The following is a 68,862-nucleotide window of genomic DNA, read 5'->3' on the forward strand; positions in this document are numbered from 1 at the left end:
TTTGGCAATTCGTGACAAAACACAAACTTAAACAAAATGCTTAAAGTTTACAGAAAACAGCCCATTACAAAAATATTGCCTAACAAAACAAGCTCAACCTAACATTCTGCACAAGTTTCGATAGATTGAGTCTAATTTTCAATCAATCAAGCCAAACAAATTTACACAGTAAATCCTGCAGTACACTCGATTCCAACTTTACACTTAAACATACTTTGAGCAAGTCTAACACAATACTAAACGTTTTAATCATGGTTTGCCAACATTATAAATTGAAGTTCTAATACAATTAAACCTAAAGTCTTAGAACCCAACAAATCCCCCTTTGGCAATTCGTGACAAAACACAAACTTAAACAAAATGCTCAAAGTTTACAGAAGACAGCCCATTACAAAAATATTGCCTAACAAAACAAATTCAACCTAACATTCTGCACAAGTTTCGATCGATCGAGTCTAATTTTCAATCAATCAAGCTAGACAGATTTACACAGTAAATCCTGCAGTACACTCGATTCCAACTTTACACTTAAACATACTTTGAGCAAGTCTAAAACAATACTAAACGTTTTGATTATGGTTTGCCAACATTATAAATTGAAGTTCTAATACAATTAAACCTAAAGTCTTAGAACCCAACAAATCCCCCTTTGGCAATTCGTGACAAAACACAAACTTAAACAAAATGCTCAAAGTTTATAGAAGACAACCCATTACAAAAATATTGCCTAACAAAACAAATTCAACCTAACTACTATCTATCAGTTGCATGTGTAGACAGCAGCACGACTGAATCAACCTGTATATTCCTGAAACACTCAACAAATGCATAAACTCATGTGTGGAAAATACAAGTAACACAAAATAAGTTTTTGATTTCACATCCACAAAATAAATACATATATCATGAATAACCTCATAAATATAAATCAATAAGCAATGTGAAACAAGAAACATATATAAATACATCATTGTATCTCCCCCTATCATGGACAACCCAAACAAAAACAAAAAATACATCATGAGCCAAAAAAGTAGATACACAATGAAGCACCTAGATACAATCTAAAACTCTACAGCTCCAAAACAATAAAATCTCCCCTTAACAACAAAATCTCCTCTACAAATGTACTCCTCCTTTTTGTGACGAATTGCCAAAGGGCACTCACTCATCATCAAAAGGAGGTGGTGGAGGTGATCGTCTAATACTCTCTAAATCCGCTCACAAGGCATGAAGCTCATCAAGCATGTCCACTAAAAGCTGACCATGAGCTGCCTGAACAGTCATGACAGTCTCCAACATATGATGAATGTCTGAATCATCTAAAGTAAAAGGTGGAGGAATAGCAGCAGTAGTAGCAGGATCAACAGACGCCGCATTGTGAGGGAGGGATTGTGAGGGATTTTTACAATTCGCTCCAATACCAATAGGCTTGGTCTGCGATCGAGTGCTATAAAAGATTTGTGCCCCCTCATCCTTCACCAACTGGTCGTTGAATGGATCGATAAGACACACGGTCCGACATTTATGTTTTTAAAAAATGTCTTATTTACTATTCAATCTATAAACTTGTTATTTATGTATAATTTTAGATTACAAAAACTCAAAATTTAAACATTTGTCAAATAGCATAGCTATTTATATTTGATTTTATTGAAATTTTACAAGTATGGAGGATATAAGAAGAAAATGTAATTCAACGGTAGATTTATCAAAATTCATATCAAATAAAAAATATATATATTAAGTGGATTTGTAGGTTTAGTCTACAACCAAGTTTGTTGCCAGACTTTGTCCAAGATTTAATTATATTGGGTCTAAAAAAATTTATGGTGTTCACAATATTTTTTAAATGTAAAAATAAATAAATAAATAAATAAAACATAAAACTTTAAAATTTTATATAATAATAATTTTTTTTTCCAGATCCTGATGGTCCTATGACCACCCTAGCTTCAATGTAGAGCCGCCCTGAATATGTGCCATTAAACCCTCATAGCTGCACTCTACACCATATATATTTTCTAACATTAGTCATGGATATTCCTTATTGAAACAGAGGTGCATGGGTTGGATTGTTGTAATCCTCTCACACTCTATTGAGTGTTTTGTATTGTATTTATATTTAAACGGAATCGCACACTCCCTTAATGCATAAAACCTACACACAAATCACTTTTACATTGAAATCATTATTTTTGTGTATGTTGTGTGCATTGAGTGGTGTGTAATAAACACCACTGTTGTGTAAATGGATATACATGATAAGGATGGTAACAAATAGAGATTACAGTAATTCAAACAACATGGATTGATAAATACAAAATATGGAAATATGGTACGCACCCTCAAGTTGAAGTATCTCCGGAGGAGAGATTCAACTTGTCACAAAGGAAAGCAAACTTTGGAAAAGATAAACATTTAGTCATGATGTTAGCTAACTAGTCATTGGAGGGAATAAATCGCGCGAACATCTAAAGCCAGACTTGTGACCTTTTCTCCAACTAAGTGGAAATTGATTTCCACATGCTTAGTGCGTGCATGGAACACAATATTTGCAACAAGATAAGTAGCCCCAACATTGTTGCACTGAACAACATGAGGAGGAGGAACGGAGATACCAAGTTCATTGAGCAATGACCTAAGCCAAGTAATCTCAGCAGCAGTGTCAACTAGGGCTTTATTTTCAGATTCAGTTCAAGGATTGAGCAATGGTACATTGTTTCTTGGAGGACCATGAGATGAAATTATGACTTCGGAAAATAGCATAAACATCAGTCGTGGGATGGTCATCAACACAACCAAACTCAGATTGTAATGTAGAGATAATGGATGATACACATTGAAAATTGTTATTGGTCACAGTAATATAATCAACATACACTAGTATAAAAATGCAAACATCATCTCGATGGTAGAGAAACAAAGAGGTATTAGATTTGAAGGCATAAAAGCCACGATAAAGAAGGAAGCTAGATAGGCAATTAAACCAAGCTCTTAGGGCTTGTTTGAGACCATAAAGTGAGCATTGAAATTTGATAACATGATTCGGTCTAGTAAAACTAAAATCTACAAACCCAGGAGGGTGAGTAATATAAATTGATTTTTTGTCAAATTTCCATTAAAATGTGCATCATTGATGTCAAGATGTCAAATTGTACAACCATTTAAGATGATTTTTGTCAAATTTCTATTAAGAAATGCATTATTGATGTCAAGTTGTCAAATGTCAAACCATTTAACCGCAATGGGCACTTCAATGCTAACAAATGTGGGCTCGATCATAAGACTGAACATCTTAGAATAGTCAATGCCATATCGTTGATAAAATCCTTTTGCTACACGTCTTGTTTTGACAGTTTTGTACTGATCAATAGAGCCATCAGGCGGTACACCCATTTACATCCAATTACATTCATGTTTTGGTAATGAGGGAACCAACACCCATGTGTTATTTCAGCTGACATTAATTGCATCACGCCAATGAGAAAACCTGGCAGTAGACAGCAGCAGTGTAAGGTGGGCTCAAAGGAAAGAGGTGTGTGGTCAGACTCAAGGGTGGGGAGATGGGCTTGGCGGGTTGGAGAGCTCATGGACCGAAGAATCGCATGACTTAAAAGAGGATGGCTTAAGTCAATGATTAAATGGATGCCTGGGTTATTAGAAGAAGAGAGATGAGCAAGATTAGGATGACAAGTGATACGATTTGTCCGAAATTTATTGTTACTCAACCTAAATAAAGTGAGCTTTAGAAGTTAGTGCGGTTGAATATTACTCCTTCCGCTCTTTTTTTTTTGTACTTTATTTCATTTTGAAATGTCTTAAAATATTGTCCTGTTTCTAAAATTAAAAGTGATTAATTTACTAATATTCTTATTATATCCCTATTAATTTACTAATATTTCTATTATATTTCTATTAATTTACTAATTTAATTTTTTAATAAATTTTTTTAAGAGTAATTTTAAAAATTTTTATATTTTTAAAAGGTAAACAAAACAATAAATAATATTTTTTTTATATTTCTATTAATTTACTAATTTAATTTTTTAATAAATTTTTTTAAGAGTAATTTTAAAAATTTTTATATTTTTAAAAGGTAAACAAAACAATAAATAATATTTTTTTTAAAAGTTTGACTTTTCAAACAAACAAAAAAATTAGTATGGAAGGAATAGTTGGGCCAGACGATAAAGACATTGCAGATGGTGAGAGTAAAACATTACGTACGTGGTAGGGTATGTAATCGTCCAATACCTGTCATTTCCTTCTCAGAAACGTCCAATACCCACCATAAATAAAAATTGACGAAAAATGTTATCATTTATGGCCCATGCGCGAAATAATTAATACTGGCCATTAATGCTTCCTAAACGTTACAAGTCCTTGATTATGCCGTCAATAAGACTCCAAAACATCACTAACGTAATCAGCCTGTATTGGCTACAAATTTGTATAAATAAGATATTCTTTAGCAATTTGAGTGTGGGGGCAAATATTACCTATAGAAAGTTATTTATATATTTTACCTCCAAGTCATCAAATTTCTATTTGATCTCTGATTTTCTTTGTACTTCCATTGTTCTTTATTAGACCATTCATTGATTTTTTTTTTTTTTAGAAAGACCATTCATTGATTTTAGTTCAATAATAGTTGCTGATATCAGTTACTACAACTTAAAAATAAAAAAATTAAGGACTTCACAATGTTTACAATCTAAAAACAAGTATTCTCCCAACCTATTAGGACTCCAAATAACAACCGAAAAACAACTTCAACGTTACAATAAATAAAAGATAACAATAACAGATACTAAATTCTAACATTAATATTATAATAATAGTAGATAAACTCAAATACTAAAGACACCAATAATTTCTCATGATAACATATACCAAATTCTAACATTAATATAATAATAGTAGATAAACTCAAATGGTAAAGACATTTATAATTTCTTATGAGACATTATTTTTTTGAAAAGTGATATATCTACAATATTTTTACAATACTTTTACAACAAATCTCCCTTTTTTTTTTTAAGAAACATTTTACAACAAATCTTAAGTGGTAAGTTATTAATTATTAGTTTTATTTTAAACTAATTACTAAAATTACTTTTTTGCCTATTAGTAATAACTAATAACAACCTGCCACTTAATATTTATTGTGAAAATATTGTGGAAAAGAAGTATTATGTCTACAACATTTTTACAACACTTTCACAACAAATCATAGTTGGTAAATTATTATTGGTTCTAATTTAAAATTCACATATGAAATTACTTTTTAACCTACCAATAACAACTCGTAACAACTTGCCACTTATAATTTGTTATGAAAATGTGGTAAAAATTTTATGAACATAGCATTTCTCTTATTTCTCAAAAACTCTATGTCCACAATATTTTCACAACAAAATTCTAATTAGCAAGTTTCTATTGATGAGCAAATAGTAATTTCGAAATGGATGCCTTCATATTTTCCTTTTTACAAGGTTAACGTAGATAGAGCTATTTTTAAGGATAAAAAAGAAGCTGGAGTGGGGGTTGTAATTCGAGAACATGTTGGAAATTTTATTGTAGGTCTTAACAAGAAATTTCGATGTCCTCTTGGAGCTATTGAAGTTGAAGCAAAGGCCTTTGAATCTGGTTTGGAGTTTGCTAAAAATATGGATATTCAGGACTTTGTTCTAGAAGGAGATTCACTTAATATTGTTCATGCTCTTTGTGGAAATTCTCATGCTGCTTCAACGATTACTACTTTGATTTATGGGGTGCAAGTTGCTTCCTATGAGTTCCAGAATGTTTTATTTTCTCATGTTCATAGGAATGGCAATATGCCTGCTCTCCAGTTTGCTAAACATGCTTTAGGCATCTTTGATTTTTCTATTTGGATTGAAGAGAGAGTCCCTTTTTTATTGAATAGGCTATTCTCCATGATGTATCTTCTGCTTTTAATTATCAATGAAGTTTGTGTGTTTTCTATCCAAAAAAAAATTATAACTAGTAACAAAATATTGTTTCTAAATGGCTTGTAAAATGATATATTTCCATACTAATCGATACCAGTATACTGTTTTGCTAGTGTAAATTAATAAAAAAAAATATTAAATAAATAAAAAAGACAAAAAAAGAAAAGAAAAGAAAGGGGAGGGTGATAGCCACACTACTCAAATTGAAAAGTCAAAGTGGCATTGGTTTACCCCGTACCTAAACTAAAATCGGTTGCTCAAAATAAAAAATCAAAATAAATGTATGGAGTCTATGAACAATGTTTCCGGTTTCCCTCTCTCTCTCTCTCTCTCTCTTAGCTTTTTCTCATTCACATGTCCCACATGTTCTCCCCTTCTTCCTCCTTCCTCACCCCCTCTCTCTCTCTCTGGCAAATAGATCAGTCATCAACAAACACAGCATATCTCTTTCTCTTTCTCTTTTTCTCTCTTTCTCATATGCTTGTGCCAGCCCAAATCTGTTACCAAAAAAAATATCTTTACAATGTCAATCATTTTCTTAGTACCCAAACTAAAAAAAAATAATAATAATAATAATAGTAATAATAATAAAATCATAAAACCACTTACATTAAACAAACAATTCAATGCAGACAACAATGAAATAGACGAGCAAATCTAGGCAAACTGCTTCACCAGGTAAATAGAAAGAAAAATCAATTAAAATTTGTAGATATAATGTTAAAATATTAATCACTTTTTCTTTTCTCATAAAAATTTTCTTAAAATAGTTCATTAACAAATGTTTTAAAAGTCTCTCCCTTAAATGAGAGCATTTTCCTTAACAATCTAAGTGTCATACATTACCAATTTACCATCATCAATAGGGTGTGTTTTACTTAACCATGGGTGGAGTAGTGAACATGAAAGTTTTTCTTGCACAACTTTCAAAGTCACCAATACTTATTGGAATCTTCCTCATTGTATTTGGAGGAATCCAATAATGAACACTGGAGATTCCAATTGAAGAGTTTAATATAATATATAGGGACATCACTTAATCCAAAAATTTAAACCAATGAGTTTGGACCAAATTATGTAATATTAAGTATTAACCTCTTATTATTGTTATTAGTACCAAATGTGGGACTTCACAACATAACTAACCATAAAACTGAAACATGAATATTACAGGAAAAAAAAATTACCTCTTACTAACCCTCTTGAACCTAATGATATTTTCTTCTTAGCTCTGCCAAATACTTTTTCCAAAATTTTAAACTAGGGGTAGACTTTGTCCAAAAAGGGTTTCTCTGAGTCTGACACTAGAGGAAAATTTTTTAGTAAAGATATTTTTTGACTTTGAAGAGGGGTTTCAATATTTATAGGTTGTGCTCTTTAGAAAAGGTGAAACTATATTATTAATCTCTAAAGTTTATCTTTCGAGTACAATTGGTCCCTTATATTTTAAATGAGTGCTATTGATCTCTTAAGTTTTAAAAATGAACTGTCTTTGTCATTTTGTTAATTGTTGTTATTGATATTGGTATTGATTAAGCGGTTAACATAACTAGAACTAAACATTTTTTTTTTTTTTAATGATGTTGCATTTTTTTTTTTAATGAAAATTTTCAAAAATTATTTTACACATCACAAGCCATTAATAACAAAATACTTGATCTGGTCATTCCTTGTTTTGATTCTGAATTACAAGAGAGAGCAAAGTTGCATGTGAGACCATAGTTTTGAAACACGAACTATTTAATGAACCAAGAAAGGGAGAGGTACAATGTTTTTGAGGTCGGACCAAGGTTTAATCGAGGTCAAACCGTGATGTGTCATTTATTTTTATTTTTAATATATTTGATACATAAATTGGTTTATATTTATTAATTTTTCATTCTTGACCAACAAGATGTGTGTGGCCAATGGATTGCATGCTGGAGATGTTATTTCACTTGCTATGAGCAAGTTCAAGTCCTATCAATGTGTGAGACTACCATTGCTTTCCATGGCTTTCTCAACTTTCTCTCTCAAGCTTTGCATCGATCCACCATATGGCACCATTAGTGATGGCATTGCAATCAATCCATGGGTATAGAATTATATTCTTACTAAATTAGTCCCAAAAACTTAAGCTATTGAAATATAGTAAATTTAATCATTTAACCACATATTTCTAACACTCTCTCTCACGTGTGGGCTAAAACTACCTATTGATAGGTGAGACTCAACACTTGAGAATTTAAATGGGAAGTAGTCCCAAAAACTTAAACCATTGGAATATAGTAAATTTAAAACTACCTATTGATAGGTGAGACTCTACACTTGAGAAATAAATGGAAAGTAAACTGGAGACAGAAATCAAACTCAAGACATGAATATAGAATTATATTCTTATTAATTAGTCCCAAAAACTTAAACTATTGGAATATAGTAAATTTAATCATTTAACCATATATTTCTAACACTCCCCCCTCACATGTGGGTTAAAACTACCTATTAATAGGTGAGACCCAATACCTGAGAATTTAAATGAGAAGTAGACTGGAGGAGACAGAGATCAAACTCTGATACTATGACAAACTTTATTAAGAGTAATTTCTCATTAACTTGATGAATAATGAACATACAGAACTATTTGTATACAACTCATTAGGGCAGGAAAAGAAACTAACTGAACAGCTAATTAAACTAATTTTTAACTAACTAAAACACAGCTGTATTCTTATTACACACGTGCTAGGCACATGTTCATTAACAGACTAAACAATATACAGTTTGATGAACAGTACTAACATCAGCTTAGTAGGCCAAAATGGCCCATTACCATCAATTTTAGAAATATTTGGCCAAAAAACACTGTTTCGAAAATAATTGGTGATGTACCACCTTTTTAAGTATTCGAGTTCACCAAACTCGAGTACTACATTTTATAGCTCCACCGTGGCATGGCTGACATGGCAACTGGATTTAAAAATTCCAAACAGTACTCAAGCTCAGGAAGCTCGAGTACTGTTCAATGGGATACCCGAGTCCACTAAACTTGGGTATCAATCTGTATTGGCACCAATTGCTTCTAGCAATTGGATTTAAAAAATTCCAAACAGTACTTGAGTTCAAAAGCTTGAGTACTGTTTAAAAAATTACCCAGGTCCGCTTAACTCGGGTATCAATATACTAATATCTAAAAACTCATTTTTATTTCTCACTCACTTCTCATTCTCAGTGACCAGAACACTAGAAGACCCTCACCCTCTCCCTCTCCTTCACACATTCACACAAAGCCCAAACCCTCACACCGACAGCGGCAGAAAACCCGTGGCAGCAGAAGACTCTCGTCGGCGACCGAACTCAGCTATCTTACTGTGAACACTCACACTCTCACTCTCCGTCACACCCAAACATAAAAACCCCAAACCCTCACTCCATCAACGGCGGAAGACTCTTGTCGGCGACCTCTTACTCAGCTTTCTCACTGTCTCGCACTAAGGTCAGTTTTTTAGTTTTAGGGTTACGTATTTCATTTGAAATTTTAATGGATTGAAAATTAGAAATATTGAGGAAAAAAAACACAGATTAGGACCTCAATAAATTTGAGCTAATGCATAGAATAGAATGAGCTAATGCATATGACCAACTCTGAGTACTTTGTTGAGACCCCAATAAATTTGAGACTAGGACTTAGTTATTGGTATTGTAGTATTTCACCCTCCATTTTGTGCTTATGGTGAAGAAATGCTATTTAGTCTAAATTTTCTTAATGATGAATTATTATTACTCATGTAAAAAAAAATCCATAATTTTCGAAATGGGGTCTCATATGTAGGGTTTGAGAGAAGTTAAAAAAAAAGAAAAAAAAAAAAAAAAAGTGGTACATACCTCATAGTTATGATTACCCCCCCAAAAAAAAAAAAAGAAAGATGGCGTAGTAAAGTTTGTTCGAAACTAAAAATTTAAGCTATTAAGTGAAAATGAACGATCAGAATACAAATCCGTACCATAATCTCCCATGCGTCAATACTTGGATATATCTTTTAAAAAAAAAAAAAAAAAACTAAGTATTTTTAACACGCACACACGGAGAGAGTGGAGAATATTTTTTAAAGAAACTTACAATGGTATATATCCAAAAAGGTCTAACTATTGAATACACAGTTGTGTATCCAAGAGTTAGGCCCTTTTGAATATATACTATTATAAGTTTTTTTTAAAAACCTTCTTCCCTCTCTCTGTGTATGCGTATTAAAAGTACTTAGTATTCTTAAAAAAAAAAAAAAAAAAAAAAAAAAAAAAGGTATCCAAGTATTGGCAAATGGGAGATTATGGTACGGATTTGTATTCTGATCGTTCATTTTCACTTAATAGCTTAAATATTTAGTTTCGAACAAACTTTACTATGCCATCTTTTTTTTTTTTTTGTGGGGGGGGGGGGGGGGGTTGATACTATGGTATCCATTTAGAAAATGAGTGAATTGTATAACTTGTCCTTATTTGGAAAGAAATATTTTATTTTAGAAAATGTTTAAGTCATGATAATGTTTTGAACTTCAAATCAATTTTAGAATGACAAAATTATTAAAATTATGAATAGCTTAACTAATTGACGTCATCTTCTTGTAATTCTAAGACACTCAGGGTTCAGACCCTTATTTTCCTATTGTAGTTATCAAATTATCAATAAATAAATAAATAAATAAACAAAAATCAAAATCAAAATCAAAATGTGAAAACCAAAAAATAAATAAATAAAAGACAGGAAACATTATAATAACTTATGCTTACCGTATACGTCTTTTCTAACACAATTGATAAATATATCATCCCGGTCATCTGGGTTATCTATTGTAGTCACAGGATAAAGACGTTGCACCATTTGACTGTGTCCTAAGAAAGCAGCCATAGAGAGTGATTTCACCCCTCTACCTAGGTTTGGCAGCTCAGGATTTTCCTCTAGCATCATCTCGGCAATTTTCACATTTCCAGTTGCAGCAGCGTAGGTCAAGGCAGTGTTCCCAACATTCCTTTTCCGTAAAATATTTATTTTCGTGCCCAAACAGAAGTCTTTCATTTCCAGTTTGGTTGTTAAAATCTACTTTTTGAAGATTTACTTTCTAAGAAAACCGCCACTGTTATCAATTTTGACATCTTTCTTAGGCTGTTAATCAGAAATCATCACTTACGTGTTCAATATCTTCATATTCTCTCTATGTTTTGAGTTTTATTTATTTTTTAAAGAAAATAATTAAACTGCATACTTTAAAGAGATTTCTTTGAAAAATAAAATGGTATACAAATTAAAAAGAAGAATTAGGCTGAACTTACCTTTGAATTTGATTGATTAACTATTCTGGCAGGAAACCCAAAGGCGATTGATCCTGGAACTCTTCAGCTTTTTTATTTTTATTTTTTCATGAAAGGAAGGGGGAAAATGGAGTTTTTAATAGAGAAAATGACAGTTGAAAACCAAATAATACGAGGGTTTGACTTACCTCCAATATTTTTTAACTGAAGGCATCATTTTGTTTTAAATACACAACAGCAAGTGATAATGAGTTTTAATCTCTACATTTTATTTAGTTAGCAGATAATGTAGCAGTTTCTCATTAAAATAAAAGGATATTCTAGTTAAAAAAGTAATGGAAGTAAGTCAAACCCATAATATAAATGGGTTAAGCAATGTTGCATGTATTTGTTTTAAATGTTGCAATTGCATACGAATACTTACGTTTTTGTTTTAAACGTTGCAATTACGTACAAATACTTAAGATTTTTTTTTTTTGGAGATAGAATTAACTCTAGCTTAATATAAGTGTGTGTGTGTGTGTGTGTGTGTGTGTGAAACTCTCTTGTAGAAATATAAATCTCGGCCCTTTCCTCTACACTCCACAAGCACGTATATTTGCAGGGAGTGACAATCATGCCAAGGGTGCATGGTAGTAACATACAATACATATTTTAGTTGGGCCTGAATGGGTACATTTGATATCCCCAGTGGCATAACAGGAATGAACTTGGATTAGATTTCTGCAATATATATTTAGGTAAAGCTTAAAGTAAATCAAATTAGATTTTTATTGGATTCTCAATATTGCACCATGTGTCCCATTTAATTTTTAATTTTATATCAAGTGAATTAGTGAATTATTAAGTGTAAAAATTGAAGAATTTAAATCTAGTTAGATTCTAAATTAAATTTCAATTAGAGTCCAATTTTTTGCCACATGTCTATCTATTTTTTTTATGACTAGTGAATTATTGGGTGCAAAAATTGAAGAGTCTAAATCAAATTTAATTCTAAATCATATATATAATGAGAAACTATTACATATTTTAGAAATTTATATTTTTAAAAAATGTAAGCTAATACTATGTATAATTTGAATCTTTTTTTCAAAAAAATATATAATTTGAACTGTATAATTGGGATTGATTTTAATTTTACCATACATATGTACGAGACTATACACTAATTATATATAGTATATAATTAATTAATCAATTTTGGTAATTAGTTAATTTAACTAGAGTCATATGTTTAAGAATTTCAGTCAAAAAACTCACATGATAAAAATTTTAAAAATAAAATAAAATAAACTAAACTAAAAAAAAAAAAAAAAAAAAAAACTCACATGGTCGAATTTCACTAACAAATGCGGAAGGATCGCGAGCTAACACATGCAATGCAGTCTCTCCATCTGAGTTTCCAGCGGCAGCTAAATTAGAGTTGTCCTCCAGCATTTGCAATGCTACTCCTGCGTTATTTTACACCAAAACCAAAAATTCCAAGTAAAAATATTCATTGACGAAATTCTTTTTCTTCTCCGTGTGTTGTAGTATTTAGTTATGTTTTATTGATAAAATAAATAATAATAAAAAATATTGAGAAGGAAAATGTTGAATATTTCTTTCATGAAAGATATACTAGGAAGAATGACATAAGCATATGACAAAAGACAGACAACAGTTTCTTTTGACATTTTTTTTCTCCTCATGCGCTAGATTTCACATAACTGGCGTTGGCCGGACATTGGAACTTTTGTTTAGAGATTAGACAGCAGGGCAACTAAGACAATGGCCTAAGGATACAAATAAAAGAACGCCCTCACTTTTAGCTAATATTATATAATATATTTATCTATATATTTTAAATAAATAAAAAATTCTAACTCATTTTATTGATCAATAGAATATATTAAAAATGTCCTACTATATCCCAAAACATAAAAGATAAAAGGAAAAAACAAGAATAGTCATACTATATCCCAAAACATAAAAGATAAGAAAAAAACAAGAATAGTCAAAATATGACTAACAAAATTAAATCTAAATTAATAGGAGACAAATATGCTAACTTATTTTTGAAATCTACTAAAATCAAAATTAATACTAAACATATTTATTAATAAACCCAACGTAAATATATTGAAATATGCTATAACTTACTCACTAACCCCTGACATACGTTTTCACTTTTCACTTCTTTTATTTTTAAAAACTAACAATAGTTAATAGTCTAGATTAGTGTCTTTTGCTTTATCACGTCAACTCAATTGTATTACAGAGATACTAATTTACTGAACTATATCATAAATCAATTATATTTGTACTGATTTAGAGTATAAAGTGGTCACAACATTAGAAAAGTTGCAATATTACTTTTGATAAACCAGGTTTCATTATTCCATACTTTAAATTTGATTTTTAGTTAAATTATAATTTTTAATTATCAATTGTATTTTATTTATTTATAAATATTACTCATTATAAATGTCTACTAGAAAATAACTATCTAGATATGAAAAGCTTTAACCAAAAAAAAAAAGTTAAAAAAAATTGAATTTCAAAAAGGAATCTAAAAAAAAAAAAAAATTATTTAATTAATATTAAATATATATTTAAAAAAAAAAGGCCTCACTTAAATTTTTCGCATTAAGCCTCCAAAGTTCTTGAGCCAGCTTGTTAGAGAGGCATAATTTATCTCCATCATATAAAATTCTATTATGAAGAATCTCATTCACAATACAACAATTTATTTGATACTGTAGTTTCAAAAAAAAAAAAAAAAAAGATGGCATAGTAAAGTTCAACGAAACTAAAAATTTAAGCATTGAGGTGAAGATGACCGATCAGTATATAAATCAGTACCAAAATCTCCAGTCCATCAATACTTTGATACCACATTTAGAAAATGAGTGAAATTGTTTAACTTTTCCTCATTTAGAATTAAATGAACGGTTTAGATTGTGTTAACTTAACAATACCATTTTCAATGTTTAAACCATGATTAATGTTTTAAACTTCAAATTCTAGAATGAAAAAAAAAAAAAAAAAAAAAATCAAACCATTAGCATTATGATCCCCCCCCCCCCCCCCCCCCAAAAAAAAAAAAAAAGGCAAGAAACATTATAATTACTTATGCTTACCATATAAGCCACCCCTAACACATGCGATAAATAATTTAGCCTGTTCTTTGTCATCCCACTCGCGAACCCTCTCTCTAGTCTGAGAATAAAGATAATTCGCATTTGTCCGTGTCCTAAGGAAGCAGCCATATAGAGTGGCTTTATTCCACTACCCAGGTTTGGCAGCTTATGATTTTTCTCCAGCATTGCCATGGCAATATTCACATTTCCAGTTGCAGCAGCATAGGTCAAGGCAGTATTCCCAACAGTGTTTTCAGTTGTTAGGTTGTCTTTAATCATCGTCTTCAATAAATTCCTCACAAATTCTTCTTGGTTTGCTGCAGCAGCAATATGAAGAGTGGTTTCTCCTTTCTTTGTAATTTTTCTTTGAATTTTTGTATATCCTTGATAGATTTCCAGTCACCATTAGTGCAGCCCGATAAAGCCTCCCACGCTCTATAAGATGAAATTCTGGGGGGGGGACTATGGTATCCAATAATTTGTAGTATTGTGATATATATATATATATATATTCTTCGTCTCTCGTTATGATCAATATTCTTGGCTCTCTAGTCTCTAAACAAAAGTTCCTAGGCCTGGCTGACACTAGTAAGGGCAAAACTAGAGTATGAGGGGGAAATGTTGCCAAGAGGAACTGTTGCTTGTCTTTTTCATATGATTATCGGATTATAGAATTCCGTCCATGAATACTTTTACTTGAAATTTTTGTTTTTCGTTTAAAATAATGTAGATGTAGCCTTGCAAATGCTGGATGAGAACCCCAATTTAACTACCGCTAGAAACTCGGATGGAGAGACTGCATTGCATGTGTTAGCTCACAAGCCTTCTGCATTTGTTAATGAAAGTCAGCTGGGAGTTCTGAGGAGACACATCAATATTCCATGTGAGTTATTGTGACTTTGATTTATTTATTTAAATTTGATAGTTACTACGGAAAAATTGGGATTTGAATACTAGATATTTTGGAAATACCAAGAGGTGTCAATATGATAAATTACAAGGTAATGTATTTCTTAATCATGTGATATGACAAAAAAAGACAAATGAGTTTTTTTTTTTTTTACAAGATAGAATTTATACTCTAGCTTAATCTAAGTGTATATGTGTGTGAAGCTCCCTTCTGGAGACTTGAACTCCGGTCTTTATCCCCCACATCTCACAAGTATTTATACTTGTAGAGTGACCACTGTACCAAGGGTATGCAGTGGTAAAAGACAAATGAGTTAAACACTCTTGTATATGGAAAAATTTAGATTCGTTGATTGATTTTAACATAATTAAATGTTATTGATTATAGATTTCAATTGCATTTTAATTAATAACATAAACAAATCATAAAAATAAAGCAATAAGGCATAAATAAATGACATAGTCACACAAGTGATATGTTGTGTCAAAGTAGGAACTTAATGGCCACATGGAGGGAAAAAAAACCACTCTGGGAGTTAGACCCTAAATCCAAGGAAAAATTCAAAATTAGAATCAAAATCTTACAATTGAAATATACTCATATTTCTAATTGCTACTTAGGAGTACTTACAATGTGACCTCACAATCTGCTCCATGTTGCTTGGACTCTTTTAATAAAAAATTCTCTACACAAACTATGCCTTGGTACTTCAAGGATCAAATACACTCATATCTCTTTCTTGAACTGAATCTTAGATCTTGGTTTGTACTTGATTTTAGAAAATACAACACATATAAAACGTACATCTCATAAAATTAGCCATGGAAAGCAATGGTAGTCTCACACATTGATAGGACTTGAACTTGCTCTTAGCAAGTGAAATAACATCTCCAACATACAATCCATTGGGCCACACACATCTTGTTGGTCAAGAATGAAAAATTAATAAATATAAACCAATTTATGTATCAAATATATTAAAAAAAAAATAAATGACACATCACGGTTTGACCTCGGTTAAACCTTGGTCCGACCTCAAAAACACCTCAAAAACCTTGTACCTCTCCCTTTCTTGGTTCATTAAATAGTCCGAGTTTCAAAACTATGGTCTCACATGCAACTTTGCTCTCTCTTGTAATTCAAAATCAAAACAAGGAATGACCAGATCAAGTATTTTGTTATTAATGGCTTGTGATGTGTAAAATAATTTTTGAAAATTTTCATTAAAAAAAAAAATGCAACATCATTAAAAAAAAAAAAAAAATGTTTGGTTCTTGTTCTGTTAACCGCTTAAGCAATACCAATATCAATAACAACAATTAACAAAATGACAAAGACAGTTCATTTTTAAAACTTAAGAGATCAATAGCGCTCATTTAAAATATAAGGGACCAATTGTACTCGAAAGGTAAACTTTAGAGATTAATAATATAGTTTCACCCTTTCTAAAGGGCACAACCTATAAATATTGAAACCCCTCTTCAAAGTCAAAAAATATCTTTACTACAAAATTTTCCTCTAGTGTCAGACTTAGAGAAACCCTTTTTGGACAAAGTCAAACCCTAGTTTAAAATTTTGGAAAAAATATTTGGCAGAGCTAAGAAGAAAATATCTTTAGGTTCAAGAGGGTTAGTAAGGGGTAATTTTTTTTTTTTTCCTGTAATATTCATGTTTCAGTTTTATGGTTAGTTATGTTGTGAAGTCCCACATTTGATACTAATAACAATAATAAGAGATTAATACTTAATATTACATAATTTGGTCCAAACTCATTGGTTTAAATTTTTGGGTTAAGTGATGTCCCTATATATTATATTAAACTCTTCAATTGGAATCTCCAGTGTTCACTATTGGATTCCTCCAAATATAATGAGGAAGATTCCAATAAGTATTGGTGACTTTGAAAGTTGTGCAAGAAAAACTTTTATGTTCACTACTCCACCCATGGTTAAGTAAAACACACCCTATTGATGATGGTAAATTGGTAATGCATGACACTTAGATTGTTAAGGAAAATGCTCTCATTTAAGGGAGAGACTATTAAAACATTTGTTAATGAACTATTTTAAGAAAATTTTTATGAGAAAAGAAAAAAGTGATTAATATTTTAACATTATATCTACAAAATTTAAACAAATTTTAATCGATTTTTCTTTCTATTTACCTGGTGAAGCAGTTTGCCTGGATTTGCTCATCTATTTCATTGTTGTATACATTGAATTGTTTGTTTAATGTAAGTGGTTTTATGATTTTATTATTATTACTATTATTATTATTTTTTTTTTTAGTTTGGGTACTAAGAAAATGACTGACATTGTAAAGATATTTTTTTTGGTAATAGATTTGGGCTGGCACAAGCATATGAGAAAGAGAGAAAAAGAGAAAGAGAAAGAGATATGCTGTGTTGAATCTGTTGATGACTGATCTATTTGCCAGAGAGAGAGAGGGGGTAAGGAAGGAGAAAGAAGGGGAGAACGTGTGGGACATGTGAATGAGAAAAAGCTAAGAGAGAGAGAGAGAGAGAGAGAGGGAAACCGGAAACATTGTTCATAGACTCCATACATTTATTTTGATTTTTTATTTTGAGCAACCGATTTTAGTTTAGGTACGGGGTAAACCAATGCCACTTTGACTTTTCAATTTGAGTAGTGTGGCTATCACCCTCCCCTTTCTTTTCTTTTCTTTTTTTGTCTTTTTTATTTATTTAATATTTTTTTTTATTAATTTGCACTAGCAAAACAGTATACTGGTATCGATTAGTATGGAAATATATCATTTTACAAGCCATTTAGAAACAATATTTTGTTACTAGTTATAATTTTTTTTTGGATAGAAAAAACACAAACTTCATTGATAATTAAAAGTAGAAGATACATCATGGAGAATAGCCTATTCAATAAAAAAGGGACTCTCTCTTCAATCCAAATAGAAAAATCAAAGATGCCTAAAGCATGTTTAGCTAACTGGTGAGCAGGCATATTGCCATTCCTATGAACATGAGAAAATAAAACATTCTAAAACTCATAGGAAGCAACTTGCACCCCATAAATCAAAGTAGTAATCGTTGAAGCAGCATGAGAATTTCCACAAAGAGCATGAACAATATTAAGTGAATCTCCTTCTAGAACAAAGTCCTGAATATCCATATTTTTAGCAAATTCCAAACCAAATTCAAAGGCCTTTGCTTCAACTTCAATAGCTCCAAGAGGACATTGAAATTTCTTGCTAAGACCTACAATAAAATTTCCAACATGTTCTCGAATTACAACCCCCACTCCAGCTTCTTTTTTATCCTTAAAAATAGCTCCATCTACGTTAAACCTGTAAAAAGGAAAAGATGAAGGCATCCATTTCGAAATTACTATTTGCTCATCAATAGAAACTTGCTAATTAGAATTTTGTTGTGAAAATATTGTGGACATAGAGTTTTTGAGAAATAAGAGAAATGCTATGTTCATAAAATTTTTACTACATTTTCATAACAAATTCTAAGTGGCAAGTTGTTACGAGTTGCTATTGGTAGGTAAAAAAGTAATTTCATATGTGGATTTTAAATTAGAACCCATAATAATTTACCAACTATGATTTGTAGTGAAAGTGTTGTAAAAATGTTGTAGACATAATACTTCTTTTCCACAATATTTTCACAATAAATGCTAAGTGGCAGGTTGTTATTAGTTATTACTAATAGGTAAAAAAGTAATTTTAGTAATTAGTATAAAATAAAAATAATAATTAATAACTTACCACTTAAGATTTGTTGTAAAATGTTTCTAAAAAAAAGGGGGATTTGTTGTAAAAGTTTTGTAAAAATATTGTAGATATATCACTTTTCAAAAAAATAATGTCTCATAAGAAATTATAGGTGTGTTTACCATTTGAGTTTATCTACTATTATTATATTAATGTTAGAATTTGGTATATGTTATCATGAGAAATTATTGGTGTCTTTAGTATTTGAGTTTATCTACTATTATTATAATATTAATGTTAGAATTTAGTATCTGTTATTGTTATCTTTTATTTATTGTAACGTTGAAGTTGTTTTTCGGTTGTTATTTGGAGTCCTAATAGGTTGGGAGAATACTTGTTTTTAGATTGTAAACATTGTGAAGTCCTTAATTTTTATTTTTAAGATGTAGTAACTGATATCAGCAACTATTATTGAACTAAAATCAATGAATGGTCTTTCTCAAAAAAAAAAAAAAAAAAATGAATGGTCTAATAAAGAACAATGGAAGTACAAAGAAAATAAGAGATCAAATAGAAATTTGATGACTTGAGGTAAAATATATAAATAACTTTCTATAGGTAATATTTGCCCCACTCTCAAATTGCTAAAGAATTTCTTATTTCTACAAATTTGTAGCCAATACAGGCTGATTACGTTAGTGATGTTTTGGAGTCTTATTGATGCATAATCAAGGACTTGTAACGTTTAGGAAGCATTAATGGCCAGTATTAATTATTTCGCGCATGGGCCATAAATGATAACATTTTTCGTCAATTTTTATTTATGGTGGGTATTGGACGTTTCTGAGAAGGAAATGACAGGTATTGGACGATTACATACCCTACCACGTACGTAATCTCTTACTCTCACTATCTGCATCGTCTGCCCCCAACTAATATTCAACCACACTAACTTCTAAAGCTCACTTATTTTAGGTTGAGTAACAATAAATTTCGGACAAATCGTATCACTTGTCATCCTAATCTTGCTCATCTCTCTTCTTCTAATAACTCAGGCATCCATTTAATCATTGACTTAAGCCATCCTCTTTTTAGTCATGCGATTCTTCGGTCCATGAGCTCTCCAACCCGCCAAGCCCATCTCCCCACCCTTGAGTCTGACCACACACCTCTTTCCTTTGAGCCCACCTTACACTGCTGCTGTCTACTGCCAGGTTTTATCATTGGCGATGATGCAATTAATGTCAGCTGAAATAACACATGGGTGTTGGTTCCCTCATTACCGAAACATGAATGTAATTGGATGTAAATGGGTGTACCGCCTGATGGCTCTATTGATCAGTACAAAACTGTCAAAACAAGACGTGTGGCAAAGGGATTTTATCAACGATATGGCATTGACTATTCTAAGATGTTCAGTCTTATGATCGAGCCCACATTTGTTGGCATTGAAGTGCCCATTGCGCTTAAATGGTTTGACATTTGACAACTTGACATCAATAATGCATTTCTTAATAGAAATTTGACAAAAACCATCTTAAATGGTTGTACCATTTGACATCTTGACATCAATAATGCACATTTTAATGGAAATTTGACAAAAAATCAATTTATATTACTCACCCTCCTGGGTTTGTAGATTTTAGTTTTACTAGACCGAATCATGTTATCAAATTTCAATGCTCACTTTATGGTCTCAAACTGTTAGACTTATGGTTAAGTGATTAAATTCATAATTTCTTAACAGTTTAAACTTTTGGAACAATCGGTAATTTAACATGGTATCAGAGCAGGAGATCCTAAGTTCGATCTCTGGTTTTACTCTACCTCCCATTTAAAATGTTAAATTCCCACTTGTTGGGCCCCCACTTATTAAGGAGAAGTTTAGGCCCACAAGTGAGGGGGAGTGTTAGACTTATGGTTAAGTGATTAAATTCACAATTTCCTAACTGCTTAAGTTTTTAGGACAATTGGTAATTTAACACAAACAAGCCCTAAGAGCTTGGTTTAATTGCCTATCTAGCTTCCTTCTTTGTCGTGGCTTTTATGCCTTCAAATCTAATACCTCTTTGTTTCTCTACCATCGAGATGATGTTTGCATTTTATACTAGTGTATGTTGATTATATTACTGTGACCAATAACAATTTTCAATGTGTATCATCCATTATCTCTACATTACAATCTGAGTTTGGTTGTGTTGATGACCATCCCACGACTGATGTTTATGCTATTTTCCGAAGTCAGATATGCTCTAAGGGTAGTTATTATCAGGCACACACCCTTGATGTGGTACAAGTGATCTTTCTAGAGGTATCAAAGAACATGATAACCTGTCACTAGGAATATCTCATATTCCTTGACCCCAATTTTTATCTCTTTAATTGTAGTAATTGTACCCACAAAAATCATGCCTTGTTAGACTGCTGTAAAATATGATCCAGAACTCATTTCCATGAAGTGCTGCTGAACCCATGTTCATCTCAAAACTTGTGACTGTTAATACTTAGAATATTACTAGCACTGTATGTTTGCCATGGGGTTCATTTCAAACCTATGCCTGTCAGTACCTTAGAACAGTGATATATAATGCCAAGCCAATCAAAAAAGATATCAACACTCAAAATAAACTTACATGTCCTGTTCACGCTCATTGGCTAGAGCAGTCTTGGCAATACATAAGAATGCAGCGTCAACATTATAATCCTCTTTTGCTGATGTCTCAAAGTAAGGGATGTTGCCTTTTGAAGCACACCACTCCTTTGCTTTCTTCTCAGAAACCTGGACAGAAGATAATTTAGGGTAACATCTAAGGAACAAAGAAACACGGATAGCACTGCAACTGTAAATCCTTACCACTCGACTATTTCCACCATCAACATCAATCTTGTTTCCAAGCAATATAAACGGAAATGTCCTTGGGTTAGGTGGATTTGCCTGGGACAACAATGAAGGTGGAAACCAGTTCAACATTCAAACAGAAAAAGATATAAGCAACTTTTGAAAAAAAAAAAAAAAAAAAGCAAAAAAACATAGAGACTAAAACTAGAAATAAAAGAATCGCAAATAATCAACTCAAAAAATGCAATCAACTAAAAATGACTATTAAAATTGCACAGGAACTGATCAACAAAGCATGTAGTCTGCATTTAAAAGTAATGGAGGAATCAAAATAAGTGAAGAAATTATATTCCTACAATACTTCAACATGTATAGCCAGATATTAGGATATAATGATGCAAATCATTGTAGCAGTGGATCATGTAAAGCAGGGCTGTCAATGGATCAGCTCAAAAACCAAATACAATCTGAATTCATAACAGTCATAGTTCCACTATAATGCTAAATCAGTTCAGGCACTAGTAACAATAAAATCATATATGTGTGGGTAATTTTGTATTATAACACACCTATTAACAAGAGAAGGAAAGTTTAGATTTACATTATGAAATTTTAAAGATGCACCAAATCTGAATTTTCAGATTTTGTCAAATTCAAATTCAAGTGCATTTTTTTTTTTTTAATGATTCCATTATGTCCAGACTTGGATTCTACCAATTGTTTTTCCATTGGATTCTGTAATATATAATCAGATTAAACTTGAATCCTATTAGATCCAAATCAGCTCCAACTTATTGACAGCCCTAATGTCAACTTAGGAGCTTTACTGAATAAACTTAAACCAATCCACTTAAGCACCTAGCCAAGAGGCTAGAGGCGACAAAAAGGTGCTAGCCCGATTAAAGCGAAGAATGAAATTATAAATATAGTTATTATACATACAGAACTTAAATCACATATACCTAATATATTATAATCAGGTGTCTTTTAATTGATTTATGTCTATTAATTGACTTCAAAATAGGCTTAACATGGTTTAGCCTCTATATATATATATATATATATATATATTTTTTTTTTTCTTTTTTTTCATAAATAGGTTTAGGCTCTAATAGTTATTCTAATTGTTAAATTACCAATTATCCCAAAAACTTAAGCTATTAGGAAATAGTGAATTTAATCACTTAACCATAAGTCTAACACTTCCCCTCACTTGTGAGCCTAAACTTCTCCTTAATAAGTGGGGGCCCAACAAGTGGGAATTTAACATTTTAAATAGGAGGTAGAGTAAAGTTAGGGATCGAACTTAGGATCTCCTGCTCTGATTCCATGTTGAATTACCAATTGTCCCAAAAGCTTAAGCTATTAGAAAATTGTGAATTTAATCACTTAATCATAAGTCTAACACTAACTATATATTTAATTACAAGCTTTTAAAAATTAATTAATCAAACTATAAGTTTTACAACAACCTTCTGTAGATTAATTAATCTAAAAATAGGTTTTCTAAACTAATAATCTAAAAATAGGTATTATGACAACCTTCTAAAAAAAAATTTACATATATTTTAAATGAGGCTCTCGCCTTCAGGCTTTTTTCGTGGCTTAAGGCGGTTGCCTTGGTTGCCTAGGCTCCAAAGGTGAGCGTCTCACTAAATGAGCCTCCCTTAGAGCCTTAGCGGTGCCTCACCTCACGCCTCGCCTTAGAGCATTAGCAGTGCCTCACCTTGCCCAAGCGGCTCGCCTTTGACTACCATGAAAGGCATCGAGGGGTGCAAGAAAAACCAAAGGCACTGAATACAAGGACCAGAACCGACCATAATCATCAGTTTTGGTTGGTATTCTCTCCTCCATCAGAACTATCAGTGCTGATATTCAGAAAACCAAAACATTTGGTTCAGTGGTCGGTTTTGTAGGTCAGGAAACCGATATGCTCCAAAACTGACAGAGATGCCCCTTAGATGGGAGATAATGGAGATGAGAGACGGAATCTCAGACACACCAGCATGCTTGGTTTTAAAGGTCAGCCTGCAAAAAGTGAAGGAGAAGGGATTTGGAAGGCAAAGTGATTGAGGGAGATGAGGTTTTGGGCCATTTAACTTGAGACCGTGTTGGTGGGGCTTAATGAGATGGTTTGATTTCCCAAAATTCTAGGCTATGCAAAAAAGAAGACATTAAGAGGCCCATTACTTATGGAAGAAATCAAGCCCACTGTTCTACATAGAAAAGCATTTGAATTTTCAATCCATTTTATCCTTCTTTAGAACTTTGACCAGAACAAACCAAAACAATGCAACATGAAAATTAAAGAATAGAAAAATAAAAGATAGAGAACCTAGGAGGCAGCACCTATGTCTGGTTAGAGTCAACACCAAGTAAAAGAGGACCTCTAGGAGTTAGCACCTAGGGGCTAGGGTTGGGTGGAGTCAGTACCATACCATTGAGAGAATTTCAAGAGAAATCTGTATTCATCATCAAAAGAATATGTTGAGCCCATTCAAGCCCCTCTTGCTGCTTATCTTAGCTTCAAAGGTACTCAATCTACCACTACCAACAAAATCAACCAATGAACTGATATTCCATCAATTTCAGTTGATTTGATTTTTTAATCTGCCAGCCAGTGATCAGTTTCTAAATTTTAGAAACTGATGATGTTGGTTCAGTGGAACAAATTCCTCAACACCAACCGAATTACACTCGTAATAGTGATGCTTCAATAAACAAAGCATCATCTTCCTTCAACTTTCAAAACTGACAAACACATCAAGCAGTCTAGGGAATCAATTTTTTTTTTTTTTTTTTTATGAATGAGATTTTGGCAAGCTACTGTTTGTGGTTCTAATAAAATTTTAAAATCACCCCCCCCCCCCAAAAAAAGAAAAAGGTGAATGATGGAAAGCTCCAATGGCACAAATTCTAATGAAGACAAATTTAACTCTATTTGAGATGAGGGGGAAAATAAATCTCTCCTCACTGTATAAAGTACAAAAGCTGACAAAAATTTTAGCAAAAGAACAAATAAAGTAAGCAAAGAGTGTTATGATGATGTAATGTGAAAGATCATGCTGAGATCTCTTTTTTTGTAATCCTCGATATGCTTTGTGCTTCTTTGCATAAAGTAGTTTTTTGAATATACATCTTTCTCACTTTTCAAAAAAAAAAAAAAAAAAGATCAGGCTGAGATGATATCTATTTTTAAATTCAGACAAGAATGAGCCATTTGAAATGTAATGAAAATCATTATTGTTTCCAAAAGGAAGGTAAAAGGTCTAAAATTTTCCCTTTCCAATGGCATTGCCTAAACCTCTCTAACAAATGATGTACCGTGTAAGATCATGCTGAGACACTATCTATTTCAAAACTCAAACAAGAATGAGCCATTTGAAATCCAATGAAAGTAATCGTTTCCAGAAGGAAGGTAAAAGGTCTGAAATTTTCCATTTCAAATGTCATTGAATAAACCTCTCTAACAAATTATTCATAACTATAGATAATGTCAATCTTAGTAGAAGGAAGTGTCATTTGGGTTGGAGCTTGTTGGCATGAGAGCCTATGTTAAATGATTTCAAATATGAAAGTCAACAAAAGCATGTGTCAACAATGGGATTTGTGTTTTTTCAATAGAAACCAACAAGATATCAGATGCTAGGAGGGGAACTNATAATAACTACCCTTAGAGCATATCAAAAAAAAAAAAAAAGGGAAGAAAAACTACCCTTATTAGAACTTCAAACCTGTGCAGTTCAACAATGCCACATCAAATTTCATTTATTGGAAGTGAGAAATGCATATAATTTAGTTAAGCAAATAAATGAGTTTATGTTTGAAGTACCTGTCTATCTCTTATCTTTGGTAAGATCTATTTACCATTGGTAGCGTTCAACTTATGTTCATTAGCTATAAAATGTATCAACTGTTTGTACGATTATGAAAGGTATAAGAGCACCACATAAGACTAGCCATTCAGTTAGTCCAGCACTATAGGCAAAATGTATGTAAGCGTAGTGTTAATCCATTTCTGACCGGCACTGTACTTAGCAATTGGCTTTAATTTATTTATTTGAGTTTATCCACTACTTTTTTCTTCCTTTTTCTCTCAAAGTCTTGCTCTATCACACAACGTTCTCTCTCTCACATGCCGGATCTCTCTCATACTGTGACCCTTTCCTTCATCACGTCGGGGGCCCACCACATGATCAAGATAGCCGTTACCTTGGTGTCTGTCTGAATAATTCCCATATAGTTTTGGTTGTAATAAGATGTTGAAAGTCTTGAAGGGTGGAAAATAAATTATGTAAAATGAAATAATTAGGCGTGGAAAATCCTATAAGAAAATGCCATGAGGTCTGGTGGTACGCTATATTGGAGGTTATACTATGGATATTCTTTTAGTCTTTTAGGTAGTTTGAATATTGTTTTTGTTTGCTAACAGAATTAACCGCAAACCATTGCCAAGAGAAAGAAAACAGGGTGGCATGTACAATCAAATTTAAGAATAGCTTGGTAGATGTGAGAAAGGTCGAGGGAAATTGGAACAGTCAGTGAGCACAAAAATTAGATGTGCATGATGATGCATATCAGTGATTAATTTTGTTGTATGGCCATTCAGCTGGTTCTGGCCAGTGTTTGCGCAGTGGTAGTGATGCGACTTACTGCATTACATATACATTGGTAATTGCTGACAATATAGCTAATGGTAATGAAGATTGTCTATGAGGATTTTCCTCTTCTTTATCTGATAGGAAATCAGCCCATCAGCAAGTAAATTTGATTCCTGCCTTGTAGAAGGTGTTGGTCTTATACATAACCATGGTCAACTAATCTTTTTAGGGTTTCGCTAACTCCCCAGATTATGAAAATTGTATCAATTCTGAGTTTCTTGTGAAAATGAATAGATTTTGAAGGTATGGAAAGTTTTCCTTCTGGACAAACTACTTCATTTTTTTTTTGACTCTGATCTACTTGTTAGTACTACTGTTTATGGGACTTGAATTTATCTTGAAAATATATTTTTTTGATAAGTAAAAAATGGAATGATAAGAAAAATCTTGAAAATATATTCTCAACAGGGTCCTACAACTGCATTTCCATTTAATGATCACCATAACAACAGGGATCATTTTCAATTTCCTTTCATTTATATATTTTTTCCTTCTTTTTCTTCATATAGTTAAAGATATATTCTTCATATAAGTTGTTGGAATAAGAATTGTGTAGTGGGAGAAGGTAGATCATCTATTGATACACTACTGTTGCATATGACTTGTGGAGCTTTGTTTTTAGATTCTTTGGAATCCAGTAGGTTCTACTGGAAAAAGGTCATTGACCTTATGTTTGGTTGGAGAAATTGGGTTGGCAAGCATTAGTCAGATATTTGGAATATTTTCCATTATGATTGATGTGGAATATATGGAGGGAACATAATCAGCACATGTTTGAAGATGTGTGAAGTATGAGGATTCTGTTATAGCAAACCTTCACTAGTTCTTTATATGAGTGGTATTGTGTTTGTGGTTTTACGATTAGTCATTCTATTGCATCGTTTATAGAGTCGTTGATTTTTTGTATATAATTCTTGTAATTCTTTAGGCTACTTTGTGTCCTTTGCACATGAAGTAGCCTCTCTTTAATAAAATTATTCTTATCTATAAACAAAATGTGATTTTTTTTTTTGCAAAATCCAATGTTTGTCTTTTATATCTCAATTGTTGTGTTAGTTGGTTGTTCATATTTGAGTCTATCTAAGTTATTGTTCAGCATTTTGTTTATTACATGGTATATACCTTATTTGTTTTCTGTAGCATTTAAGTTCATTCATATTTTCTCATTAAGGCCACTGTGGGGCAGATTGGCATTTCAAAACGACTCAATATCAAGCCATTGAGCTCTAGCTCAATTCGCACCTCCTCCCCTTCTAAGTGCTATGTGGAGGGTGGGGATGAGGGGTGGGTGCTTGTGTAAATTACCATCTAAAAAAAAACCAGTATGGGTATTATTGACATGCATAAATTCTGTATTTTGAAAATATTTATACTTGTTTAATACGTCAAATACTATCTAAAAATAATGGACTGTTTTAATTTCCTTGGATTACCTATTACTATTTTACAATTTGTTTGTTAAAAAAACAGAGCTTGTTTTGGAGATGGGAGGGAAAAAAAAGGTGTCTATGTTCAGCTGTTTCATTAGTACAATGGAGCATTCATGTGATCTATTTTCGCTTCTCTATTGTGTTATACCAGCTAATAGTATGTATTTAAATGCAACAGATAGTCGGGAATTGGGATTTTATTTATCCCCCTTTAATTTCTGTTAAATATGAATCATCCATGGATAATACTGAAGTCATGTACTTCTCTCTGCTATTGGTGTTATATCCTGATATCATTAAGATTTTGGAGCAGCCTATGAGATGCATCAGTGGACTTTTTTGACGCTCATTCTTCCGTTTTAAATTGCAGATATTTCCAAGGAATCCCTGATGCTGTTTCAGAGTCCGAGCCAAGGGGTGGTTGTGCATGCTGATCTGGCATATCAAATAATTTGACTGACCCAATGTTTTTGGTTGCGACTTCATTTTTTGTGCTCCTTGTGATTCTTTCCATTTTTTTCTCATCTTTTTTTGGTTTTGTACACCCTGTTAACTAAGTTCTTGCAAGTTCATGCTTGACACTGAAATTGCCATGTGGAAAAACGTAGTCTTGTTTTGGTTAGGATGGACTTCAAGAATCCGGAATTGTAGAAACCTATCTTGGATTGGTTCACCATGAGTTATTTTAAGCATAGATTAGGGAAAGAGTGCTTGAACTTGTTGTTATCTGTTGATTAGCTATGCACAACCTAATTGGCCTTTTATTTTTATTTTTACCATAAGCAGAATAGAGCATTCCCACCCCCCACTCCCCAAAAAAAAAAAAATGTTAACCTGAAGAATGGGTAGAACTAAATTGTAATGTCTTCGCAAATCATGAGACCATTCTAATGTGAAAAATTGAAGATCTGGAGTACATCTTTTTGTGCGTGCGTTTCACCCATTTTTGTGAAATGCTGTAATTTTTCTTGGTTGAAATCCAATCTTAAAGTGCATCAAAATATATGGGATTAAAATATTTTTGATTGGTCCGTGGGGGAACCAAAAGAATCAACCAAACCTAATTGAAAAAGAAGTTCTTTTAATGAAATGATGTAGCGGTAGAAACGTTTGTAGAACTCAAGAAAGTTGTCTCCAACCCACTGGCTCTTGGCCTACCGATTTTTCCAAGATATTTATAAAAGATGTGATGCATCAAGTCCATAATTAAGAGCTGGCTTGATTCACGAAAGGAGGTCCATAACCTTTCACAACCAAGTCCTAAAGGTAAGAAGCAAGCATCTGTTCGCTTTTATAAGAAGCTCTTGGCATTGGTCATTGCAGTTAAAGAAACTTTTAGGTAAACTCTTTAACTATTAAAACTGTAACAATCAAATTCCTATTAGAATAGAAAACTGGCACCCCTACTCTTAAATTAAAAGTTCAAAATTATTGGCTACATGTTTTTGGTTAAGTATAAGAGTGGGGAAGGACAATAGGGTGATAAGATGGCTTGTCCATAAAAGAAGAGGAAGCCCCAACAGAAGAAGCAGCCTTATTCTTCATCACCCTTTGGATTGAAGAGTTGGAAGATCAGATATGCTATGAGAAGGATGAGGACAGCAAGGGCATCCTTGCAACCCTTAAGATTAGAAAGGTGACAACACAACAGCTTGAAGTTATTCTTTTTGAAGAATGGCATCATGCTCTACAAAGTAAGGGTCTTTGTTGGGAAAAGAATCCTCCTTAAAGCCAAGTATATTGCAGCACATCCATGACTCCTCCACAGTTGGAAACTTTGGCTATAAGAAATCTTCACAAAAAAGTGCCAAGAGACACTTCTATTAGGAAAAAAAATGGAGCAAGATTGACACAAGGCATGTAAGGGAGTGTGAAACTTGCCAAAGATGGAAGTTGGAGATTTTGCCCACACTTGAACAAACTTGGATAGACTGACATATTAATGGACTTCGTAGAAGGACTTCAATATTTCAATGTCATGAACACATTAAAAATACATATCACTTGATTTTGAAAGTGACATTTGGGCTATCAATCTCCCATATCAATTCAAGAGTCTTGATAGAACCAACATATCCAACTTTGGTCTTTGCACCTAACAATTGTATTTCCATGAAATTGAAAAACGCCATTCCCTTTAGATTATTAACAAAAATTCCTTTTGTTACTCTAGGTTGATTATTGAAGGACTTACATGTGAGAAGAACCATTTAATTGAAGAGAGGCTTGTGATCTGAAATAGTATTTCGAATTCGAACAATGATCTCCAGTCCAGTGTCGTTGTTTCAAACCAAAGCTTATGACTTCTCCCTTTTCATCATTTTATCATATCAACTAGCGACATTAAGCCCTTTTGAATATACACCATTGTAAATTTTTTTAAGACCTTCTCCCCTCTCCCCGTGTGTGTGTTAAAAATACTTGGTATTCTTAAAAAAAAAAAAAAACTAGCGACATTAATGTTACCAAAAATAACCAATATAACAATAAAGAATGCTGAACATTTATCTCAAAAAAAAAAAAAAAAAATATGAACATTAGGGATGATAATTTTGCCCCGCCCCTTAATCCGCTCCTCCTCGCTTTGCCCGGCAGATTTTCCCCGCCCCGCAAAGGTGTGGGGCGGGGATGGGGCAAGATTTTAGCCCCGCACCACGGGCAGGGCAGGGATGGGTTTAGACTTTTTTAGACCCACCCGGCCCCGCCCTATCCCCACCTCGCCCCCCCTCCTTGCTAAGGGTTATAACTATAAATTTTCATACCCTAAAACCTTACTATTTAAACAAACATATTAATATTAACTTATTTTATTCTACCTAATGTGGTTCTCTACCTTTATTTTATTATGTGTTATAATATGAGTTTTTTTTTTTTTGGTGATTGTCTTGTTAAACACTTGGATATATTATTCAATATTTTCTAAAAAATTGATTTGATTGGATAGGATAAATTTAGTTGTAATTTCAATTATATTTTTATTAATGAAATAGGTTTCATTAAAAAAAAAAATTATACTAGTTGTAGGGCAAATTAACAAAAAGTAGAATTTTACTGGGTGGGGCGGGGCTTCGCAGGGCCCCGAGGGGCAGGGATAGGGTCAGAAAGTTTTCCCCATCATGTGAGGCAGGGCGGGGATGAAGACCCCATCTTTTGGCCCCGCCCCGCCCCATTGCCATCCCTACTGAACATGTAACCATCAAAACAACGTTATTTTTGGATACCATTAAAAAATGCAAAATGACATCATTTTGAAACTGGTCGTGTAATTGTAAAGCAATTAAATTATGCAAGACAAACGTCAGTTTTTTGAGGAACTTGTGCATAAACAAATGATGAAATTTAAGGAGGCAATAGTGCACATTTAAACACCCATTTATTTATAGTCATTTGAGGCCCATTTTTGGATTTTTTTTTCTTCAAAATAACATTTATTTTCAAACATTTCGTTAGTTAGCAACATTTTTAAACTATTTAGGAAACTAACATTTCGAGTCTTATACAACTCGAGTTCACTTTGGCAACTCGAGTGTATAAAACTCGATTTCTATGTGAAACTCGAGTTTTAGGGACTTGAGTTCTAGTTCTTGCGGCTCTTTTCTCTTCTAGTTCTTTTTTTCTTCCTTCTTTTTTCTTTCTTAAAGACCTAAATCAAAAATTCAAAAAATACCCAAAACTCAAAGGCTCTGGTTTTTGCAAATCTGGTTTAGAGAGAGTGTGAGAATATGATTTTATTTCTTAAAATCCAAATAAAAAATTTAGAAAATACCCAAAACCCAAAGGCTAAGGTTTCTACAAATTTGGTTGAGAGAGAGAGAGAGAGAGAGAGAGAGAGAGAGAGAGAGAGAGAGAGAGAGAGAGAATCCGAAGTGGACAAGTTCAATTTGCGCTGATTTCCCTCATCTGGAGCCTTTGCTGCCTGGGTTCAGTTTGAATGTAGAGGTTGCTTCATTGTTGCTTCTCTGGGTTGGTTGTTTTTGTTGCTGGGTTGCTTCATAGAGTTTATGTTGTTGGTGTGTTGCTGCGTTTTTGTTGTGGGTTACGTTGCGCGTTTTTGTTGCTTGGAGTTGCTTGGTTGCTGGAGTGTTGCCTTTTTTTTTTTTTTTTGGATCTCTTTAGGAAACTTGAGTCTCCAAGACTCGAGTTCCTGGAACTCAACTCTATCGTGCTTGAGTTGCTACAGTGAACTCAAGTTTATAAGACTTGAGATATTAGTTACCTAATAAATAGTTTACAAACGTTGCTAATTAACAAAATAGTTTGAAAATAGGTGTTATTTTGAAAAAAAAAAAATCCCCCCTTTTTAAACATACTTCTAATTCTAAACTAAGCAAATTAAGGAATATACCACATTTCAAGCATTGGGAACTCCAAACATGTCAAATGCCAAATTAATAGGAGCATGAGCTTTTGCGCCACCGGCACAAAGTTGAAAGCCCATATGTTTTAACAGTTTTGTACATGAGTATATAATACGCAATTTAACAATTCTCATATAATAGACCTGCGATTTTATAATGATATTTGGTAATTGACCCTAAAAGCCCTGGAATAAAATGTTACTTTCCTGCATAGAAAATCATAATTTGAACATTATCATTGACTTTAAAATTATAAAGTCACAACATTTTATTTCTCTTCTTTAATTGTGATACTAAGAATTTTCAATTGTATTATTTTCATCTTAGATCTTATTCCTTTTCTTTTATTATGAGATAGTAAAATTTTTAAATATTATTCTTTTTATTTTTAGAGATCGTACAAGGGTCAAGTATCATATTTCACTACGGTGGTATTGATATTCAACATATTAAAGTAATAATAAATAAAACAATTTTTTTTCACAAAATACTAATTTAAGGGTAAATTTTAGATATAGTATCTTATGTGTAGTATATTAGGTTTACAAGCAAATTCAAAATTTCAAATATATGATTGCATTGACTAAAGAAGCATAAACAATGTTATCTTTTTTTAAGAATAACTTATATTAAAACAGTTATGCATTTGAATTTGATTAAAAAATCTAATGTACTGTATAAAAGGTACTTACTAATTACTATATTTAAGTTTTATCTAGTAACTAACATCAACATGTTGTGCTCCCTCCTCTCATGTTAAATGTGAGAGAAGAGAGCATCATGTCGAGAACACTTAATAATTACTTGTGACTCGTGAGTTTGGTGTTTCTGTAGAAGCAATGTGAGAAAAATTAATGATGCTAATTCACATGGAAATAGACATTCCTCTAATTATTGTACTATGGTCTATCATAATTGAGAAAGTATAAAGACACAACAAAATGTCATAATATTTTTACCTCATCCTTGAGGTGGGTCCCATGCTGATTTCAATAACGTTTTAAGCAAGAGTGGGCATTCACAGGGAGGTCAAACCCCGTGGGGGGATGCAAAGAAAACTTTTAAGGATAAATTGGTGGGAGAGATCCCCAGAGCTTATGCCAAGGCTTTTGATTTCTCAGACCTTATGGACATGGAGGCGGAGTCAGATAAGGAAGTGGAAGAGCCCCGTGAGGGGCTAGCAGCGATGAAGCTTAGAGGGATACCAAACTTCGTATTAGGAAACCGTGGTCCAAAGCGTTGATCATTAAGCTTTATGGCAGAGCGATAGGACTCGGTGCTCTCCAGAGTAAGCTCAATATGCTGTGGAAACCGGTTGGGTCATTGGACTGCGTTGATCTTGGTAAAGAGTTCTATTCAGTTAGATTCTTATTGAAAGAAGACATGGATGCAGTTCTTAAAAATGGACCGTGGTTCATTGTGGGGCATTTTTTATCCATTAGGCCTTGGGAACCATTTTTCAAGCCAGAATATGCTAGTGTTTCATCTATTGTGGTCTGGGTTAGGCTTCACGCACTACCTATGGAGTTGTATGAGGCGGAAGTGCTTAAACAAATTGGTGAAGCCATAGGAAAGGTGCTTCGGATTGACTCCCATACTACCATGGAAGCCAGAGGGAGATATGCAAGGCTTTGTATTCAGCTAGATATTACCAAACCCCTTATCAATATTGTGCTCATTGGAAGATTTGAACAGCTTGCGGTCTACGAAGGGATTCATAGGCTATGCTTCTCATATGGGAGGATATGGCATAGATTAGAAGCTTGCCCACTCACCATTAAAAAACCTGAAATGCCAACAAAGGGTGGTCTGATTGGTTGTGGAGTAGAGAAGAATACAAATCAAGGAGCATATCAACGTGGCACGCATGACTCGTACAGTACTAGCACAGGTAGTGGAATGTCGAAGGACAGAATTGTTAGCACAGGGGATGACGGTTACGATCCTTGGATGCTAGTGGCACTTAGAAAACCTGGGCAGAAGAAAACAAATTTAACAGCTAACACTAAGGACCACACTGGCCACGGACTAGGCCAGTCAATGCATGGGCTTAAGCAGGAGCCGAAAAGAGTTATAGGGGGTTAGTTAGATGCTAATAAGGGTGTTGAGGCTTTTGGGCCTTCGAATGTGGAGCGAGTACCAAATTTTGATATTAAAAAGGTGGACGACCACCATGAGGCCCGATTCAACCCTTCAGTTAAGGGCAAAAGAGTCTTAGCAAGGAGTAGGGTAACCAAGTTGATGTCAAAGCCAGGAGTGGGTAATCTCACTTCAAACACAAACTTGGGTGGGACTTATTTGGGTAAGGGAGGCGATGGCGAGTGCGCTGATGATCTTTTCCAGTTTACAGCTAGTGGCCGAACTGAGGTGGGGGTTCAAGCTCAATGGTAGAAGTGTGGAGAGTTTGGTGGTGGTAATACCAGTTCACGGGATGGGTTGGTTTGTCAGGTGGGTGGCGCTAGTGTGGAGAAAGGTCTTCCTTTTGACGGCAGTTAGTGTAAAGGTGGTTTTTCTGCAGCCAATACCAGTGATGAGCAAAGCAAGCCTAGTGGAGACACTATTAGAGTGAAGGAGGCAAGTAGCTCAATTTGTGTCCACCCCTATAATGGGGTATCAGCTTTGCTCGAAGTCTAATCTAGTGATCAAGCCTGTGCTAGTACTCAGCAAGCATGCCGGGGCAAAAGAGTTGATTCTGGAGATGTTGGAGCAGCTGATGGCTTTGTGTCCAAGGAAGGGAAGTTCAAAGGAGAGGATGGAATTGTTGGGATGGAGTTTGAGGTGGGAAGAGGAGATTTTATCTCATCTGAATGAATGCTCGTACATTTTTTTATCAATTAGTTATGAATATTATAGTGTGGAATTATAGGGGTGCTCTGAAGCCCAACTTTTAGAGGTATGTTAGGGAGCTGGTCAGGACTCGTAATCCTGTTATTTTGGTAGTCATGGAGACATAAATTGGGGGAGACAGAGCCAAGGAGGTTACTGACTGTCTTCCTTTTGATAGTGCTATCCATGTGGAGATAATTGGATACGCAGATGGTATTTCGCTATTATGGAATACAAATAAAGTAGAGGTGGTGTAGCTTGCGAGCACGGAGCAAGAAATACATGTCGAAGTAAAGGTATTATCTTATAACCTTTCTTGAATTTTTTCTACTGTGTATGCTAGTCTTAGAATTGTGGAGAGACAGGTGTTGTGGGAAAATCTTATTAAAGTTGCTGATCTTCATTGTAAACCTTGGATTATTGCGGGTGATTTCAATGAACCCTTTGTATAGGTTGATAAGTTTGGGGGAAGGCCAGTTAGCATAAACAGATTGTTGTTATTCAAGGAATGTTTGGATAAATGTAACATGGTGGATGTGGGATTTAGTGGGCTGAAATATACATGGACGAATAGAAAGGAGATTAGTAGTCTTATACAAGAAAGAATTGATAGATTCTTTATGAATCCAAGTTGGTGTCTGCTCTATCCGGATGCTAAAGTGTCGCACTTAACTAGGTGTCATTCGGATCATTGTCCCGTGTTGATGGGAACCAATCCCTTTAGGCAGCTGCATCTCACGAGACCCTTTAAATTCCAATCCTTTTGGTTGTCCGATCCTTCCTTCCCTAATGTGGTTAATCAGGCATGGCAGTAATTAAGGAAGCTTCTGGAAGCTATTGAAGTGTTTTCCAGGTAGGCCAGTTTGTGGAATAAGAACCAATTTGGAAAAGAAAAGGATTATGGCCCAGCTTGATGGGGTGCAAAGGACTTTGGCCAATCAACCTTCGGCCTCTCTAGTAGCGCTGGAGAATCATTTAATCAAGGAGTTGGAGGTTGTGCTAGAGAAAGAAAGGGACCTTTGGGCTCTTAAATCCAGAATTAATTGGATGATTTTGGGACATAGGAACACATCCTTTTATCATGTTTCAGCTCTGGCTTGTAGGAAGCGTAATTTGATCACTGCAATTAAGAACGATGCAGGGGAATGGTTGACTGAGGAAAGAGAGGTTGCAAATTATATCAGAGAAGGATTTATTAATATTTACACTACATCTCAGGAGGTAGCAAATCGTGATTGCAATTATAGTTTGCAGTAGCAGTCTAAGCTTTCTAGTGAAGAGAAGGATAGTATTAGCCAAATGGTGACTGAGATATAAATTAGAGCTGCTCTTTGGTCTTTAAAAGCCTTTAAAGCCCCTAGTCCTGATGAGTTACATGTCAGATTCTTTCAAAGATTTTGGCTTGTGGTGGGAAGGTCGGTTACAGAGGAGGTGCTTGCTGTTTTTAGAGAGAGAAAAAAAATGTCGGAATACCTGAATAGTACCAACATTGTGCTTATTCTGAAGACCCTAGGTTCTGAAACCATTGGTGGTTACTGCCCCATAAGTTTGTGCAACTCAGTGTATAAGATAGTGTCCAAGAGTTTGGTTGGAAGAATTAGACCCTTGTTGGATCAACTAATTTCCCCATGCCAAACAACCTTTGTTCCAAGTTGGAGGGGAGTTGACAATGCGATTGTCGTTCAGGAGATTATTCACACCATGGGGAGAGCCAAGGGAAAATGTGGATACATGGCTCTTAAAATTGAGTTAGAGAAGGCTTATGACAAACTCGAATGGGGCTTCATAAGGGGTATGTTGATTAGATATAATTTCCCCGACAACCTCATTAAGATCATAATGAGTTGCATATCTTCTGTTTCGACATCTCTTCTTTTTAATGGAGGGAATCTCGATTCCTTCAAGCCTTCAAGATATACAGGGAGATCCGCTATCCTTGTATATCTTTATCATTTGTATGGAATTCTTAGGCTAGCTCATCCAAGAAAAGCGTGAGGACAAAATGTGGTGTCCGGTTAAGGCATCTAGGAGTGGCCCTTCCTTCTCCCATCTTTTTTTTGCCGATGATCTAGTTTTCTTCACCAAGACTAATGTAGATAATTGTAGTGCCATCAGAGAGGTGCTTGACACCTTTTGTAGATGCTTCGGGCAAATAGTGAGTGATTCTAAGTCCATGGTATACTTTTCATCGAATATTGATCAGGATGATAGGGAGGCTTTCAGTGATATACTCAGCTTCCATCAAACAGAGTACTTGGGGAAATACTTAGGCTTTCCTATCAAACACCAAGGAAATAATAACCAGAACTTTGGTTTTGTTTTGGATAGAGTGAAGAGTAAGCTTGCAAGGTGGAAGGCCAACCTCCTATCCATGGCTAGGAGAGTGGTTTTGATTCAAGCCTCATCTTCAATTGTACCGGCGTATATAATGCAAAGTAATTTGCTACCTAGCAAGGTGTTGGATGGTATTGATTGGGTAAATAGAAATTTCTTGTGGGGATCGACCGAGAATAAGGGGAAAATGCATTGGGTGAGTTGGAAGAAGTTCACAAGACCTAAAGATGAAGGGGGATTAGGGCTACAAATAGCTAAGGGAAGAAATACAGCACTTCTAGCAAAGCTAAACTAGAGGCTTCATACCGAAGATAAGGCTTCATGGGCCAAGGTCCTTAGATTGAAATACTGTAGCCCTTAGAGACTGAATTCGAGGAATGTAAGCAAGCTTCCTAGCTCTAGAACTTGGAAGGGGATGTTGTGAGGTAAAGAAACTTTTAAGAAAGGAATTAAATGGATTCTGGGTTTTGAAAGCAGCTTGGACTTTTGGAATGATAATTGGACTAGTTTCGGTTCTTTAAGGAGTACCATTCAAGGACCTTTGTCTAGAGAAGTAGCCAGCTTGAAAATTAAGGATGTAGTGGATTCTACGGGCAGATGGGACTGGTCTTCAATTCAAATGCTCTTCTCGGAGGAGGTCCTTAGAGACATTATGGCCACTCAAATTCCTTTTTCTGCCAGAATTGAGGACAAGCTGGCCTGGAAACACTCGACCAAGGGGGTATTTGATCTAAAAAGTGCATATTTGTTTGCAACGGATTCTATAGGGGATGCTCCATTTAAAGGGCAGTGGATTTGGAAGATGAAAACTCTGCCCAAAATTCAAATGTTTGTCTGGAAGTGTATGCATCTTAGTTTCTAAGTAAATCAGTGTTTGTTGGCTAGAGGATTGCTTATGGATGCCTGCTGCCCTTGGTGCCATTGTGAGGTAGAATCCATTCTGCACTTGTTACGTGACTACCCCTTAAGCAGGAATGTGTGGCATCAGCTAGGAAGGTAGGTAAATAATTCCAAATTCTTCTTCTTGAGTCTCCAAGATTGGTTAAACACTAATGCCACATCAAAACTTCACCACAATTCGGGTCCTCTGCCTTGGAGTTAAGTTTTTCTATTTAGTATTTGACTGCTTTGGAAAGATAGGAATCTGTGTGTCTTCAAACATAAAAATCCTAATCCCAACTTGAGTAGAGAAATTGTGGATCGGGCTTTCGAGTTTTTCTTTTGTGCAAACAATGCCTTGGTCACCAAGAGGATGATTATAAAGAGCATCAAATGGGAGAAACCGAGGGCTGGTTGGCTCACATTGAACACTAATGGGTCGGCAGCAAGTAACACGGGGCCAACTAGGGGAGGTGGGCTAGTCAGAGATGAAAACAGTGTTTGGGTTATGAGTTTTGCAAGGAGGATTGGGAATACTTTGAGTTACTTGGCTAAATTATGGGCTCTCAGAGATGGATTGCAACTGTGTTTACAAATACATGCTCAATCTGTTCTTATTGAGTTAGATGCTAAAGCCATTGTGGATGCCTTTAATTCTCCAAACTCTTCCAATTTTGTTGCATCCTCTATTATGGATGATTGCAAGTACATGGCTACCCGAATACCACAAAAGAGGTTTAGACATATCTATAAGGAGGCTAACAGGTGTGCTGACTGCTTGGCTAGAATAGGCACTTTGCTTTAGAGCAATTTCGTTGTATTTTCTAGTCCGCTTATGGACTTAGTTAGCGTTTTGGAGGTTGATGCCATCGGTTTGGTTGTGCGCAAGCTTTGTCCCGAAACTCTTTTGGCTGTTTAGTGTTTTATAATATTCCCTTTCTACCAAAAAAAAAAAAGTGATATTTTATTTCTATCTTTATATATATTTAAGAGGATTCAGTTTTAAAAAAAATAAAAACTAGGGTTTAAATTGTAATTCAACAAAATTAAAAAAAAAAAAAAAACTATCAAATAATTTTTTTCTTCTAAAAATTAGCATACTCTCTAGTTGAATATATCTCACACATGTTTAATATATTTTTCTTAAAAACTAGCACACGCTAAACCTAATCATTTACTTATTTTCAAATCCTAAATTTTAGTTTTTTTAAAAATTCATTCTTATATATAAGCTCACTAACAACAAATAAATTTAAATTAAAAAATTATATTATAATAAAAAAATAAAAAAGAGCCTCATCGCAAGGTTGAGCGCGTGTAATGAAATTAATTTTAATAAGATAATTGCATGAAGTTACCTGATAAGCAACGTGGAGCAGTGGTGTCCACTTTTTTCTTTATATATTCATTTTTCAGAATAACGAATTAACGATGCTTTCTTTTTGAGTCTCTTTGCCTTGGCAGCAATATTTGTTTGGTTGGCAAAAGTGGGGGCGATGGCGAGTTCGTTGGAAATTGGGTTAAGAAGTGTATTCGCAGTGTTGGGTTGTCTTATGTTGGCTACTCTCATCTACACCATCTCCATCGATGATCTTCCTTTTCGTAAAGACCTCCTCACCCCGTACGCTCTCTCTCTCTCTCTCTCTCACCATGTTACTAAAATAGGCTTAGTTTTTGGTTAATTTATTGTGGATTAATTGCTTATTCTTGTTTAAAATCTGTTACTTTTTAAGGATTATATATATATATATATACACACATAATTCTTTTCTTTTGGTTCAAGAAACACCAACACTAAAAATTGAAATTTGAATGATCAGGTGGATGGTGGCAACCTTGGTTGACTTCTATATCAACGTTGTACCTCTTGCGGTATGTTTTTTGCAATCGTATTATTCACCATCTACATTTTCTCGGCTTTTGGTTCACTGTGACGTGGCCTTGCGATGACGTGATATTAAGATTTTTAGTTTATTTTATTTTTTCTAACGTTATCATAATTTAAAATTATAAAATGTATTATATTTTCTTAATCTCATCGTCTTCTTAAATAATGTAATGTTGTATTTTTGTATAGAGATTTGATTAATGTAAGATTATAAAAACGTAATATTATGACATAATGTAACATCACGCAAACCAAACGGGACATAATTGGAAACTCAATAGTTGTTTTATGTCTTTTTATTTTTAAATTAGGAGTTGGGTAATTGGAATGATAAGATAGAACAATGAAGGTTTTATTTTCCATTTTGTCTAACCAATCAGAAAGTATGAGATAAAGAGCAATCACCATGGAGGAGCATGTGTTTTGTAGGTTTAAATCCTATATATATAATTTTTTTTTTTTTCATTTAAGTTACTATTGTGCTTAAAAAAAATGAAACAAAGGAAAACTTGTGAACATATGTTTTAAGAAACTTAAGACAAAAAAACTAGCCAGTACTATGAATGAACCATCAAAATTTCACTAATTTATTACAAGGTATGATGAAGCAATCTATCTAGGATTTAAAAAAAAAAATGTTATTTCTAGAGTTTATTGTAGAAGATTCTAAGTTGGAGGTAGTGATGGAAGGGTCATGAATTCTCTGTTTTGTTGTTTTAGTGCTTGAAGAGCTTATGGGTTTTTCGTTTGATATTTAAAACCATGATTGGATGCTATCAATTTATATATAGAATGTCCTCAAGTCTACTTCAAAATGGACATGAACTAATTGAAAGCTTAGATACCTAATTATAGTCATAGGACATTGTCTTATTAGAAAATTTCAGTCTTATTTATGCTTGTTAAATAAAATTTTATTTGAACTCACATTCTCATCTACCATATCAGGCATGGATTCTCTACAAGGAACCTAAATGGATCACTGCAATACTTTGGATAATTCTGCTAGTATGCTTTGGCAGGTATGTTTGTTATCCGCTTTTAAATCTGTTGAAGTTTATTTTTTGTTTGAAAAAGTTACAACTTAGGGTTGACATATTGTAGGAAGGTCTATCGACTTGAAGGCTGTGTTCAGTTATCCCATGAGATTATTTTGAGCCACAAACTATTTTCTATTATTCAAATGAACATAACATCAAAGTATTAGAAACAAGAATAGGTTTGAACATTAATTTATTTCAGGGAATAGGGGATTATCTGAATGACATAGACTTAAAAAAGAAAAGAAAAAAAAAGTTTACTTTTCTAAAATCATTTTGCTGAGTTCAATGAATGATTGGATCATGACTATAATATTTGACAAAGATTGTTATGCACTTGTTTTTTAGTTGCTACTTCTCTTGTATTTGGAACCTGGTTTTTCCTTCTTTAGTTCTGCTGTTTTTATATTTTGATTTTCTCTCCAAAATGTTTTGCTAGAATTTTCCTTGTTCTTTTTTCGCATGGTCAAGTTTTTAGTCAGTCTTATGTAAACAGTAGTACTTTTCTGGTTATGGAATCAAGCGACATGATGCACATATGTGAAACATGGAAAAAATTAATTGGTAATTCTGAAGTACTACTGACATTGGATATGATCTATGAGATACAATTATCTTATGCTGTCTTATTTATTTGTATGTTTTAGAAAAGTTGTTAATGTTATTCAAAACAGAAAAATTTATGTTATCTCATTATTCTGACTGCTTCATTTTTGAAATTGTGTAGTTTGCTTTGTGCTTTTGAAGCTTTGGTTTTATTTTGTTATTCTCCTTTTTTTCATAATTGCAAATTTGGCTCAATATTTTCTATTTAATAGAACAAACAAACTTTAGTTCCAAACCTTTGGGGTTGGCTATAGATCCTCTTCAAGCTAATCGGGGTTGCCCTCATGTATAATTTTCTGTCATTCTATCTTATTTGAAATCATTATTTCTATCACCTCCATAATTGTCATATCCTTTTTTTCTATTGTTAGTGCTATTTTAGGTCTTCCTTTACATTTTTTCCCCTTTGACTTGAATCAATTCACTCTTCCTAACTGGTGCATTAATCACTCTCCTTTGTATATGACCAAACCATCTCAAGTAACTCTCCCTCATCTTTTTATTATAGGGGCCACTTCTATTTTTAAGCAAACTTCTCTATTTCAACTTTTTTCTTTTCTTGTATATCCATTTATCCATCATAACATTACACTCATTTTATGAACATGTTACTCCTTGATTTTCTGGTTCATATATATATATATATTCATTTTTCTAAGGTGAAAATGGCATTGAGAGCATTTGATTCCTTTGCATCTTTAAAGATTTTAAGTTTTTTATGTATATATTGTGTTATTGTTGAAGTATCAAATTTGTAAATGAGCTTTTGAGCATTATTTTTATCATGCTTATGGCACTGGCAATCTTTCAATGGAAGTAAAATGGTTTTTAATTTTCAGCATTACTACATGTGCCTACATTCTCATGCAACTCCTGAAGGTTCCATCTGAAGAAAATTTACAAGATCCCATGAGTTATGTTCTGTTGCGGCATCCAGGCAAGTATGTATGCAAATTTACAGGTATGCATTTTTAGTTTTCTTATGCAGGTAGGTGTTCTTATGCACTAGTTTTGAAATAAAATGGTAGGTTTTTAAATCATCTATAAGCTTGTCTTCTATGTTAAATTTTGGAGTTATTCCAATTTCCCTTTTCTCCCTTAGTTTTTCCCTGTTAAGATTGTGGAGGCATGAAGATTCAGTTCGCTGTTGTTTTTATAATTTCTTAAATTTGTTCCTTTACTGGACTGAAGAGGATTGAGGTACTTCAGTTTGTTGGTTTACAATTTCAGTATGGTTCAACAAGCCGTTTTTGTGTACTATCTGAGAGTGGAAAAATGGTACCAAATTTCTTTTAGATTCATTGGGTTAAAATTTTTACTAATACTACTGTAGAGAGGATAGAAAGGTTCTATAGGATGGGAAAAATTGAACTTTTCAAGGAACACTATCATCAAAGTACTTTATATAACTTACCTTCTATTTTCTTTCCCTTTTCACGATCCCAACCCGTTTGACTAATAGATTAGAGAAGTTATATAGGAGATTTTTCTATGGGGTGGGCTGTAGATAAATTGCAATTTGATTTAGTGCATTGAAATCTTGTCTGCTCTCCCATTAGGTTTGGAAGGTTGGGAATTAGAAAACTAAGTACCTATGATCCCACATAACTGGGGACATGGTTATAATGTGGAGAGGGATCATCCTAGGTGTGAGATATAGGGATTTATTATGGTAGATGTCGTAAGTGTTAGGCCGTCATGGGTGCAAGGTTTAAGGTTTATCAAGTTTAGCAGGAGGTGTAACAAGTGTGTTGTGCGCGTGTTTTGCCAAATGATCTATATTATGATTTGTTCCTTTTAGCCAGTGTTTAGGACTCTTTGGATAGTGGGAGGATTCAGGCATGGAATCTGATTTGTATGCGTGTGTCAGAATTGGGACCTCAAATTATTTTATTTGTCTTTTGATCTTCTATATTCTGATCTTCCATCAAATAGTACGGCCAATAGGATAGCTTGGAGGTTGAACCATAGTGGTTACTGTGATGTCCGTTATTCTTATAAGATAATTAGAGGGTTTTATGGGTGTGATTTTCCTTGGAAGAGTATCTGGCATACAAAAGTTCCAAGAGAAATTGCCTCGGAAAAGATCCTAACTGTGGGTAATTTCATCAAAAGGAATGTTATTTTTTTGGATTGCTGTTGCATGAGTAAATCAAGTAGTGAGTCACTAGATGATCTCCTACTTCATTGTTCTATATGTGAGAGTGTTATGATCATTCTCTTCACTTTATTTGTAGTTCAAAGGATGATGCCAAATAAGGTGGTTGATGTGCTATTCAGCTGGAAAAGAAAGTATGAGAGACACAATAGTTGTTTTATTTGCATCCTGTCCCTCTCTGTCTCATATGGAGAGAGAGAGAGAGAGGAATGGATTAACCATGTTGAACTCTAAGTGGTTGAGTTAAAATCACTATCCCCGAGTTAAAACATCTGTTTCCATGCATTATATATGTATCATTTTGAATTGTGATAGGTCATCTGTCCTTGTGTAAACAGAAAATTATGTTATGCATCCATTAAAATAAAAATTTGGATGGAATTTATAATATTAAAAAAAAAAAAGGATGGAGCTTTGCTTTAGTAATCTTAGTAGTTTCCAGATAAATCATTATTTTATTGCCTTCTTCAATGGATTACTAGGTAAATCATACCTTTTTGTGCTGAAGGATTTTGTCAATGAAGAAAGATGTGATTGCATGTTTCAGTAAATTTATTTATTTATTTATTTTTTGTTGTCCATTCACTTTTCTCCAAAAGTGTGATTTACTTCAAAAATACTCGTTGTGTAGGGATGACACACAACAAAAGAGGAATCATTCTTCTGTTGTGACTCTGAGGATCCTTTTCATTATCTTGGGTTGTTTGATGTTGGGAACTTTGGTTTATACTCTCTTGACTGATGGTTCTCCCTTTCGCAAAGAGCTTTTAACTCCGTAAGTATTTATTTTAATCATCATGGATAGTACCATCCTCTGGTTATGCAACTTGGCAATAACAGTTCTATATTATTGTTTATAGGTATATCATCAAGTTCTTCTCATTTTTGTTAAGTAGAAATAATGTTCATAACAAATACAAAAGAAGAGAGTTCATGTATGTTGTATTCATACTTCAGTTTTTCCTTCCTGTGTTGTATTTATGTTGGGGATAATGGGTAAGTTTTAGTTTTGCCAATAAGATTTTATATAAAAGAATTCGTCAGATGATTGGAAATATTAGATTATTTAGCACGAATTCTTAAATTATATTTAGAAAACATGATGTTACCTCTAATCATGTCAGTACAGGCAAGCAACCTGCTGCACTAAATTTTGTAGAATATAGCATATCTTTTCCAGTCCTTGGCCTAACCTTGTGTCATATGCAATTATTTTTGGTTATCAGGCTCTGATACTGTCATGCTATGATGTCTATGTTTCAAGACGTTTCTGCCTATGGAATTAGGCATGACTGAACTTTGTAGACATCTAAACATACCCCAACCCCATGTTTAGTGAGACAGGCCAGGAATGTCTTCCCTCGTCTTCCATCTTATCTTTTAGGAGCCATATGAAATGCCTAGGTTATCTTAAACATCATATTCAAATTGGTAGTTTTAAATAATAAATTAAGTTGTATTCCTACTAGTTACTTTCAGTAGCTAATGTCACAGTAAATCTGCAAGTCACCTAGAACATGGATTAGTATTGCACATTGAAGGGATGGATGGCAGGTTATGCACCTAGCATAAGATAAGATAGTTTCAGGGTCACTTACGTTACATGAACCAGTAGTATGTGCTCAAGTTTTGTTTCATTAGGCTTTTCTTTTGGAGTGAGGAGGAAAAATCTGGTCAAAATTTTTTAAACATCTATGAGTCATTTTTAGTTTGTTATTAATTTTGTGAGAAATGCACTAAGTAAAATTTTGTCTATTGTGTCTGGTTGTATGTTACTTTTCAATTATGAATATTATGTCTTTTATATTAAGATCTAGAATAATAAGAAATTATTTCATGGATTCTTAAATTTTATATTTTGATATGGAATCCTCTGGTTGGGTTGTCTGATTTTGTTGGAGGTTGCTGGCATTCCCCTGTTATTTTTTTTGATAAGTAATGTAGTATTATTAATGATCAAATAAACTTTATGTTCACAATGATGAACAAAAAGTGTTAAAAAAGTACAGAAAACTCAAAATGAAAATCTAAGAGAAACTTGAATCTCTAAAATAGAAAAACAATGTGTGAAACCCCAAATCCAGGACTAATCAAAAGAGTACAAGCAAACAAAGTTTTCAATTGATCCAATGAGCTCTCCATATCTTCAAAAGTGCGACTATTCCACTCCTTCCAAACAAGCCACATCAAAAAATCTGGCACCATGTTTTAAATATTGGAACCCTGTTTGCCAAACCAATTTATATAGCTAAATAGCAAAGAAGCAACATTCCCTGGCAAGACCCGCTGAATCCCAAACATCTGAAAGACATCTCCCCATAAAGCATAAGCAACGTTGTAATGGATTAAAAGATGATCCACCATTTCCCTATTACTTCGGCACATAAAACACCAATTAAACAATGACAAATTCCTCCTTTTAAGGGTATCCAAAGTAAAAATCTTTCCCGATGCTATTGTCCGTGAAAAGAATGACACCCTCTTGGGATTCTTCATGGACCAAATACCTTTCCAAGGGAAAGAGACAATAGTAGCTGCCTGAATCTCCCTATAAAAAGACCTCCTCTTAGGTTATGACCTGATTAGATAAATGCTGGAGGGGGGACTGAAAGTTTGTTTAAGTCTGCAGTAAGTTTTTGTCTTGTTTATGCTTTTGGTGTCCTCTATGCCGGCATGCTTAGTGACAGAACCATCTTCTTTGCGTGTTGAAAGTGAAGGATTCCAAAAACTTCCGGGCTTATGCTTCCAACTAAATACTTTATGGCCTTGCTGACTGCGCTAATAGAAGCTAAGTGGAGCACTCTATACTGGTGGTGGGTTATAATAGAAGCTTTTCAATGGGTTTTTTAAATGGTCAGCTTTAGGTTGAGGCTCCAATACCTAACTAGTAGAAAAAAAAAAAAGAATATATATATATATATATTTTTGCACGCTTGTGTCTGTAATATGTCTCTTTTCAAGTTTGTCTGTGAAGGTCATTTACTTGTAAGGTGAATGTAATGATTTTGATAAAATACTTGCAGGTGGATGATAGCAACACTTGTTGACTTCTATATCAATGTTGTGGCCCTATCGGTATGTCCCTAAGTGCCTTCATCTCTGCAGTTTCATAGCTATTTGAAAGCAAATAATGTCACCTTTAATTTGCGATGAAGGAGAATTAATTGGTCAACTTTAATTAGAAAGTTTAGAAGTAACCATGTGCATGGAAACTTTCATCTTCTTACGTCCTGTTTTCTTTGTCTAGTTTATAAACTTTCACTTTTAATGGAAACATCATTTTGTGTTTTGTTTTTTTTAAAGAAACATATAAATGTTTTCAAAATGGAAGGGGTATGCTTGGAAATTAGTAAATTAATAATCATTGACTTTTAAAACTGGACAAATATTTTGGGCAAAGTAAAAATAGAATAATGGACAATAATTAGTGAACAAATATGTAAAACATTTATTCAAATATGTAAAATATCTATATGTATGTCAATTTATGTTTTCTATGCCGAATTTTTAAAACATTTTTTAAAACCTTGAACTTAATGAAATGCATACGTATTCCGTACCACATATCTTTTGTAAAAGATATGTGGTACTACAAAAGATATGTGGTACGGAATATGTATTATATATATGTATATAGTCTTGTATGTTACTATCTACTGAACAAACAAAATGGGACAACGGGAGTATATGATAACAGTATTGCAATACAAAATTCTAAATTTCATGTTAATTCATTGCTTTAAGCTCCATCTTTTGTTGGACATATGATCTTTCATAAATACAAAGAATATATAATGTGTATTCATTGCCTGCAACTGTCGGTTAAAATCTAGGCAGAGTAGTGGTGAGAGATTGTTTAATCAACTTCCTATTTGTAAAAAGCAAACAGTTAATGGCTGGTCAGATGTTCAAGAGAGCACTATCAAGGTGCAAATGGTTCCCATAGCAGTGATGCAGAACCTCAAAATGAACTTTGAGTGTGTTTTGAGCCCCTTGCAAAATTTTATATTTTTTTGACTTATACAGTTGGTTTGGGATGAATGGGATCAGTAATATGTTGCTCAACAATAATTTTATTCAAATTCAACTTTTTCTTTCTTTTCTTCCTAATTCTTTTTTAAAAAAACTTTTGAGATTATGAAATATAACAGCAATATGTCTGAAGTTTTCCTAGAAAGTAAGTGCATGACATTTTTGGATTTTTGTATCATTATTATGATTTCTTTTTTGAATAATTAGTATATTCATCCTTCTGTATTAAATATCAGGTTTGGGTTTATTACAAGGAATCAAGTTGGATTTCTGCAATGATCTGGATAATTCTGTTGATATCATTTGGCAGGTAATTTCTCACTCATGATTTCAAATATTAGCTGCCCTTTGATTTATCTGGTAATGGAAACATGTAATTTGTTAGGCGTGTAATGTTATGAAACTAGAGTTTCACTGTCTTTGATGAGCACTATGTGGAACTTTATTGACTGAAATGCCTTATGCAAATCAATATCAGGATTTTCCTTCATTAAATTTAAAATTTTCTAGTAAACTATGTAAATCTATAATTTTTTGCTTATTTATATGTAATTATATTATAATGTACTTGGCAAATTTTGGAATTTTATTACATAAATATATAAGGGTCAATTGTAGAAATTTACCTTAAACTTTGGGGTACTTGCACTTTGCACCCCAAAACCTAAACCATGAAAACTTGTAGTCGCCACCGAATTGTAATACACCTTGTAACTTTTGCACACTACCATCTGGATGTTAAGTCTTAAGTCATGTGTAAACCCTCAGCCAGTTAAATGTAAAAATTGCTCTCCCACCGTTACATTTACTAAACTACCCTCCATTCTTATTGCCTCCCTATTTCAAATTAATGCACCCCTATAGCTCATTTCTTGTAAATGGAGTGAACCCAATCTCAAACAATTCATCTTCCCACATCCAGAAAAGCAAATCTAGACCTAGCATAGTATAAGGCTTCGGCTATAGAAAGCAAGGCTGACAAACGCTTTAAAATGCCCCCTTTTGTGAGTTACTGAAAGTAGATGATAAACCATTCAGAGACTGTAACTGATGAAGCCAAAAGCGGTGAATAGAAGAACCAACTTCTTTCTTTTATGAACGAAATTGAAATTCATATTTACCAATTGCAGGTCCATCAAATACCAAACCCAAAAGAATCCAAACTTTGACTGCAAACAAGATTTTGAGCTCAATTAAATTTGATGTTGTATCTTTCCTTTCTCTTTTTTGTTTTACCCAGGACCACAAACAGGGGTCTTGGTTTGATGAACCAATCCAAACCCACAGATTGTTGAAATTAAAATAAAATATTGTAGTGAGAGTGGAAGCGAGAGAGGTTTAGAGTGGTTTTTTACCCATATTTATAACTACACATGAATGGGCAAGATTGTCACTGTAAATCTAAAATCTTAAAAATTTAAATAATTGTACAGTTATGTGTTTCACCCATTCGGCCACTAAACTCCATGTCACTGTTCATTTTTCAAGAAGTTAAAATATGGGTGCAATTTTGATAATGGAAAACACCTCTATGAGTTTAGTTTCATAGAAAGGAATCAAAATCTGAGTTTCTGCAGCAGTCCTGTGGCCTGTGGGTAGTTTGGTAAATTTCATTTTGGGAGGGCAGTTTTGTCATTTTAGTGCAAAGCAGTTGACCATTAAACTTAACATCCAGATAGACAGTGGGGTGCAATTTGCAAGATTTGTTACGATTGGGGTGGTGATTGCAAATATCATAATTTGGAACACAAAGTGTAAGGACCATCATAGTTTAGGGTGAATTTATGCAATTAACCCAACATAAAATTACGGGATTACATCATTCTTATTTTATACATCAATCATAACTAGCACATATGCTGATTTTTGGATTGTAACCAAATACACCCATTTTATTACTTTCATATTGCCAATACTTCTTAGTTCTATCTATCCTACTTATCAAAAATAAAAATAAAATAATACTGCTTAGTTCTATGTTTCCCAAGATGATGATTGTTGAAAACAATGGTTTTGATGTCCAGCATTTTGTTGCTGATGTTGTTGTTGTTGTTGCTGTGGTCATTTCCTATCATGGACAGAAAACATGATGATATGATGTTGTTTATTACTTCCTATCTGGGACAGAAACCATGAATTAATTTATCTAATGGAATTTCTTTGTTTTTTCATAATTTAAAGTTAATAATCTATGCTGTTAATAATATATTATGGCAAATTGTAACTGAAAAATTGATGCATCAATTTCAAGGATATAGATATGACATTGGCTTTTACCTGTCCCACCTTTGAATTTGAACAGTTGACCTTTAAATAATTAAATCAGTATTGCATCCTGATATTTCTCTCTGTCAATGGTAAAGTTCTACAATTTCAATGTTAGATATTTGCCGTTGACTACTGCATTGCCTCTCTCTTGTTCTCTCAAGATTGCATATCATGTGTTTCGCCAAAACTCGTACCTGTTTTTTACCGTGTCTAGAGATAGATGGATGGGTGTTTCAGTATTAGGCTTACGCTACCATTGGAGAATGTTCATTTGATAAAGTTGTGAGAAGAAGAGATAAGAATTTACTCGTCTTATTACAGTAGAACATTATAGTAATAACAAAAATATTAAACTACTAGTGTGAAGCTTTTTCATTGGACAGGTTCCTATGTTATTGTTTTGGGTGTGCATGCTCTTTTAACACCAGCATAGGGCATAAAATTATTCTTGGTTCCAATGTAGTTTGGATTGCTTACTAATATATTGTATTTTTCATTGTTTTAGCATTACCACATCTGTCTACATTGCCTTGAAGCTTTTCCAGCTCACTTCCCAAGATCCAATCTACCTTGTTTTATTGAATAGTTACAGTGGCTACAGGTATCACATGTAACGTGTTTGACTTTTGAATTTTGTGGACATGTAAGAAATAAGACCAGGTTTGAAATTTTCATTTTTACCATATTCTTTATGATTATCATAGACTCATGAAAGTCTTATATATATTACGTATCTAAATTCCTCTTTATATTTGGAAAATCCAAAATTGGATTACATGTTTTTGACATGCACACCAAACTCATTATTCTATCCCTAAATTAATGTTTAAAAAAAAAAAAAATTTATAGAACAAAAAACTTGAAATTTAAACATTTTATAGATGAGATGGTCATTGATCGATAATCATCTTGATATTTTGCAGGCATGGAATATATAAGGAGACAATTGTCACAAAACAAATCCAATAGAAAGTTATTAAGTAGTGTAATATTGGCAAAAGTTAATAACTTGAACCTAACTAATATATATATATATATAGCGCACCTACTGTGCAAGTATATGGTGTACTGGTACTTAAAGAGGTGATGTGTAGAATTCTGTAATTTCTTGGAAGTAAACATGTAGGCGTGTGTAGAATTCTGTTTTCTGCTTTATGATGTATTATATATTAACCCTCTTGTTGGTGAGAATATTTTCCTTGGATTGTAATTATTGGAGAATATTGATACAGGAAATGTGTGTGTCTTTGGTCATCCTATGGAGAGACTGCACATGGTGACAAATAGAAGGAAGCAAACACCTTAGGCCATCAGAAGGAAAGAACTTTTTACTGTCCTGAGTATTCAGGCCAAAATTTTAGTTTTTTGTTTCGTCACCAAGTTTTACCTGTAGTAGAACCAATTTTCGATCTTGTTATTTGATAAATGTTAAAGAGTAGTTATTAGTAATAGTGGAATCTAAGAAGAAAAGTTGAGGTTTTGAAATCACTCCTAAAATGAATTGGTGTTTGTAAACTTGGTTGTAAATTGGATTGCAGTTGGATTTGATTTAAATTTATTTACTCAAGGATTTGCTTGCTTAAATTTTTTTTCAAGAAGCTGTTTGGGAGGTCAAGGGGTTGGGTTAGCTGGTTTATACTAACTCGAATTTGGCTGATATATTGTAACTGGCTGAAGCTGGTAACAATAATGGAGATCTGATTATTCGATCATGGTGCTCCTTGAATTTTCATTCATGCATCAATCACCTACCAAATAGATCTGTTGGGAATTGGTAAGACAAATCTCATGATCAAAGTTTACAGCAATACCTGGGTACATTTGTGTTAATTCTACCGTTGAGAATGGTAAAAAAATAGAGAAGTTATTGGCGATGGGGATGATGTTTCATTTTAGACCTTTGAATTTGAATATGTACTAATGGAGTAATGTTTTATTGCCTCTGAACAATCTAAAAGACTAAAACTATGAAAAGAAAATAGGAAAATTAAAGAAGAAAAGAGGAAGCCCAAGTTAGCATTTATTTTCTTCGTTGTAATGTTTGAATGTAGTAATTATCCCATAACACTAGCTTATATATATATATATATATGATAATAATAGATGTCAGGACCCAGATGAGATCAATCTTTTTTAGCACTCAGCTGAGTGTAGCCTCCTTTTATACTTGGTACTAAAGGGTTCAAAGGGAGTTTGCCCAAAGAGCTAAGAATTAGCTTAGCTTTGCAATGGCATCTCCACCCTTTAACTATGGATTGTTAGACAATCACAGAAGGTGACATGCACAATGCTTTGGGTTTGGTAATATTACATTTTTTGCCAAAATGTTGTGTTTACGTTAGTACTCAGACAAATCCCACAAAGAGAGACCATAAAGTTGCTTTCTTTGTGCAAGATAATGCTTTTTGGACTTAAAATGACTCCTTTGCCAATATGTTTTTCCTGTGATCTTTCTCCCTGTATTTGTAAGCTCAATCTATTTTTGAATTTTAGGCCTATGTCATGTGGCTCTGTGATTAGAACTGATGTAAGAAGTTCAGTAAATCTAACTATTATTCTGTTCCTTGATTACTTACTCCATCATTGATGATCCGTTTGAATTGAGGGGGAGGGAGGGAGGAAGAGTAGAGTAGAATTGGCTCAAAATTAGTCTATTTTTAGCCAACTCTACTTTACTCTCCACCACCCCCTCTCCCTTCCCTCTCAATCCAAACGGGCTGTGAGTGTCATATAGGAAAGGTAATGGATTCAGATACCTCACAATATGTAGTTACGAAGTGAATATAGGAACCTTCTTTATTTATTAGTTTTGCCAAACCAGAACTTAAACAAAATGGGCAACTCAATATTCTAATCAAAGTTTTTCTCAATAAAAAAAAAAAAAAATCTAATAAAAGTTGTTAAAGTATGTCATATTATAAAAATTTTACATATTCTAAAAAATGTACTCATTATCAGGCATTTAGGACAATTGAAAAATATTTTCAAATTGAAAATAATTTTCTATTGAAAAATATCAGCATTTAGGACACTTTCTTTCGGGGTTGAAACATTTTCAAACTGAATAAAACAAAAACTTCGAGAATGAACAAAAATGTACCAAACATATTGTAAAATCTCCGTAACTAACATATTGTCAAAATCTCCGTAATGCCATTGAAACTGTTAAAATGACCAAAATACTTTCAAAGCTTCTAATATCACAAAAATACTCCCTAAAATTCTTTGAAATGACTAAACAAATCTCTAAAATGATAGAGCTACTCCTGAAAATGTTAAAATGACTAAATATTTCCAAAATCTACAAAATAATATTGAAACCTCCAAATCACCAATATGCCTTCAAACCTTGAATAAGACTAAAATATCCCTAAAAGCACAAAAACATTAAAAAAAAAAAAAAAAACCTCCTCAAACACAAGAATGTTGATCATTTAGTAGGTGTTAGAGACATTATTTATAGTTTCATATCTGATGATAATTTTTTTTAGTTAGGGATAATAATAATTGGGACAGTTATTTCATATGTTTTGAGATTGACAATTATCATTCTTTTTTAAGTGAATTTGAAAACTCTTTTTCTAATTCTCTAAATTTTAGTTTTCTAAGTAGTGTATCAAAATAAAGGAAATACCTCATGAAATCTCTAAAATGACCTTGATATACCTCAAAATTTTGGAAATTGCCAACTTTAAAAAATCACACAAAGCCAATTCTCAAGAGTTTATAGTTGTGGGGGAGGATTTTTAGTCCTGGCCACCTGCAAGCTTGATTGTCCGCTTTGGAGAGCCAAGCCCGCACGGTTTTGTACTCAAGCGACATGTGAAGATTTTGAGTGCAGTCCCACATCGGCAAGAAAAGCGCTCCACTCATGCCTTATTAGTGCTTGGCACAAGGATGAGTGTACCATTACTACACAGGAAAAATGATTTCTAGGAATATTTTCAAGAACACAACTGAACATCTTAAAACAACCAGTTTTTTTGAAAATGTTTTTAGCCAAAAATATTTTCCCACTAAAAACATTTTACGCCAAACAAACTAAAGCGAGTAAGAATGTGGCACTCATAATGCTCACTAGTTTCGTGTGGGTGGGTCTCAATTCTAGCATGACATGTTCTTACTAACTACGGACATGATTGTTTTTGTGTCAAATATGATCATCTCTTAGTTCTGAGATGAAGTGGTTGCAGAATTTGATTAGCCTAATTAGTATAAAATGAAGCACATTTCCAATTATGGCTAGTCCTTTTTCATGGTCTTCTTTTTCCCACATAACTTGCATGGTTATGTTTTGTGTAAGTGAGGATTTGACAATCTAATTTCCAAATGTGCTCCTGAAACTTCATTTTTCATTTTGTCCCATCACTGTTACTATCGTTATCTTTATTACTGTTTTCTGTTGGAATTGATTATTTGTACTCTTCATTTTTTTGCTAAACTGATTATGTCTTCATAATTGTTCATGGTAGAGCAGATTCAATAGTAGCGGGGTACAATTTAACCAAGAATTGAATATTTGTTTCAATAAGACAGATTCTATAGTAGCGGGGTACAATTTTACACTAGCTATAGACCTTGCCTCTAATAGTACAGAATACAGATCTAAACTAATTAGTTACAATTCCCGTAATTTTATTCCAAGCTTCAATCTCCTTCAGATCAAAAACATAACATATACGTTATGTAGGAGATGTCCAACTAATTAATGGTCTCTAATTTATTTTTTCACCCGAGTTGTCAAGCCTTTGGAGCCTAATTGCAGAACTCGAACATGGAGGCATGTAAGGAGGGGGTTCGCGGATACTCGTCTCACGGGTGCCACCATTTTTCACTATAAAGACAGTGTCCATACCCCAGCTTAGATGTCGATCCAAATGACAGTGCCATAGCCATACCCCTGCAAGAATTTATCCATTTATGAATCAAAGTTAGCATACAAAATAAAAGATAAGAAAATGCAAGCTTCTAGTGTGTAAAAGAAATCACAAATGGCTAACTCCACGGAATAAAAAGTAGGTGACATACCAGGATTACTTGCTTTGAATCTAAGGGCAACCCATCCTTTCTTAGGCAGTGAAACTGTATTCATCTTGGGCGGATCAACCAAATTGTAGCCTTCTGGGTCAGTCACATTATCAAAGTTCCCATAACCTGAGCCAACCACATAGAAGGTGTATCCATGCAAGTGCATTGGATGATCTTCTGATGCATCAAAAACATTAGTACCCTGAAACACTATCTCCACCTCTTCATTATAGTCAAACATCTTCACCTTGGTCCCTTGAATTGTCGTCGTGGTATAATCGGGTACCTCATCTGCAGTGAAGTTGAAAAGAACCGGTGGATACTCTGGAAAATCTGGGGTGTAAATCCCACTCATGTTCCTGTGTTAAAAGATTTTGGCATAATGTCATTTCAATTACATAAACATAGTGTTTACTGGGTTAACTAGTTAAGCTCACACAACAATTTAGCCAGAAGTTATTTTAGTTTGTAATTTGATAGTAAATGTACAAGAAATTGCAATACCTGTAATAGGCAAGTAGAACATCAGTGGAGGGGTTAATCCAACTGACATTGTTTAAGCTTGAAGCAAGACCATCTTTAGTAGTTCCCTCATAGTCAAAGGTAACAGTGTTCATGGAAGCTGCTATGTACATTCTGGTAGTAATGTTTTTTGGGACATTAACTGGGTGGTCGTGGTTCGCTAAGCTCCTAAGACGACTCGTGAAGCTCAATGCAGGAACGAAGTCTTCATAGGATGGAAGGGTGCTCGGAAATATTGGATCTGCTGAGGAAGTGTAGTTACCTCTATATTCAAGAATTGCTGTGGCATTTGTTTGATCATAGTCTGTAACATCGGACCTAGCACTATCATATTGTCTAGCAGCCACATAATAGCGACCAAGAGGCTGGTTTGCTGTGACCAATATATCCATTGTTTGTCCTGGAGTTATCATCACAAATCCAGTGATTACAGGTTTAACGTATGATCCGTCCAGTCCTACAACGGTGAGGTTATGTTGAGCAATTGCAAAATAGAGTTCTGCATTCATGGCTGCATTGACTAAACGAAGAAGATAGGTCTTGCCATAATCTACTTGCCAGCGGTAAGTACTTTCTGCATCACAAGTATATTGATTGTCTTTAGGAATGAGTGGCAATGAGTGGTAATAGCTACACAATGTTTGTACGGGACACATAACTTAAATCGTGTTTTCAGTTATAATTGTGGAATTATGATATCGTGAATTTCACAATTATAATTGAAATCGTGTTTTCAAATTTTAGTTGGAGTGTGTATCTTAGTAGTGTGTAACTTAGTGTGCGCAGCAGTAATTAACATTTAGGAGTTACGTTCAATAGTTTGAGATTTTGTGCATCTTTCCTCGTTCAGCGTGTGTGTGTCCACGTACCGTTAGAGCACGGGCAAAAATCTCCCGGTTGGCCATTGATAGTGTAAGAATCAGATCGAGGAGTATCAGCACCATTTTCGAGGTCTTCGGCAACTTCTTCATTTACGTTACCCACATACCAAGATCCTGCAAGTACAAGAGAAGAAATGCATGATATTAGACGTTGCTCGAATTGGATTACATATTTATATCTTTATGCGTGCTAATACATCAAGGTTAGCAAACAATCCGAATACCTAAATGGCTAGGACAGGATGGAGAGAGATAAAAAATTTGACCATGTTGTCATTGCACCATAGTTAACAATCATATAAGGGGTTTTAAATATATTTATCTGTTTATAATACCATCATATAAGGTTAAATTAAATGGCGTTGAATAAGCGGTTTAATGGAGTTTCAAAAAGTACTGATAGTAGAAGCATATGAGAACAACAAACGTTTGCGTTTAGAAATTCTTAAGTTTGAAAAATTCTAGGAGCATTAAGAACGTTTAGATTATATTGAATACCTAACACGAGAATTTCTTCTCCATCGGGCTCAGGAAATGGAAAACCAGTCTCTTCATTTGGCAAAACAACAATAGCACCATGCACACCAGCTCGGGTCCAGTCACTATGAGCATGCCACCAAAGGGTTCCTTCCTCATCTGAAAATATGATTTCATAAGTGAAGTTTGATCCCGGTTCTATTGGACACTGTGTAATATACTCTGGACCATCCGACCATGGGTTCCCTGGTTGATGCACTCCATGCCTGCAGAAAACATAATTTCTTTAGATATTTTTATAATATCTTTCAATAATTTCATTTGTTGGTAATGAAATTCTTTAATTTTGGTTTACCACTATAGTGAAGAGCACTAGAAAATTTTCTCTATTTTTTCCATGTTTGTTTAGAAAATAAGGAGAAAATAAAATTAAGAGCTTTGTAACTTAACTAACACTTCTTGACGTTTTAAAAAGAAATGTCTAAGTTTTTAATCTCTCATTCCCCAACTATTGAATCATAAAAAAATAAAAAAAATAAAAGAAAAGGAAAAAAATGATAAAAGAAAGTAATTCAAAATGTTATTCATGCATCGCCAAAATTTTAGTTTTAAAATAATTGGGATTCCGAGAGAAAGTTGGTAACATTTTTGTTGTTGTTGAATTATCTATATTCTTTGTAATATAAATTTTTACTATTTCCTTTTCGTCTTTTATACAACATAAACCAAATAGAGTGGTAGGCTTATTTATTTATTTGTCAGTTTGGCATTGTTTTATTTATTTCTATAGTAAAAGAGAACAAGCATATATAGAAGACAAATTTTGGAGCAACATTATAGTTATAGACCTAAATTTTAATACATACTCTTGAATGAGGATGAAAGGGCATTTTTGTTAAGAATCTAATAACTTAATAGTATAACATGTTTTCCTTTATTAAGAGAATTATAGTTCAAATCCCTCCTTTATTGAATAACTATCAAATTACCACAAAAATAAAACAAAGTTTTTTCCCTTATGAATTACAATGGTGGTGATAAATAGAGGGAACAAAATAAAATAATATTCCATTATTCTTTTTGGTCATAACATAAATAAATAAATAAATATGTACTAATTATTTACAAAGAAGGATTGGTGTGTGGTACTATTTATTCACTAACTGTTCGTATGTTTGTAGGCTAAAGATCCTTTGTGGCTGTTGCCACTGGACACTCCATTGACCATTGACTTTTGGCCATTGACTATTGACCAACGAGTATAGTACATGGAATTACAGTTGATGTATATAACTATATATTCAGGTAAACCTAAGGGTCAATGATAAGACTTTCTAAATTGGGAACAAGACAATAAGAAATGCATAAACGGAATCTTTTTCTTTTTCAATATTATATTAATACTAATATAGGAAAACATCTATGCTAAATTTTTGTAGATAGATCACTCTTAAATTTTAATAGCTGAGATTAAAAATTGAAAAAAAACAACTTTTAGTAAATAAAAAAAATGATAAAGTGGTACAAATATTAGAGTGGTATAAATGTTTTTAATCTCAACCATTAAATAAAAAATAAAAAAGAGAAAGAGTCTTTACCAATGAATAGTAACACCATAGTATCCTTGATTATGTACATTTACATACACAGTATCCCCTTTTGTTACACGGATCACAGGGCCCGGAAGACTTTCATTTACAACCAACATGCTGTTACTGCTACACAACCTTGTAAAGTTGGTCTCCGTCAACTACGCAATTTGAACAAATAAAATTTTATTCAAATACTAAGGAAGAAGAGTGTATCACATTTTTACATGAGAGAATTAAATTCATATGCATTTATTATACTCTCAAAGTATTCAATATGAGCGCAAGTAACTACACACCAGTATGTATGGTGTGTGTGTTTTATGTCATTTGAAATCGTGGGTTTAAAACATAATTTCAATTAAATTATAAAATCATGTTTTCAAGTAACGTTTTCACAATTTTAAATTTATAATTAAAATCGTGTTTTGGAGTACTGTGTATTTCAGTGTGCAACAACAATTTCTCATTCTATATTACCAATGTCCGGAAACAAAAACCAAAAACCGAGAGAGAGGTACTCACAATAAAGTCATGGTAATGGACTTTAGCTTGAGCCAAGCCAAGGAAAAATATCCCGTAGAGAAGCAGAAGCTTGACGAACCCTGAAGGCAAACCCATAATCTCAGTTCTGGAGCGCCACCCCTATACTGTTTAAGGACCAGTTGTTCTAATTTCCGCAATGGCTATTGGCTATGTTGTCTTTGAGAGCTAGTTATTTATGAAGGTCGAACTTATGTGTTCTTATTATTTTTACTTGGATGGTTAGGTTGAGTACGTCTTGTACGTCTTAGTTATGTTGAATTCTTGTTACGATGGCTTTAAACAGCTTGAAATTTGAACTCTGGTTGTAGGTTAGGTGGGATTTGGTCGGTTGGTCCTTCTTCTTTTTTTAAATTATTTTATTTTATTTTATTATTACTCATCTGAAAAATGTATGTCTCATTATAATTATATTAAAAAAAAAAACAATATAGTGGTTGGAACTTCTTAAACGGATCCAATTAAAAGTAATGTAATTTGCTATAATTCTTATAATATATATATATATGTATCTTGTTGGGAGGACCAACCGACCAAATCCCATTCCAAACTTCTTGTAGTTGTTGAGCCACAAACTCATCACGTGGGTTTCTTTTTCATTTTCGAAGAATCACAACTAAAATTCCAAGTTAAAGAAACTCTTACTGCTATGAGCACCTGCTCACGTTGCACGTGATTATTAAACTTAATAGTTATGGGTGATACCCACCACGTTTTTTTTTTTTTAGGCCTGGCTTCACCCATTTCGATAAACCCTACAAAATTTGGTGCATGTCCGTGTCACTATTTAATTGAGTCTTTTGGTGAATCTCAAATTTATTTGTGTTATAGGCACTGTTTCAAGTTATTTAGGAAATTAAGGAAAAAAAGTGAATTTCGGCAATGGTGTTGCCAAAATTCTAACAAAAGTATGAGAGAGAAAGAGGAAAAGTAGGAGAGAGAAAATTTGGAATTTCGGCAATGGCATTACCGAAATTTCTGTTGCCTAGAAAGCTAACCGAGTGGGTAAGTGCCCAAAGTGTGTGCTTGTGTTAGGTGGGTGCCCAAAGGGAAACCAATTGTGATAATAGTATTGCCGAAATAGGGGGAAAAAAAATTGTGGCAACATTTTTTTTTTCTCCATTTTTGGCAATGGCTTGCCACAAATTTTTTTTCCCCCTATTTCAGCAATGCTATTGCCACAAACCAATTGCAATATTTTTTTTCCCTCCCATTTTTGGCAATAGCATTGCCACAAAAAAATTTTTCTCTTCTTTTTCAGCAATACCATTGCCACAAACCAATTGCAACTTTTTTTTTCTCTCCCATTTTCAGCAATGGCATTGCCAAAATTTATTTTTTTCCCATTTCGGCAATTCCATTGCCACAAATCCATTCCACATTTTTTTTTTAAGAAATGATATGCGCACACAATTTGTACAACAAATCCTAAATGACAGGTTGTTATTAGTTGTTATTATTGGATTAAAAAAGTAATCTCAGTTTTAAATTTAAATTTGAACTAATAACAATAAATCATATGTGATTTATTGTGAAAATGTTGTAAAAATATTGTGTACGTAGCACTTTTTTTTATTTTAATTCCTCCCAGATTTCGGCAACCACTTTTTTTTTTCCTCCCATTTTTGGCAATGGCATTGACGAAATGGGGAAAAAAAATCCTAAATGATATGCGCACACAATTTTTACAACAAATCCTAAATGGCAGGTTTTTACTAGTTGTTATTGTTAGATTAAAAAAGTAATCTCAGTGTTAAATTTAAATTTGAACTAATAATAATTAATCACATGTGATTTATTGTGAAAATATTATAAAAATATTGTGTACATAACACTTTTTTTTATTTTAATTCCTCTCCAGATTTTGGCAACCACTTTTTTTTTCCCCTCCCATTTACGGCAATGGCATTGCCACAATTACCACAAATTTCCCCCTCCTATTTTGGTAATACCATTGCCACAATTGATTTCCCTTTAGGCACCCATCTAACACAAGCACACACTTCGGGCACTCACCCACTTGGTTAGCTTTCTAGGCAACAGGAATTTTGGTAATGCCATTGCCGAAATTCCAAATTTTCTCTCTCATACTTTTCCTCTTTCTCTCTCATACTTTTGTTAGAATTTCGGCAACACCGTTGCCAAAATTCACTCTCTTTCCTCAATTCCCTAATTAACTTGGAACAGTGCTTATAACGCAAATAAATTTGAGATTTAGCAATATTTAGCCAAAAGACTCCTATTTAATTTGCACTGAGCAGGGTACTCTTTAATAAAAAGCAGAAAGAATAGTTTGTTGTGAGCCCATGGAAATTGGAACTATCTTAATTTATTACTATGCCCAAGATTTCTCTTTTTTTTTTTTTTTTTTCCTTCTTCTGAATGATTATATATATATATATATATAACTGAAATTTTTGACTTTTTATTAACATCTCCTGAACTTGCTATATCATTATCATTTTTTTTAAACAAAATTATTTAACTTTTTAATTGACAATATCAACTTCAACCTGAGGACGACTAATCTTTGACATCAATAGTCAAAGTCCAAACTAAATAAGGAGTGAAACTCTATCTTAAGTCCAACTTAAACTCAAACTTAAACGTTGATAATTTATCTCCAAAATTGCGAGGTTAATCATGAACACTATAAAAGTAATGCAAACCCAATATATTTTTTTAAAGCCAAGTAGAGGTATGAGCTATTTCTCTGTTATTTTCTTCTCTTCTACTTTGTTAAAAAAAAAAAAAAATATATATATATATTTTATGGTCTTTCATGTATTTTTTAAAAAGTGATTTTCGTACATGAACCACCAAACCTTACGCCTGTGACTGTATATGATTTTTTTTTCATCGTTTAAAGTTTAGACTTGTTAAAATTTAAAACTTATTACTTTATGGGTTCTTGTACTTTTTTTCTTTTTCTTATATTTCTCTTTTGAATAGTCATATATTTTTTGAATTGTTTCAATAACTTATTCTTTAATTATATATTATTTTTGGTATTTTGAAAGTTTTAACATTTGAATTTGTGTTAGTTTTTGCAATATTTGAACATGTTTAACAGATTTTAATGACTATACCATGTATTATTCTTTTGAAAGTAATCAATTTTTCTTTTATATTTTTCTATTGTGTAATCATATACATTTTGTTTTATTTCAAAAATTTATAGGAGGTAAATCTTATAATTCTTTAATATCTTTTGGTCTTTCAAAAGTTTTAACATTTGAATTATTCTTTTGATGGTAACACATCTTTCTCTTATATTTCTCTGTTGTTTAGTAACATATATATATATTTTATCTATAATTTGTATGCTTTGAATCTTTTAATTCCTTTCAATAATTATAGCCATGAATTATTCTTATGAATATAACTCATCTTTCTCTTATATTTTTCTATTGTTCAGTCATATATATTTTTTTGTTTCAATAATTTCTAAGTAGTTAATCATCTAATTATTTAATATTTTTGGTCTTTTAGAAGTTTTAATATCTGAATTTTTTAGAGCAATAGCTTACAAAATTGTAACACTAATTGAAGCAGGGGCAGCTCCGCTTGGAGCCCAGGCGGTTCAAATGAACCCCCTAAATTGAACCAAAAAATAAAAATTATTATAATATTTTTTATTTTATTTTTCCTGTATTGACACTTAAAATAAAAATTTGAACACCCTAACCTTAAACCCGACTGAAACAAACTTAAATATAATCATTTTAACAATATCTTGACCTTTTTAAATACAAAGAAAAATCTCAATAACAAATCAATTTGATCTAAAATCTAGGAAAAAATTTTAATTAGCCTAACAACAAAAGGAAAATTTGCTAATCTTAAACCTTAGAAAAAGCTCATTTAGATCTTAAGAAATTTTAAATAAATCAATCAAATGAGAAATTAGTACATGAATGATTGCTTGACTATGTACATTGAAACATATGTAGCTAGTAGGATTGATAATGAAGATATCATGCAATAATTTCAAAATACGAAATATCGTAAAAGGCAATTGTAAAACTTTATGTATTAAAGTTTTTTTTTTTTTTTGGTGTTGCCAATATATTTAATTTATCTTTTGTTTAAAATTTTGTATAATTTATGTTTCTTATTGAAACTCTTAAAAAATAATCCTGGAGCTGCCACTGAATGGAAGTCATACAAGAGCAAATCATGCAATGGTGTAATTTTTTAATTAATTTGAGATTTTATAAAATTATTTTAGTTTACTTCACAAATAGATAGGTTCTCGTGCATAGCCCAAGTTAGTGACTAGTTATTATTATACCCAAGTTATTGGAGAAGTATTTGATTTTCATATCCACGTGCATGGCAGGTATTTTAATTAATTTTCTCAAATTCTTCCCTTTATTTGTACATATTATACTGAAGTCGAAATGAAAAAAAAAAAAAAAATTCTAAAAAAAAACAGAAATCTTCTTTGTAGAATATATATCATCAATTAAAATGTCCGTCAGTTTTTGTTTGGACACTTCTCATGTTGTATTAGTCACGAAGAACCCTACTAATTTTGAGCTTTAGCTTATCGTTTCTTCCACCTTGAGATTCGAGTCTAAGGCATATATAATTAGATTTCCTTAGAAGTCTATGCAACGGAATCAGGGACCCAATTGATTATGATTATGATTCTACTAAAAAAAATTGCTCCTCTCCACATAATGAATAGAATTTCCAGTACTATTGGGAGCTTGGAAGATTAGATTAGACCACGACTGAGTTTGGATAGCGTTTTAGGCCTGGTGTCTAATGTCTGAGTTTCATTTATGCGGGTCTCATGTACTGTTTACATGATTTGCAAATATGAATTTTAGTAACTTTTTCTTTAAAATTGGGTCTTATGACATTATTCACACATTTAAAAATTATTTTTCTATAGTATTTTCAGTTTTTAATTTTTAGCAATAAACAGTATTCAAACAGACCTCCCATCTAACTTTCTGAGTCAGTTGTGTTTTATGGCTTCCAGGAAGTAGGAAATTAAACATAATCAAAATCAAAAGAGTGGCAGTAAACGAGTCGAGTTGAACTGAGTATTTTTTTTTTTTTTTTTTGGAGAATGAGTTGAGCTGAGTATTTAAAGTTTAGACTTGTCCATCTAATTTGATTTCAAACACAAGTTGAACTTGAGCATGCCACTAAACAAAATTACATGTTCAAGCTTGATTTATTTACTTGCCAAGCGAGCTCAAACTTGTTTATGAGCTACTTAATTAACATATTGTTGTCCTGTATATAGTAAAATCATGACTAAAATATTTTAATTCTTGACAAATCTATAAAATTTTACTACAAATGAATTGTTTATGTTATGGATAAACTACAAATAATAATTTTATATCATATGAACCAATTTACAAATTTATACAACCTAATTTCAAGTCTATATAAATATATTTTTAGACAAGCATACATATAAATATATAGTATTATATATGGTTAATTCGAGCCATCATGTTCACAAGTTTATTCACAAACACATTATTATGTTTGAGCTTGACTGGTTTAATAATCAAGCTTAAATAAACTTGGTTTGTTTACTAAACAAACAAATATAAACAAGTTTTTTTCTCAAGCTCTTCATAAATAGTTTGATTCATTTAAGGTTTTACAAAAGAGTAATGCTAGAAACACAAAAAAAAATTTCACAATATAAATAGTTTTTTTTTTTTTTTTGAGAAGCACAACAGAAATAGTTAAGTTGACAAATTTTTACTAGCTCTCATTTTGGTTAACCATCTATATCATTTTTTTTTTTTTTTTTTTTTTACATATCACTAACAATACACAGCGGTTGTCAAAAGTTTTAGATTTAACATCAAAACTTCAATTTTTTTTACAATTTCATTTAAATAATATATATATATATATATATTTTTTTTTTTTCCAGCCTCTCTCCCTCTTGGTCTCACTGTCTCTCTCTTTTTCTCAACCCAGTAATCCTACCCACTGCCAGCCATCAACCACCAAAATTCCAACGACCACCACAATGATCAAAGACCCACACTGATCAACTCAATGACCCATGCCGAACTCCTAGCCGATAACCTATGTCGATCTCCCCTCAACGCTGATGCCCACGCCGGTCAGACCCACGAACCCACCAAGTGACAAAATCAAATCACCTCACTGAAATTGAAACACAAAACCCAGACCCATGAAATCAAACCATAAAACCCAGACCCACAAAATCAAATCACCCTGCTAGACCACAACCATCGGACCATTAGACCATGACCCATGACCCACGACCATCGCTGGACCACAACCATTAGGAGAGAGAAGAGAGAAGTGGGAAGTGAGAAGTGTGAGTCGGTGAGAATATAATTTTTTTTTTTTTACAATCCAGTTACAATGAGTTGTTATCAATAACAGCTCATTGTAGCTTAATGCCAAAAGTTTTAGCATTTAGCATCTTTATTGTAGGTGTGTTTTTGTGATTTGAGGTGTTAAAAATACTAAAAAATAGCATTTAGCATTTTTAGTACCTTTGATGAGAATGCTCTAAATCATACCTAACTTTACAAAATACAAAACGGAAAGCCAAATCTCATTAAACACAGTGACTTCAAGGCCCAGGAAGTAATTATTAATGGGAAAAGAAAGTTTCTACGTTAAAGAAAGATTTTATGGGGAAAAAAAGTAATGTTTTGACAATTTTTTTCATTTCCATAAAAGTGGTGTCAAAACTTTCTTCAAATGGATTGTTAACAGTTGCCTTAAAAGCACTCATTAGCATGACCCTTAATTAATAAAGTATTCCAAAAACAAACGGTGTCAAAACAAAACAAAAACACAATAAACAGCCGACGACTTCAAAAGCGAGTGCGATCAGCCATCAGGCAGGCTGGGTTGTATGCCTACCATTACTGCATGTTTCATTTCAAACAGGGATCACCTATTTACCTCCTCAATATCTGTTAAAATAGAAAATATAGAAAACATAAAAAGTAGGTGTGTTTTGGATTGAAATTGTTTTTGAAGGTTTTCTTTGGTGATAATTAAACTATTAATGTATTGGTATAATGTTCCACTTAATCAAGAATTATATATAAATTAAAAGTAATATTTTTAAAATATAATTAAAATTGAATAATAAAATAAATAATAATTTACAATATCCTGATTTTATCATCACTATTTGATGAGTCGGAAAATGTTTCGTCCAAATGATAATTGTGTGTACCCAAAGCCCCTAATTCTACTAGGTCTAAAGTTTGGGCTCACAATTCATTTGTACAGTGGGTATTGGGTATCCTACTAAGGGTAGTCCCTGGGCGGGCTCAGGAATAGAATATAGATAGGAACACTCCCTGGAGCATTCTCAGTTGCACTCTCAATCTTACATACAATTTTCCAACCCCTATCTCATTGTTTCTTCTGCTATTTATAGCTTGAGGCTAGCGGTGGAACTATGATTATTGTCTAACTCCACTCGTGTGGGTGGGGCCCAAGTTAATTATTCCTGGCCAACAATAAATTTCATTGGGAATGAGAGTTATCACGTTGGAACTGGTGCTAGCCACCAAAACTTGGTCGACAACACAGTCTCCCAGGGCACTTATAGTCAGTCGAGGATTAACCGAACATTGTTGGTGCCCTAGCCAACTATGGGATAATTGAGGTGTATTTAGATACTGAGATATCGATCAACAGGCTAAGGTTCTTGGGCCACTCATGGGCCAAACATGAGGGGATAAGCCCAAGAGTGATATTGTTCATGGGCCTTCCCTAACTGGGGCCCAATGAAGGTGGCTTCTGACCGTATGCCGTACAATAATAAATGGACATTAATGTTGATTTATGTACATCAGTAACTAACAAAACCTTCAGCAGGTTCTGTAACCGTTGATTATTAAAGATGGTCAACTTAATTACCTAATATGTTACAAAGGCAATAAAACCTGATTTATGGCGTCCCAGCTCCTAAAAAAGGAATCAGACAAATGAAGGAAAGGTACACACAAAAAACATTCTAGAAACTCATAAAAAGCTTTGATTATCCATTACTAGTTAAAGTTATAATTCTGACTTTATCATCAGAGGGTTCTAAGAAAACACTCCATTGGTGTTTTCTCCACCAAAATCTCTCTTTTATTTTGCAAGCATCCAAAGAAGACGTTGGCTCCATTGGACGAATAACATACTGACGATATTAAGCATCATTAATATTAATTATTATTTAGCTTTGAGAGGTGATGTGAATAAGCACGTAGTGTCATGATAGGATTATTTAAATAGTTAGTTTTTGGATATGCTACATGTGAGATGCAATTTTGTGGCCAAACAAAGAATTCTACCCAAAGTAAGAGAAGAAACAATAAACCTACACAATTAGGAAACATGTAGTCCTCATTTATTTTTGTTTCAGTTACAAAAAGATAAGGGAGTTAAAACTTTTAGTCTCCTTATCAATTAAGGAAAAAGATTAGAGAATAAAAACCTATTTGAATAAGAAGTCTAAGAGTTATTGGAATCCCTCGGAGTTCCAGTTTATCTAAACAGGTCAGTAGTTAATAACACCTTAAATTGAGGTTAATTAGAAACTATAAAATCTTGGAAGGCTCTAGGGTGTCTTCATTATATGCTTTAACCAAAAGCCGAAGAAGAAAAAGAAAAGTGCAAGGACAGTTGGAGGCATCGCCTATAGGCTGTAGCTAGTGTTAATCACTCCCTAGTTTTGATAATGGCGGATCTATTATTTTATTAGAACTATTGTCATATAAATATTGGCATGTAATTGCGTTAAAGATTAGTAGAATTTCCGTTTAAGTGTATTATTGCTATGATTTGATTTGGTTATTAGATTTTGGAGCGTGAAAGATTTTGGTTTGAAGGACTAGACTAGACTTTTTTTTTTTTTTTTTTTTTGAGGAAACATTAATACTTATTAGAACACACAAACACGAAAGTAGTATATAAATTTTTTTTAAACAAGCTTATAATATATTACATAACCAAAGTACCACTACAAAAAGGGCTTAACCTTTGTAGTAGTAGCCTAGGGTTATAAGGATTGAAAATCTAACACACATAACCAATGTGGGATAAACATCCATATATATATATATATATATATATTTTTTTTTTTTTGAGGAAATAATAATACTTATTATAATACATAAACATGAAAGTAGTATATAGAGTTTTTTAAACAAATTTATAATATATTACATAACTAGAGTACCACTACAAAAGAGCCTAACTTTTGTAGTAGTAGACTGGGATTATAAAGACTGAAATTCTAACACACATAACTAATGTGGGATAAACATCCCTAATTTTTTTTAAATGAAACAGTAATATTTATTAGAACACACAAACAAGAAAGTAATATATTAAGTTTTTTAAACAGGCTTATAATATATTACATAACCAAAGTATCACTACAAAAGAACCTAACCTTTGTAGTAGTAATCTGGGGTTACAAGGACTAAAACTCTAACACACACAACCAACGTGGGATAAACATTCCTATATATATATATATATATAT

General features: G+C 33.1%; 3 protein-coding genes across 4 annotated transcripts; 2 read left to right on the top strand and 1 right to left on the bottom strand.

Annotated features, from left to right (window-relative positions):
* Positions 1-5,471: 5,471 nt before the first annotated feature.
* On the top strand, positions 5,472-9,050 carry LOC136069747 (uncharacterized). The gene is made up of 2 exons (XM_065778592.1): positions 5,472-5,854; positions 8,945-9,050. The coding sequence occupies exons 1-2, from the start codon at positions 5,472-5,474 to the stop codon at positions 9,048-9,050; spliced, it is 489 nt and encodes a 162-aa protein (XP_065634664.1).
* A 30,678-nt stretch (positions 9,051-39,728) lies between these two features.
* Positions 39,729-51,869, top strand: LOC112014723 (uncharacterized). 2 transcript variants are annotated; one of them, XM_065778606.1, is made up of 9 exons: positions 39,729-39,931; positions 40,131-40,182; positions 41,147-41,220; positions 42,684-42,785; positions 44,634-44,777; positions 47,026-47,077; positions 48,271-48,344; positions 50,808-50,903; positions 51,226-51,528. In XM_065778606.1, the coding sequence occupies exons 1-9, from the start codon at positions 39,807-39,809 to the stop codon at positions 51,269-51,271; spliced, it is 765 nt and encodes a 254-aa protein (XP_065634678.1). In that variant the 5' UTR covers positions 39,729-39,806; the 3' UTR covers positions 51,272-51,528. The 2 variants fall into 2 exon arrangements, with proteins under 2 accessions (XP_065634678.1, XP_023902885.1); XM_024047117.2 differs by lacking the exon at positions 51,226-51,528 and adding an exon at positions 51,535-51,869 and having other exon boundaries at positions 39,730-39,931.
* Positions 51,870-54,801: 2,932 nt separating this feature from the next.
* Positions 54,802-59,551, bottom strand: LOC112014745 (laccase-14). Its single transcript, XM_024047139.2, is given in 8 exon segments — positions 54,802-55,027; positions 55,030-55,202; positions 55,331-55,689; positions 55,835-56,426; positions 56,722-56,847; positions 57,232-57,476; positions 58,809-58,960; positions 59,325-59,551. Coding segments are annotated over 8 exon segments (1,767 nt in total). The 5' UTR covers positions 59,421-59,551; the 3' UTR covers positions 54,802-55,003.
* Between the last annotated feature and the right edge of the window lie 9,311 nt (positions 59,552-68,862).

This window comes from Quercus suber, unplaced genomic scaffold (genome assembly GCF_002906115.3).
Source record: "Quercus suber isolate HL8 unplaced genomic scaffold, Cork oak 2.0 scaffold_187, whole genome shotgun sequence".
Lineage (NCBI taxonomy): Eukaryota > Viridiplantae > Streptophyta > Magnoliopsida > Fagales > Fagaceae > Quercus > Quercus suber.

Coding starts and splice junctions, on each gene's coding strand:
- LOC136069747 (XM_065778592.1), top strand. CDS start 5,472: ATGCCTTCATATTTTCCTTTTTACAAGGTTAACGTAGATAGAGCTATT. Junction 5,855..8,944: donor GGCAATATGCCTGCTCTCCA/GTTTGCTAAACA, acceptor AATTCCAAACAG/TACTCAAGCTCAGGAAGCTC.
- LOC112014723 (XM_024047117.2), top strand. CDS start 39,807: ATGGCGAGTTCGTTGGAAATTGGGTTAAGAAGTGTATTCGCAGTGTTG. Junction 47,078..48,270: donor TCAATGTTGTGGCCCTATCG/GTATGTCCCTAA, acceptor ATTAAATATCAG/GTTTGGGTTTATTACAAGGA. Junction 48,345..50,807: donor CTGTTGATATCATTTGGCAG/GTAATTTCTCAC, acceptor TCATTGTTTTAG/CATTACCACATCTGTCTACA.